The sequence below is a fragment of the Lactuca saligna genome, chromosome 5, assembly GCF_052625555.1.
Source record: "Lactuca saligna cultivar CGN05327 chromosome 5, ASM5262555v1, whole genome shotgun sequence".
In the NCBI taxonomy this organism is placed as follows: Eukaryota; Viridiplantae; Streptophyta; class Magnoliopsida; order Asterales; family Asteraceae; genus Lactuca; species Lactuca saligna.
Window position 1 is genome coordinate 166,275,122 of NC_136421.1, and position 72,089 is coordinate 166,347,210.

The following is a 72,089-nucleotide window of genomic DNA, read 5'->3' on the forward strand; positions in this document are numbered from 1 at the left end:
TAATGTGGCCTGCTCACATCCGGGGGCTGCCCTGTCCTGAACTTACTACTTGAAAACCCTACCACTGAATCGTACACCTGATACATTCGCACTAGCGAATAGGGACCGATGAATGCTACGGGCCACCTCGTAGTCTTACAACACTCTACGCTGCCAGCCAACTAAAGCTACGGGCCACCCTGCAGTCTTGCTAAACTAATGCTACGGGCCACACCGAAGTCTAACTATACTCATATACGATCGCTATTGGCCAGACCGCAGTCTTACTAAACTAATGCTACGGGCCACACCGCAGTCTTACTAAACTAATGCTACGGGCCACACCACAGCCTTACTAAACTAATGCTACGGGCTACACCGCAATCTTACTAAGCTAATGCTACGGGCCATACCGTAGTCGCACCACACTTCGACGCTATCTGCTAACCATCTGTAACATCCAGATTCCCAGGTATATTATTGTTCATTTAATTTTTGGAGTTTGTGAAGGAACTTGGCGAGTTGGCGCCAAGACTCGCCGAGTAGGGACGCAGATGTTCATTCTATTTCATGACCGAACTCGGCGAGTCCATCCGTGGACTCGGCGAGTCCACGCTATTTAGTGAAGCCCTAATTTCCAGGGCTTGGAACCTATTTAAAGGCCCTTATGACCGTCCATTGTGGCTACTACCCCCAGAGAGAGTCTCAGATCGTTTGAGAAGCAAGGAGTGATCATTGTTGATCCATGTGGTGTCATTTAGTAACAAGGAGGTTCTAGCCAAGGGAAAGCAAAGGAGGTTGCTATTCTAAGGACTAAAAGCTAAGATCATTCATTTGAGGTATTATTTCGACTCTTCTTCTGTTTTGGGAAGGATATGTGGTTTTAGGGTTTCTTGTACCCTTGACTAAGTTGATTTGAGGTCCAAATAGTCCCTTCTAGAGATAAGGCTTTGTACCTGGAGCCATAGAGGTCCAGAGAGCCTTACTCTTCAAGCTTTATGAAGAACAATGGAGGTCATGACCTTGGGTTGAGGTATTTGGGACAAAATCATCATTTGATGCTTATTGGTTGAGTTATAAGCATCAGGATTTAGACTTTACATGACATTTATGCTTGGGAATGCCAGATTTATGGATTAGGGGCACATATCTGACCACAGGAGATCAATAGAGTTTGTGCATGGCATGAAATCACCGAGTTGTTCTTGGGACTCGACGAGTAGGGTTAAGGTCCACACAGATTACTCAGTGAGTAGACTTGCCGAGTTGGGAGATAACTCAGTGAGTCAGAAGGGGGTTAAAAGACTAGAGTTCAAGGCAGTACTCACCAAGTTGTTCTTGAGACTCGGCGAGTTGAGTCGGGGTAGCCCCATGATTCATGCTAGGTGTGACTCGTTGACCATGGGGTAGGACTCGACGTACCAAGCGGGACAGAGAGTTAGTGGACATGTGTGTACTTGTCGAATCACCGGAGTGCACTTGGTGAGTTGGGTCAAAGTTGATCGTTGACTTTTGTTGACTTTTAGGGTTTGGACAACAATGGGGTCCTTGAGTCAAGATGGGGGTAAAATAGCCTTTTACCCTTCTGAGGGTGACAATAGAGGGTCGAGTTTAGCCTCGAGTTTTATGTTTATGAGGGTATTTACTTTGTGTGAATAGGCGGATGCTAGGCAATACTTCTACCGAGTCAGAGATTTACGAGACGTCTGAGGTGAGTCTTCTCACTATGGCTTACCCGATGGGGTAATTGTATGTGACCGAAGGGTCTTATGTGTATGATGTATATGCGATGTAAGTTATATGTGATATGTTATGTGATGTGAGCATGATGTGGGCCGGAAGGTCAAGATGATACGAACCAGAAGGTCAACCGAGTTTGGGATGGAAATCCCCTGAGACACTTGGATCGGAAGGTCCTATGGCATGGAAAGGCGTATGTGATATATGTGGTATTTTAGGGAACTCACTAAGCATTTATGATTACAGTGTTATGTGTTATGTGTTTCAGGTACTAGTGATGATCGCGGGAAGGCGCCGGCATGACTCGTACGCACGCACACTGGAGTTTAAATATTTTGATCTTGAGTTTTATACTGATACAATGTTGATACAATGTTTTTATTTATGAATGCAAACTATATTTCATGGTTTTTCAAAAAGTGAAAAACTGTTCAAATTTTTACGATGTTACAACTTGGTATCAGAGCCTTGGTTTGAGGGATTCGGATACATCTTCGGACGTATCTGAACTCAAATTGGGGATTTGAGGGATTTTTTTTATAATGAAGTAAAATTTTTGAAAAAGAGAAAAAGGGTTTCGAGACAAAAGGATCAGAGCCGTGTGTACGATCAGCCGGCGCCCGAACGGTGATTTCCCAAAATACTCTCATAATAAATGTTATCAGATATGCTATGTTATGCTATATGATGTATTACGATATGCATGCTAAAGTAGACTAGGTATTCTTATTAGGACTAGAGTGGCCTGATATATGATGCCTTAGTCTAGGGGTTTTGCTGCTAGAAATGCTTAAGAGTGTTTAGGTAGCAGCGAGGTGCTTATGAGAGAATTGCTAGCGGGTAGCACATGATAGTAAGAGTAGAGCACTTGGGATTTAGGGCTCAAGGAGGAGGACTTGGGATGAATTCCGATGCGGTATGGACGGTAGTATTGGGCCCGTACTACTGAAGATATCGGGTTGGAGTGCAGTCCAAGTAAGAATCCTTTGGGCACTAAGGAACCAGTGGGGTGGAGCTATCGAGTGTGATTATACTCGAGTGGGTCCCTAATATTCTTATGTTGTATTTCAGAGGGAGATCATGGTTGGGACGCGCCACACACCAGAGGTCAACGGAACGAGTGATGAGGAGATCCGTACGATCATCCACGAGGAGGTGGCTGCGGCCATCAGGGCTGAGATTGCAGAGATGTTCGGGTCTATTAAGACCACTTTGATTGAGAATTTTGATGAGCGGTATGCTTCTCTTTTTGATGCTGCTGTTGCTGCAGCCACTGTGGCCGTTGCTGCTGCCAGGCCGCAAGGGGGTGACTCGTTGTATCGGGAGTTCAGCAATACAAAGCCACTAGAATTTGACGGAACTCAGGATCTGATAGCTGCGATGAGGCGGGTTTCTGACATAGAAGGGTGCTTCTATACAATTTCCTATCCGGAGCATCTGAGAGTTCGGTTCGCACTGAACCAACTTCGCTTGGGAGCGAAGGACTGGTGGAAGTTTGTGACGACACACTACACCCCTGCTGAGCTTGTTGTAGTAACCTGGGAAAGGTTCACTACTATGTTTCGAGATGAGTACGTTCCCCAGGTGGAGATGGAACGATTGGCATAGGAGTTTCTAACCCTTAAGCAGGGTACTGAGTCGGTTACAGAGATCACACGGAGGTTTCACGATAGGGTGATGTTCTGCCCTGAGCACGTGTCGACCGAGCAGGCACGTATGAGCCAATATCTGAGCATTTTGAGGAGAGACATTCGTGAGTTTGTGGCAAACTCATCATACCGGAAATTTGCTGAGCTTTAGGCAAATGCTCGGAAGAGGGAGATTGAATTGGAGACGCAGGCCAAGGAGGAGGCCGAGTCTCAGAGGATGGATCGGTGGCCGGTACAGTCTCAACCGGCAGCCAAGTGGGCCAAGCCCGCCGATTCGAGGACTGGGGGTCAGAAGGGCCGCACTTGCGGAAAGTGTGGCAAGGGTCATGACGGAGTTCGTAGGGTTGGTGCTTGCTACAAGTGTGGCAAGGAGGGGCATATCGCCAAGGATTGCTCCACGGGATTCATGGTCTGTTTTCACTGCAACCAAACCGGTCACTGGAAGGCGGAATGTCCACAGTTGCGAGGGACGACGTAGGGATCACCTCAGGGATCTGCCCCTACTATTGCATGAGCTAGTGAGAGTCGGTTTGTGAAAGCCAAGGCGCCAAGGGTGTGAGGGAGAGCATTTTAGCTGACAGCGGAGGAGGTCCGTGCAGCACCTGATGTCGTGGCTGGTATGTACTCTACCATGTATTCATTTTATGTTGAGATATTGTGCTTATATTATGTTATGTGTAGGTACTTTTCTTGTGAATTCTCTACCTGCTCTAGTGTTATTTGACTCGGGTGCGAGTCGCTCTTTTGTATCGTTGGCATTTAGCCGACACATCAGTATGAGTAGAGAGCCGTTGAGTCGACCTCTGAGAGTTTCCATAGCGGATGAGAGAGCAGTCTATGCCACTGAGGTGATTCGAGGTTGTGTGCTTGAAATTTTCGGGGTTGAGTTTCCGATCGATTTGGTCCCCATTGCGATGGGGGATGTCTGTGTCATCGTGGGCATGGACTGGTTGAGCAGATTTGGAGCGATCATCGACTGCGAGCGACAAATGGTGACCATGCGAGACCCTAGTGGGGGAATTCTTACAGTGTATGGCGAGGGTACACGTTTTGGGTCGGCGTTTTGTTCAGCCGCCAAGGCGAGACAGAGTCTTCAGCAGGGATGTAAGGGATTTGTAGCGTATGTGATGGATGCGAGGGTTGATTCAGAGAGACCGAGGTTAGTGGAAGAGGTACCAATAGTGCGTGAGTTCCCGGACGTATTTCCGGAGGAGTTGCCGGGTGTGCCTCCCGCAAGGCAGGTAGATTTTGGTATCGACCTGATCCCGGGGGCTGCGCCTATCGCCAAGGCACCCTATCGCCTTGTGCCTCCTGAGATGCATGAGTTGTCCTCGCAGCTTCCGGAGCTGTTGGGGAAGGGATTTATTCGGCCGAGCAGTTCGCCGTGGGGAGCACCTATCCTTTTCGTCAAGAAAAAGGATGGTTCACATCGGATGTGCGTAGATTATCGGGAGTTGAACAAGTTGACGGTCAAGAACCGTTATCCATTGCCGAGGATTGACGATTTGTTCGATCAGTTGCAGGGAGCATCTTGGTTCTCCAAGATCGACCTGAGGTCTGGATATCATCAGGTAAGGGTGCGGGATGAGGATATCCAGAAGACATCATTAAGGACTCGTTACGGGCATTACGAGTTTGTGGTGATGCCTTTCGGGCTCACCAACGCACCATCAGTGTTCATGGATCTAATGAACAGGGTGTGTAAACTGATGTTGGATCGCTCGGTGATCATATTCATCGATGACATTTTGGTGTACTCGAGGTCTAGAGAGCAGCATGAAGAGCATTTGAGGGAGGTCCTCAGGGTTTTGAGATCGGAGAGGCTTTATGCCAAATTCTCCAAGTGTGATTTCTGGTTGCGAGAGGTCCAGTTCCTGGGACATCTCGTTAACCAGAAAGGGATATTGGTCGACCCGGCCAAGATTGAGGCGGTGATGAGTTGGGAGGTGCCGAGGTCACCAATGGAGATCAGGAGTTTCCTAGGATTGGCAGGCTATTATCGGAGGTTTGTCAGGGATTTCTCCAAGATTGCTATGCCACTCACTAAATTGACCCGGAAGGGTGTAGTTTTTCCTTGGGGTCTAGAGCAGCAGGCTTCCTTCGATACACTTCGCCATAGGCTATGGGAAGCCCCGGTGTTAGCCCTTCCAGAAGGAATGGAGGATTTTGTGGTATATTGTGACGCGTCGATATCAGGGTTGGGAGCAATGCTTATGCAGAGAGGGCATGTGATAGCGTATGCATCGAGGCAGCTGAAGCCTCATGAGGCGATGTATCCTACCCACGATTTGGAGTTGGGGGCAGTAGTGTTCGCCCTCAAGATCTGGCATCACTATCTGTATGGGATCCGATGTACCATTTACACGGATCATAAGAGACCGAAGTACTTGATGGATCAGCCCAACCTGAATATGCATCAGAGTAGATGGATGGATGTGGTAAAGGATTATGATCACGAGATCATGTATCACCCGGGTAAGGTTAACGTGGTAACCGATGCCCTATGTCGTAGGGCAGAGAGCATTCCGATGCAAGACGTTTGTATGAGATTGATAGTGATGACTCTGGTGTTGGACACTATCCGAGGATCCCAGACGGAGGCCGTGAGACCGGAAAACTAGAAGAGGGAGCAAGTTATCGGTTTGGTATCGGAGTTCGTTACCGATAACCGAGGGCTTATGACTTTTCAGGGACAGATTTGGGTACCGTTTGTGGGTGGAACGCGTACCGTTTTGATAGAGGAGGCGCATAGAACGAAGTTCTCAATCCATCCCGGTTCCACTAAGATGTACTTGGATCTGAAGAGGGAATGTTGGTGGCCTTGTATGAAGAGGGATGCCGCGTGGTTCGTTGAGAGGTGCCTAACCTGTTGCAAGGTTAAGGTTGAGCACCAGCGTCCGCATGGCAACTTGCAGCCATTGGAGGTTCCCGAGTGGAAGTGGGAACATATCACCATGGATTTTATCACCAAGCTGCCGAGGACTACTAGGGGTGTCGATGCAATTTGGGTGATTGTGGACAGGTTGACGAAGAGCGCTCACTTCCTTGCAATCAGTGAGAGCTCTTCTGTTGAGAGGCTGGCAGAATTGTACGTGAGAGAGGTGGTATCGCGACATGGGGGTGCCAATCTCGATTGTCTCAGATCGAGATGTGCGTTTCACTTCCAGATTTTGGAAGAAATTCCATGAGGAGTTGGGTACGAGGTTGCATTTTTGTACCGCATACCACCCGCAGACTGACGGATAGAGTGAACGGACGATTCAGACGCTCGAGGACATGCTTCGAGCATGTGTGCTAGATTTCGGCAGAAGCTGGGACACGTATTTTCCCTTAGTGGAGTTTTCCTACAACAACAACCATCATTCAAGCATTGGTATGCCCCTTTGAGCTGCTGTATGGGAGGAGGTGTCGGACCCATATTTGCTGGGGAGAAGTAGGGCAGCTTGTGATGGGAAGTACAGAGATCGTGCTTCAGATGACTGAACAGATTTAGCAGGTCCGAAAGAGGTTGCTAACCGCTCAGAGTCACCAGAAGAGTTATGTGTATAGCCAACAAGTCGGCAGTGGTGCCATTGGAGGATATTCAGGTGGATGTGGGCCTGAACTACATTGAGAAACCAGTGGCGATACGGGATCGAAGGATCAAGGTCCTGAGGAACAAGGAAGTGCCTCTGGTACAGGTCCAGTGGCAACATCGGAAAGGGTCGGAGCTTACTTAGGAACCGGAGCGTGAGATGCGTGAGTAGCATCTGAAGTTGTTTTCGGAGTGAGACTTCGAGGGCGAAGTCCGATTCTAGTGGGGGAGAATTGTAACATCCGGATTCCCATGTATATTATTGTTCATTTAATTTTTGGATTTTGTGAAGGAAATCGGCGAGTTAGCGCCAAGACTCGCCGAGTAGGGATGCGGATGTTCATTCTATTTCATGACCGGAATCGGTGAGTCCATCCGTGGACTCGGTGAGTCCACGCTGTTTAGTGAAGCCCTAATTTCCAGGGCTTGGAACCTATTTAAAGGCCCTTATGGCCGTCCATTGTGGCTACTACCCCCCAGAGATAGTCTCAGATCGTTGGAGAAGCAAGGAGTGAGCATTGTTGATCCATGTGGTGTCATTTAGTAAGAAAAAGGAGGTTCTAGCCAAGGGAAAGCAAAGGAGGTTGCTATTCTAAGGACTAAAAGCTAAGATCATTCATTTGAGGTATTATTTCGACTCTTCTTCTGTTTTGGGAAGGATATGTGGTTTTAGGGTTTCTTGTACCCTTGACTAAGTTGATTTGAGGTCCAAATAGTCCCTTCTAGAGATAAGGCTTTGTACCTAGACCCATAGAGGTCCAAAGAGCCTTACTCTTCAAGCTTTACGAAGAACAATGGAGGTCATGACCTTGGGTTGAGGTATTTGGGACAAAATCATCATTTGATGCTTACTGGTTGAGTTATAAGCATCAAGATTCAGACTTTACGTGACATTTATGCTTGGGAAGGCCAGATCTATGGATTAGAGGCATATATCTGACCACAGGAGATCTATAGAGTTTGTGCATGGCATGAAATCGCCGAGTTGTTCTTGGGACTCGGCGAGTAGGGTTAAGGTCCACACAGATTACTCAGTGAGTAGACTTGCCGAGTTGGGAGATAACTCAGTGAGTCAGAAGGGGGTTAAAAGACTAGAGTTCAAGGCAATACTCACCAAGTTGTTCTTGAGACTCGGCGAGTTGAGTCGGGGTAGCCCCATGATTCATGCCAGGTGTGACTCGTTGACCATGGGGTAGGACTCGACGTACCAAACGGGACAGAGAGTTAGTGGACATGTGTGTACTTGTCGAATCACCGGAGTGCACTTGGTGAGTTGGGTCAAAGTTGATCGTTGAATTTTGTTGACTTTTAGGGTTTGGATAACAATGGGGTCCTTGAGTCAAGATGGGAGAGGGGGGGGGGGGGTAAAATAGCCTTTTACCCTTCTGAGGGTGACAATAGAGGGTCGAGTCTAGCCTCGAGTGTTATGTTTATGAGGGTATTTACTTTGTGTGAATAGGCAGAGGCTAGGCAATACTTCTACCGAGTCAGAGATTTACGAGACGTCTGAGGTGAGTCTTCTCACTATGGCTTACCCGATGGGGTAATTGTATGTGACCGAAGGGTCTTATGTGTATGATGTATATGCGATGTAAGTTATATGCGATATGTTATGTGATGTGAGCATGATGTGGGCCGGAAGGTCAAGATGATACGGACCAGAAGGTCAACCGAGTTTGGGATGGAAATCCCCTGAGACACTTGGATCGGAAGGTCCTATGGCCTGGAAAGGCGTATGTGATATATGTTGTATTTTGGGGGAACTCACTAAGCATTTATGCTTATAGTGTTATGTGTTATGTGTTTCAGGTACTAGCGATGATCGCGGGAAGGCGCCGGCATGACTCGTACACACGCACACTGGAGTTTAAATATTTTGATCTAGGGTTTTATACTGATACAATGTTGATACAATTTTTTTATTTATGAATGCAAACTATATTTCATGTTTTTTCAAAAACTGAAAAATTGCTCAAATATTTACGGTGTTACACCATCGCTACGGACCGCCCCGTAGTCTTACCATACTTCTCTTACTATCTGACCACTGGTGAATGCTACGATCATCCGGTTGTCTGACAACACCTTCCCACACTGGCTAACTGGTAGTGAATGCTATGACTAACCCATAGTCAATCATACAAGCACAATCTAGTACCCCCAAGCGGTACTCATGTCCCAACAGGAACTTCCGGCCGATTCCTCTGCAGTCTGCTACCAAACTTCTCGAGAATGAGGTCTCACAATTGGCAAGTTTTTCCAAACTTCCCACTTACACTGTCCTCAATTCATACTACCAGCTGGGCCGTCTTTCTCCCTGACAGGACAGCGGAACTTTTCCTAGCTCCAAAACCTCTTCTGCTCCCATAACATGATTGTTTCTCCCCCACTTAGCTTCGGCTAAGTCTTTACTGAACGCGAAAACCCGAGGATTTCCATTCCTTCCTCCCTTGCACAAAAGGGCATGATAACTACCATCGCCTGGATGTCGGTAGCGATCCATAACTAGTTCGCTCCTAATACCGTACGATCATCGAATACTAGACGAACACCTCCTGCAACCCCAATCCTGATAGTCCCCTGATCTCCAACTAATTCCCTTAAGGTCCGAATAACTACTGCTCCAGGCAACCTACTTGGTGATAAGCTAGTTTCTTTGATGCTTCCGAAAGCCATCCCGAATGCCAATATTAGAATTATCAAACCCTGATGATGGTGGCTGACTACTCCCTGAACCATTTTCAACCGTGAACGAGATGATACTGGACACTTCGAACCCGAAGTGAAAGATGACCTACACTAGCTACTAATAGCTCCTGGTATGCAATTGGCATATGAGAATTCCAAAATACAATCCGAATACAAAAAGAGAGACAAATCATACATAAAATCGCCTGATTCTGGGGTAAAAACTTCCCTAATTCGCATGGAAATGAAAATATCCATAGATACGTACCTGCAACATTCCCTACTATAATCAAGATCTTCCGCATCTATCACTGTAAGGACCTACCCTCTCGCCCATCCATAATCCTCATGGTCGTTGGGGCAGACGCACTTCCTGCTCCTCCCCTCATCGTCGGGCAGTCAGCCCTCTTGTGGCCCACCTGATTGCAGTGAAAACATAATGGGCTTGCCTTCTGTGGGAAATCCCTACTGACGTGACCATCACTGCCACACTTGTAGCATCCTGAACCCCTGGAACGACAAACTCCCTCGTGCGATTTCCCGCACGTGCTACACTGACTTTGGACCTGCCGACCTGCTAATCTCTGATCTGAAGTCTTGGGTCTCCTCCCGGGACCCTCCAAAGTATATGTCTGATCTGACCTCCTCTTCGCAATGTGCTCCGGGTCGATCTCCCTTTCCTGCGCCCTGGCAATCATAGAGCCTAGGGTTGGACATGTCAAGAAGCTGACATGCTCCCAAATATTAGTCCTCAACATGTCATGATAACGGGTCCTCTGCGTCTCATCATTCCCTGCATACTGAGGCACCAATAAGGCTCTCTCCCGAAACTTGAGGGTAATCTCCACCACCGACTCTGTCGTCTATCTCATGTCTAGGAATTTTCTGGCCAACTGCTGAAGCTCCACCGCCGGTGCAAACTCCGCCCTAAACCCGGTCACAAAGTTTGACCAGGTCATAGCCTCGATGCCCGAGGCTCCTAATGAGTCACTAACTGACTCCCACCAATCTCTGGCTCGGTCCCTCAAACATCCCATCGCAAAGCGGACCTTCGACCCCTCCGGGCAGAAGCTTGTCAACTATGTAGACTCAATGTCTGCGATCCATCTTCTGGCAACAATGGGGTCCTTCGCCCTGTGAAAATACGGCACACCACACCCTCTGAATTCCTTGAAGGACGACGTGCGCGTACTTTCCTGGCCAGATGCCAAATCACTCCTGAAAGCTCGGAGGCGATCCTCCATCAGCTCAATGATCCCCTCCTTGATCGACCTAAAGATGACCGGGGTAGCGTCAAGGATGCCTCTCGTAATCTCAAATGTGATGAACTCGCGTAACCCATCATCAACTTGTTCGGATCCCGCGCCTGAACCTAATCCTGAACCGGATCCCGACCCTCCTGCTCCGTGCCGTGTGGTCACCATGCTGAAAATACACGCGTAAAAGTCAGGATCATACATACTCCTGAGAGGTCTAACACACCACAAGTTCCCCGGTCTCATCTCGGCCTTTCTCAAATCGAGTATGAATCCTCTGCTTTCAGTAGTACGAGCCCATACTACATTCCACATTTATCCGTACTTTCCTCGAGAACTGCTTTGACTCCACCAGGTCCCTTTCTCTACTACTATAGCACCCAAAACTTTCTCATCCTAGGCTTACCCTAGGGACACCGCTGACTCAACTCAAACCAGTCCTCAACTGTTGAAGGCCTCCTTGTGATGCCAATTTGCCATCACCTGAATACCATCACATGTGATGAGGCTTAGATAATCCTTCGAGTAACAGACTCGTCCCTACAATGGTTAGACTCAGACGAGAGCTGCACAATAGGGCCAAATCCAACACTTTGAGATTATTTAACCCTGACCACATGTGACGTGACGTATTCACCTAATGGCTAATTTTCATCACTCAGAATCCCATAATGTACAAAGCAAGCAACATTTAGACAAGGGAAAATCTAACCACATAATACAATCATATTGCTCTATCCCCTACTCAGGAATTTATTCTATCATGCATCTCATAAAGCTCATATACATATAATAGGCACATAAGGCATCCTACTACATCCTTAGTCCTAATCTAGCATGCAGTTCTAATAATCATATCATAACATAACTTCAATGGGTATCTTGGGGTACTTACTTGAGCTCGGCTGATTGCATGCACCACACCCTTTTCTCTTTCCAAAGTTCCTTTTTGCTTTTTTTTTCCTAAAACCCTTTTTTCTTCCCTCAAAATTCCTTTTATAATTATGGTCTTTCTTTAGAAAATTTTATACCACTTCCTCAGTTTGAGTTTAGACACGCCCGAGAGTGTGCCCAATCCCTTAAACTAAGGCTTTGATACCAACTTGTAACGTCCTAAAATTCAAGGCAAAAAATTTCTTTTAAAAACATTACTAAATCATAGTGTAAAGTTATTCAAACATACAAAAAGGGTTTATATGACAAATCATAGTTTCATTTCCAAATCGCTCGTTTAATTATCAGAGTAAAACATCCCATGTTAACTTGTCATGGTGTGTGGACTGCAACCCTCCCGAGCACCTTTTTTGAAAACCGGATACTTGAAACCAAAACTGAAAACCACAAGCACGAAGCTTAGTGAGAGCCCCAAATACCATATACCATACAACTAATTGATCCAAACATGCCATACTTAGCCAAGAGCCATACATAATCAACATACCATAATCAAGTAAGGTGCTATGTGCCAAACATAGTATTGCTAAGGTGCTATGTGCCAAACACAGTCTGGTGGTTGTGCCACGGGCCGCACGTGGTCTTCCTGGTCCAGCCTGGGGCCATTCCATGGGTCTTACAGACAGGTGCCAAGGGCCACCCCCTGGTCTTTCATGCAAGTATCACAAAGACAACTATACATACTACTCTACTAGGCTATTCCGCATATAGTGTGCCAGGAGCCACCTCCTGGTCTTTCATACACAATGGCATACAGTGCGCCAGGAGCCACCTCCTGGTCTTTCATACGTATTGCCTAGGGCTAACCCCCGGGTCTTCCTAGCATACATAAACTAAATGGGCCGACATTGGTGCCTTAGACCCATACAAACAGTGAGGAGACTCACCTCGCACTGCTGAACTTTGCTGATAATTGTCTGGTTGTTGCCCGACCACTTTCTGAACCGTTGCTCCCCTAGCTCTCCGAGCTACTAATACCAATAAAACAGTTAGTTCCGGACTGAACTCTAGAAGTCAACCCAAGTCAACTCTGGTCAAAGTCAAAGTCCCGGTCATCCTTCCAGTTGACTCGACTCACCGACTCAACCCATAGACTCGCCGAGTCCTTAACTCAGAAACTCCCATAACACGAATCAACTCTCCGAGTCACCCCAAGACTCGTCGAGTTCAATGATATCTGAGTCCCTTCCTGTTCAACTCCCTGAGTCACCACTCAAGTCACCGATCTGCGTCTTAACCAGAAGAGGTTGGGGGTTCTACGACCCGACTCTTCAAGTCCAAGAACAGACTCGCCGAGACCTAGACAATCTTCAACAGACTCACCGAGTTGTTCTTACAACTCGTCGAGTTCCTGCCTATCTTCATCCAACTCGCCGAGTCCACCCATGCGACTCGCCGAGTAGCTTCAGCTCTTAATCCATAAAGTGGCTTTTCGAGCCATGCAGGGGCTCCAAACTGTAGATCGACTCTTCTAAGGCCCATCTTTCACGTAAGGTTGCAAACTTTACGTGAAACCAAGATGCTATAGGCTTAAAACATTCTAGGGCTTGGTTTTGTGACAATGATATTTCACCAACACACTAAAGACTACTACTTTATTCCTCTAAGCAAATTTCTTGAGGTGGTGAGGGGAAGGTGGTTGTTTTTCGGTGGTGGTGAGTGTTAGTTGTATTGTATGTAATCTATGTAAGGTGTATAGCCAAAAGCCTATAAGAAAGAATAAAATTAGTTGATTTGATTTTTTTGTAGGTTTAATAAAGATCTTCATTTATAATTAAGAATATACCCGCAGGCAACCATTGTTGTCTTGTACTTCTGGTAGAGCTGAGTCTCTTTAAAGTTATTTCTCCAGTTTCTTTGTTTTATCCATCTATGAATAAACATTAGTGAAAAGACAATACCCTATTCAGGAATAAAAACTAACAAAAACCAAAAGTATTAAAAACAAAACCAATGTTCATATGAATATGAAACACAAGATATATACCTGAAAGTTATCATATTTTAACCTTAAGGTATCTCCTCGAAGAAAAAAGGCAATATGAATAGATTTCTCATAAAATTTAGTAGTATGCACAACATATATGTACATTAGGCATTCCATAAAGTATTTATCCTTAATCTTTAGAAGAGAAAGGCATGTCTCTCCTCTTGTTGCATATTAAAATTCAATAGATGTGTTAAACATAAATTCCTACAAATCAGTTGTTATAATGTTCTCTTGTGTTGATGACTAAATTGAAAACAATATTTAGGATATTGAATACAAAGTCAAAATTTTAAAATAGAACTCACCTTGGAATTATATCGAGCACCTGGTGGACAGAAAAGACAAGCTAGTTTTATCAGACTCTAAATACTGTCTAGTCACAAAAGTAAAAACATATGCAAAAGAATACTTGAAATTATAAATAAAAGTTATTATAGACTATCGAATCTGAAGAAGAGGATAATTTTTTGTCTATCAAGAGACACATTAACCTTTTAGACAAGAAAATATTCATGAAACTACTTTCATCGATGTCCAACTTTTATAGTAGAATTGTCGTTTAATGCACTTCCTACACTACCATTCATGCCCTTACCAATTGAGGAGTTATATGTTAACAAGTTTAGTTCAAAATTTCAAAACCTTTCTAATCAGTCTCCAATTTTAATAGTTCAAGTTCTAATTGCTACCATTTGGGAAATAGAGAAATCATGCCTAATTGGTCAATTGCACACCCTAAAAATGACATTGGTGGTGGCGATGATGTTGTTTTTCCTCTATTGTTTGGTATGGTGGCTGGCAAGAGCTGTACATAGGTGTTGGAAGTTGCTTAAAAACAAAAATGACAAAGAAATTACAGATGAGAGAACGAAATTAAAAAAAAATTAGGGCTCAGATTGGCTGTGTTTATATCAGAATTGAAATGGACATCAATCTAAACCGTTATCAATAACACCTGCCTGAAGAACATATCGGAGATTTGATGGCGAACCCTAACAAAGGTAGGCAGCATTGGAGGTGGAACAATATGACAACGAGCAGGATCAGAAACGACAATAACTGATTCAACGAGATTCGAAATCAAAGCACCATCGCTCCATTCTTTCACTTCTTTATCCATTCGTGTGAAGCTTGTCCTTATGGCCTCCTTCCATTCTAAATGATTATCTACAATTTTTGACCTTGTTCTTTAGTATCTACCACCTCAAATTTTAAACCAATTTTTTTTTCAAAAAAAAAAAATCATCAAAATATTGTTCATAACCTAAGTCATAAAAAACATAAGTGTCAAATATGAATCATCATCACATAATATCAGAGTATCATAGACTGCCCTAGTAAAAAAATCTCCTAGTGAGTGTGTACAATTAGGCATTCACCTTCCCGCGGTCCTTAGAAGTACTTGGAACACACACATATATATCAACAACCGTAAGCATAAAGCGTAGTGATTTTCCCAAGATGCGACATACATCATATCATATATAAACAACTATAAGTTATCAGCAACCCTGGGGACTATCACTAGTCCCAGTGGGGAACAACATACCCTATGGGTTGTCAGCAACCCTGGAGACTATCCGCAATCTTATTCACACATAAACTACATAATAAAAGTAACATTTGACACAGATGGTCATCATAAATACAAGTAATCTACCATATAGGTAAGATTAAGTGAGGAGACTCACCTGGTACTGATGACAAATAAATCTTACTCCTAAACTGTTGGAACTAGACTACGCTTAATAATACAATAATTAGCCCTAATTAATAATTAAGGTCCATAACTCAACTCGTGAGTCCAAAACCTATAACTAAGCCCCTTAAGGATAAAAACACAAGTTTTCCCTTCCCGTGGTCCGAAACCCTAAATCTTGACCAATAGTCAAAAGTCAATAAAAGTCAACTACCTAGCACATACTTTAGGCATACTCTCTCTTACGCGGGGCGTACAACTCAATCAACGACCAATCAGGGTCGTGCCCGCGTAGCCAGGAGTACGCCCGACGTACTTTTCCTGATCCAACTTCATAAGCTGTTATGTCTTAATCTGTTAAGACACTTATCCTATCTCTAGATCTAACCATCATAGGGAGTCTTAAACCATAAAGTCATAGACTTTAAGCCTTTGCATGGCTAGAAAGGACCCAATGCAACAAACTCTAACTTCCATCACACTCTAAGTCACTTTACTCATGTATGGGCCAAGGGAAATGATCAAGCAACCATTTTTATGAATCTACAAGACCTAAAATGCATGAAAGGAAAACTAATATTCTCTGGAGTGCCCCATACTCACAAAGGTCCAAGCTTTGGGACAAAAATCTCATAAAACTAATCTATGGAGATCTAAAAGGAATCTAATCAAGGTATAACTTTATACCTAAAGAAGATGTGCAATGAGGTGAAATTTGTGGATCTACAAGCTTGCTAGCAACACCTTCTTCACAAGCCTTCTTCCACAAATAAGCACCAAAATCACTATTAAGCTCCAAACTCTCACAAAAAAAGCTTAGACTTGAGATTGGGGTTTTCGAGGGAAAAGTGGATGATAAGGAATGTCCAAGGGAGGCATAAGGTGGTATAAATAGGGTGCAAACCCTAAAAATTATGGTTTAGAGGCAGGGCTAGTATGTCCGACTTACCACATATACGCCCAACGTACTAGCATGGCTTCCCCGATCTTGCATCTCACGAGTACACTGTGCATACCCTCATGTACACCCAATGTACGGGCAAAATCATTAAACTTAAACCATGAGGGACCAAATGTTCAAATTTTGATTAGGTCAAGTTCTAAAATGATAATACCTGATAATCAGATGTCACAATTCTCGCCCACTAGAATCATACTTCGCCCTCGAAGTCATCCTTGGGAAAAAACTTAGGATAGTGCTTGTGCATCTCAGACTCAGGTTCCCACATCCACTCCTAGTCCTTCTAGTGTTGCTACTCAACTTTAACCAAGTTCACTACCTTGTTCCTCAAGGTCTCCACTCTACGTTCCAGAATTGCATGGTGTTCTCAATGTAATTCAGGAAATCATTGACCTAAATGTCCTCCAAAGGGACCACAACTGTCTCGTCATCTATACACTTCCTCAACTAGGAAACATGGAACATATCATGAATCTGCCTCAACTCCTCCGATAGCTCCAACCGGTAAGCCACCTTTCCCATCCGAGCCAACACTCTAAATGGGCTGATAAACCTGGGGCCCAACTTGCCTTACTTCCTGAAGCGGATAACACCCTTCCAGGGTGACACATTCAGCAACACTAAATCCCCCACTTGGAACTCTAGCTCAGAGAGTCACCGATCCGTATAACTATTCTGGCAACTATGGGCCATCAGCAATCTCTGTTTAACCTGTTGGATAAATTTGGTCGTCTTAAGCACTACCTCTGTGCTCCCCATCACTATCTATCCAACCTCACCCCAACAAATAGGAGTTTGGCATCTCCTCCCATATAGAAGCTCAAAGGGGGCATGCCAATATTGGCATGATGGCTGTTGTTATAAGAAAACTCAACTAATGGGAGATAGGAGTCCCAACTCCTACCAACGTGAATGATACATACACGTAACATATCCTCAAGCATCTGAATCGTCCGCTCGCTATAACATCACGAAAATCACAACGTAAAATTTCAATTTTAATATAATCAAAACACTCATTTATCCTTTATTTAAAGATTTAGAAGTATTTCAAAATAAATCATTTATCAGAGTAAAATACCAAAATCACAAGTTGTAGAAAACACGGGTGTATGCGTTGCGATCAAGTCGGGCCCTTCCCCATCGAACAAGAAGTACGTGAAACCATAAACCACAAACTGTAAGCACAAAGCCTAGTGAGTACCCTAAAATACCACATACCATATATATCATGCATATCATACATATCATAGGAGGTGCATGTGTCAAACGTAGTCTTGCCATTACGCCACGAGTCGTATGATGGTCTTTGCCAGGACGGGGGCCAAAACCCTGGGTCTTACAAACAAGTGATAGGAGCCACCTCTTGATCTTCCATGCAAGGATCACAGAGAGGACTAGCATACAATCTACAACTAACTATCTACTTAACTGCCAAGGTACGAACACTGGTCTTGCACACAGATTTGGTAGGAGCCACCTTTGGGTCTTTCATACAAATGCCATGGGCCTCCCCCTGGTCTTCCTATTATACATAAGCCAATGAGCCGACATTGGTGCCTACGACCCACATTATAGTGAGGCGACTCACCTCAGACAGTGGAAACCCACAGATAAAATCTGACTGCAGATCCGCTGAACTTCATGCGCTATTAAATATCAAAATGACTATCCATTAATAACTAGATCCTGACTCACACTAAGAGTCCAAATTAGAGTGAAAGACCTTTTTACTCTTCCACTAACATAGCCGAAGGCCAAAGCCTAATCCAAAAGCATAATAGCCTAAAAATAACCCCAAAATCTTCTCAAGAGCTCAAGAATACCACAACGAAGGCTTAAGGGTCGATTTAGGGTTTTAGGAGGTTTGGGCGATAGTGAAGAGGCCATCCCTAAAGACTTAAGATGCTTAAATAGAGTGCACACACTCAAAATTAGGGTTTCTTGCACCCTTCGTACGCTTAGCTTACTCCTTGTATGCCCATCGTACGAGGCCGAGGCTTCGCGATCCTTCCTCCTTGGTATGCAAAGCGCACACCAGTGTATGCCCAACATACTTCACTTTGCACTAGTATGCCCCACGTACTCCTTGTGTACACCCCGCGTACTAGGGTTTCCCCTTAAACCCAAAAATACTCCAAAGGCCATAACTTTTTGGTTATAAATTCGATTTCGAAGATCCTTATATCCATGAAAAGGTAACGAGAAGCTCTACGATTTTATCAAATCATACTTTCCATAAAATTTCCCGAAAAAAAAAATCCAATTTCCATGAAATCCCATTCAACCACTTTACCAAAATACCCCTTGACTCCAAAACCCATTCCGAACACCCGAATCATCTAAATTACGTCACCCACACCTAAATAGGTAACGATTTGGGATAGGGAATTAAAAATCTCCCCCACTTAAATTAGATTTCATCCTCAAAATCATTCTTTATCATTCCTGGCACACCATACAACTTGAACAACACAATCACTACCCCATGCATACAACAACCTTCCCAAAGGCAACCAAACCCAACCCAAGCACAACTTTCCACACCTAATGAAGAAAGAATCCTTAATCCTATGCAGAAAACCACATTGACCTTTCCCAATAACTAAAATATCAAATTGGTCTGACTCCTTGACAGACCACCTATACTGAACGACTACCAGACCAAATCGTTATTGAATTACAGACTAGAAAAAACGCCTCCAACCCTTGATGCTTCTATAGAAAAAAATCCCTGACCATTCATAGCTGTGAGACACTTATACTTGAGTGAAGGCTCAGATAATCTATCGAGTAAAAGATTCATCCCTACAACGCTTAGACTCAGACGAGAGTTGCGCAACAGGGTCAAATCAATTACTCTAAGATTATTTAATCCAAACATTAATTGACTTAGCATTTTCCCTGAATAACAAGCGAATCTACACATAAATCCCTAAATCACCAATATCTCCTTGACTCATCTTGATTCCTTACTAGCTGGTTTCCAACACCAGTCGAGACTTCCCTGGTCTCAACTTACCTTCCAACTAACCGATTCACCAAATTCTTGCAGATTTTTTGCGTCAAATAGACACACAAAATCGCCATACGTGACTTCTAAACAAAAGCCTCATCTGACAATAATTGGCCTAGCTATCCCGCCACTTACGGCTCCAACGGATCATACCAGCTTGATAAACCCGACGTCATAAATCTAACACGAAAAGTGAATGCTACATGACCAACAATAGTCTTTATATCACAATTGGCCTTCAACGACCTACCATTTCCTGATTCCATGCATGCTATGGCCCTCCTACTGTAACAACCGGTTAGTTTCATTATTGTAAAAGTCAATTTGGTCAACTAAGGTCAACTTAAATCTTATTCTATCTTAAATGGGTAAGATAATGTTTTATTAGTGTTTACACCTTGTATTTAAGGTGTTATGTGTTCAAGAAGGGAAATAGTTAGAACCGCGAAACCTCACACCTCTTTTCTTCTCTCTTCCCTTCGGACTGGGAACAACCTCGCATGGCCGTGAACCTTTGCATAACCGTGAACCCTTCTCGGATTTCGTTCTCGGCTGCAAACCCCCTTCGGTCTGAGATCAAGCTTTGGCCGTGAACCCTCGACAGTGAACCTTCGGCCTATATATATATATGTATTTGATCGATTTTATCATCATTTCTTCATTCCTGGCTGTGAACTCAACCATTTTCTCTCAACACTACAAGAAAATTTCAATTTAACTACGGAAAAATTCCATAGAAAAAAGCTAAAATTCCGTAACTAAAGCTGAATAACTACGGAATTCGTTACGTAATTTTTCAATTTCAGTTCGTAGTTTTATTTCTTGTAGCAAACTGTTTAGCTACGGAATTATAATTTCGTAGCAATTTTGCTATGACAGTTTCTACGAAATCTATCTTGTTGCAATTTGAGTTCCATAGCATTTTTGTAACAATATCCATAACAATTGTTCCGTAACTAACTCCGTAGCAATGTTTCCGTAGCAAATTCCATAGCTATTTTCCCGTAGCAAATTCCATAGCAAATTTTCTGTAGCTAATTCCGTAGCAATGCTTCCGTAGCAAATTCCATAGCTATTTTCCCGTAGCAAATTCCATAGCAACTTTTCCGTAGCTAATTCCGTAGCAATGCTTCCGTAGCAAATTCCATAGCTATGTTTCCGTAACAAATTCAAGTTCGTATCAAATTCCGTAGTAAATTTCATTTCAATTTTTCCATAACAATTGTTCCATACCATTATTCAATAAAATTTGGTTATTCAATTCGACTATTTATATAAATTTAATAGATACAATTAATATAAAACCACAAGTGACAGAGTATTCCTATAGAAACTAAAAGAAATATCCAATATATCAAAAGATACATATTTCAAAATCAAAAGTCACTACAAATTAAACATAAAACGCTATTCGATACATGATATTCTGTCATTGATTAATACAAGTTTTGACATGTTCGCTCAAAGTGTTAATCATAGTCATTGCTTGTGCAAGTTGTTGTTCTAGCTTTGCTTGAACCATCTACATTTTTCTGTTGAAACTCCACAATATTTGGTTAAGCATCCTCATATTGTTAGCGTTGCTCTCAACTAAGGCCATTTGGGTTGAGACATAAGGCATTCATTTTATGATCCTAAAATATTTTAATATAACCAATAAAAACAAGAACAAATGGCTAAAGTGTTAGACAAGAAATTTGACTGCTAGATCTTATAAAGGAGGTAAAGCACAAGAAAAATACCTCAAAAGCCTTTTTCAAAAATGTATGAAAATGTTTTTCGCATTCTTGTCTAGCAGAACCAGATCCCACTGCAATGACATTAAAATTGGCCATCTCCTTTTGAACAACCTCTTCATGTGCTTCTCTCATTGCAACCTACAATTATTTGAGGGAAGATTTTATAAACATTTATACATTGGTTTATATAAAAATAATAATAAATAATGAATCATACTTCCTTAGGTGGCTTTGCATGATCAAAGATTGACATTAGAGATCAGTAGCCGACTCATATGCCCTTTCACACTTCGCTTCTTCAAAACTTTGTAAAATGGAAATGGTTTAGTACAACATAATAAAGAATAAATTTTTTTTATAGAAAACTAACTTTCCATGAGGAGGTTATTATATAAAACTAACCTTCTAATCATAATTTTGTCCCTCACTTGCTTGGGCCTAGTCCTCTAAAAACAAACCTTGTTAAAGCATCAAGTCATACTTTAAACTCTGGCATCATGTCACCCAACTACTATTCACAAAACAAAATTGAATTAATTTATAAAACAAAGAACTAACTATTAACAAATTTTACTGATTAATAACATTAAAGTTCAGTAAAAAAATCACTGATCGGAATGTGGTCTAACAAGAGTTAATCATTCTCTATCAGGAAAAAGAGCTCAGATGGATTCACGAATCTAGCACTTAACAATTGGTAATCGGTAAAATGTAATGCACAAAATGGTGATAGTGAGGTTTGAGTTTTAAATTTCTGTTTTTGGAACTGAACATACCTTATCTGTGGATTCCCTTTCTCAAAATAATATATATACCTGGAATTGGAATCCAAAATTTATTATTTGTTATCAGTGTCCTATATTATATATTTTCCTAAACAACAACCTACTTTCATATAAAGAAATGAAAGTACATCGCTATTAATTAAAGGCTTTAGTGAAAAGTGTACTACTACTTACTTGTTGAGTACTTCAACAAAGAGAGTAACAGAGCCGCTAATACCATGTGTAGCATTTCTGATCCTTAATACACGTTAAGGCAAAGGAGAAACCTGGAATCTGAATGAAATCAAGATTGTGTTAGTTCTGACAAAAGAAGAATGGAATAGAGAAAATAAGATAGATCGGAATGGGAATACCATTTCTCCATCTTGATCATCCAGCCAAAACAGATGTGAAAATGCATACACTACTCTACACTAATCAACTGACATATTATATAACACAGTTTGAAGGCATGTAATGATTATACAACAACATATCATATAAAAACCTTCTATTGACTAATTGACATATTAGTAAGAATTAAACAATCAATTGGTAAAAACCTAAGCAAAAAAGAAAGCAGTTGTCGTTTGAAAGCCTCTTTGATTGGATCGATGGAAGCATCTTTGACTAAATTATTCAATTCAGATCCTGAATAGACGAAGTATAAGCAGAAATGATATAAGCCATAATCAAACTAAGGAATAAGAAAACACTCGAAAGTTAAAACCAATAAGATAAACCAAATCAAGATACACAAGAGATCAAATTGATTTTATTTAAAAAAGAAGATGAATGATGAAATTAATTACCTTTTTCCATCTGTAGCGATGATGGCAACTTCAAGCCACAGAGAAAATCTAAAAAACTCAAAATCAATAACATATTTAAAAATTTAACAAATCAAACATGAACCAAAACATTTTCAAAATTAGTATTTAACAAAGTTCAGGTTAACCTTATCTTCAGATGACATTATAACAAGCAAGTGGTATTTTTATGCTCAATTTCAATTTAAAGTGGTGTGTAAGCACATGAAAAATATAATGATGTAGACAGGTAAGGTCCCCAACATAAGAAACGTTGGAAATAGTTTTCTTTTTATAACATCCACCCATTTTGATCATTTTTATGATCAACACCTAAAACCATAATAGATTACTTTTTAAGCTAATTTCTTTTTAATAAACCCCAAAAAATAAACAATCATGTATGACTTAATTCTCAAACAACCATCTCATAAACCATGAACTTGTATATTTGAAGAGAATTTGTTGAAAAACCTACAAGAAAACACATTATATTATCTACTAATAGAAACCACAACATTTTACTTCCACCTAAAAATGGTATGTTATGAAAGAAAAAGAAGAGTAGAAGCTAGTTAAAGATCATATTTCTATGGAGAAAGGACTTTCTTTTTTGTGACACTATTTTTTGATTTCAAAGAAACTCACCATTATTGAGGTGTGCATCATCCTTTTCTCAAACTTCACCCATTCTTTATTTGACTGGTGTATCATAGCTCAAAGGAATAACTAGGATCCACAATGAAAATTTCATAGGGACATCCAACTCAGAAAGTATGAAGAAAATGAGTAATTGCCTAATTGGTACTTAAACTCAGCAAAACTATTCTCTCAGGCATTTCGTCGAACACTTGAAGTGCATGACTTTTCTTCCCTTTTTCTTATCACTTTTATTGGATCATCCTAACTGGACACCCTAGATCCATCCCTCAATGTCATTCAATCCGACAAATAAAACTGTTGTTAAACTATATAAAAGTACATAAATTGCTCACTTTTTAGCATTGTACACACGACGAGCTCTCCTGAGCTCGATGGTTTGTAGGAGAGAGCCAATGGTGGTGGCTGCGAGGATTGTAAGGTTGAGTTTCTTCTGTTGGGCGTCCAGTCTGGCACTGACATTGGCGACACGACGGTGATATGAGCAGGTGTCATCACTTACATCCTTCTGGACGGATTCGTTAGTGACTCTTGGGGATGACTTTCTTCAAATCTAAGTAGCATTAATGGAGTGAAATTGACTTAATCGTGAAGATGCGTATACAGACTAGTAGGGACGAAGACGGTTGAGAACAATAGTGACGACGAGGAGTATGACGACGCAAAGTGAACATGAATGCGACGAGGAATCACTGGTCGAGAACAACAATATCACTTTTAGGAAGGAGGAATTCGTTTTGGGGGAATTAGGTTTATGTTTAGGATTGATGGAATATGGAAAAATGAATGGAGCATACCAACCGATTGACGAAGCAGGCAGCACATGGTGAATAAAAAAAGAGGAGGGAGCTCCCTGCACTGCAGAGTACGTAGAGTACGTACAATCTGATCGACAATGAGGGAAGTAGAAATGATCAATGATTTGGGTGGGGTGGGGGGAGGGGGAAGAGACTAAGGAATGAGGAGCTAGGTAATCAAATGTTATTTGGGTTTAAGTCTAGGATCGATGGAATATATAAATTTATTATGGTTAAGCTTTATGTAACCAATTCCGTAGCAGATTTGCTATAAGTTTTATTGTGTAGCACATTTTTGTGACAAAATAATTAGTATTTAAGTTGCATAGCCAAATAGCTATGGATTTCGATTTCGTAGCAAAATTTGTAGCCAATTACCTACAAATATAGATTTTGTAACAAGTTTTGTAGCGAACTAGCTATAACCAAGAATCTCCTAGCATATTTTATAGTAAAATACTTACAGATTTCGATTTCGTAGCAACTTTCAGTAGTGATTCGATTTTTAGCCACAAAATGCAACTTCATAGCCATTTCCGTAGCAAAATAGCTACGGTCCGCCATTCCGTGGCATGTTCCGTCATATAATAACTACAAATTTTGATTCCGTTGCAACTTTCCGTTGCTATTCATGATTTAGCTACGGAATACAATTTCGTAGTTGTTTCCGTTGCAAAATAGCTACGACAATCCATTCCATAGCATATTTCATAGTAGAATAGCTATGGACTTTGATTCCGTAGCAATTTTCCGTAGCTATTTAGGAATTTTCTTGTAGTGCAAGTATCATCAGCCAAAAACCCTCTTATCTCTCCAATATCATAAGAAGTACCTTCCTTCTTATAGTTCATATGGAACTCTCTTGATTTCAACCTTGATTCTTCATCATTTGGGCTGTGAACCCAAGATCGTTGGGTCGTGAACACCTGTATAATCATCATTTCACCAGGAACACACATTAGAGTGTGGGACGTGAACCCCTTCCAGCCTTCCGTATTCGACTCTAACACCATCTTTTGTAAGTTAAGCTTGCAACTCAATCCGTTTCCTTGCTATATTTATGATTATGATCACTAAAAGTATACAAATATTACATGAAATACTTAGAGGACTCGGGATTTAACTCGTGGAAGTAACATCCTAAATCAAACCTTCAATCAAATCACTCACAAAAGGTGAGTTCATACCCCTACATTTTGATGATTTTTAACTGTTTTAGGGAGGACCGGGGGGGGGGGGGGGATACAAGTGAAACACAATAAAAGTGTGTTAATATATCAAAAGATTTTTAAATGTTTTGGTATTTTTAAATTCTTATAATTGTCAAAAATTACATATTTATATTCGTGTAAATTATATAATTTGAATTCAGAAGATTTAGAATATATAATTTGACCCCATTTCTTGTTCCTTGTTTGGTTGTGGGCTTGGGGTAAAGTTATATAATCTAAGATCCAATTAATCACAATTATATAAATGTTACATTTATAAAAAAAAAAGGTTTTCAATCTGTTTGGTACTACTTTGGTACAAACATAGAATTTCATGGAGTTACAATATTACAAATTTTTACAGTAAAACAAACAACTAAAGTATAACAGGTATAGTTTAGAGAACTCATTTATTGGTTTTCAAGGTTCAAAGTACATAACAGGAAAACAGACATAGCACATAATGGAAAACAAACAGAGGACAATTTTTAAAAACCAAACAGATTACTTTACTAAAAACAAACATAGAAACTACATTCTATACAATTTATGAAACTTACTTAAAGTGTATTTATTACAAAGTAACTTTTAATTATTCTATGTGTAATCATCAATATAACACTTGTAAGACTACCTTCACATACTTTTCCAAGTACCAACCAAGTACTAAAATTATAACCAGAGTCTCCTGAAGGGAGAGCATTACACTTGTATATAGATCTACATGGGACTGACAATTGTACACCTGAATTGCTAGCTACAGTTAGGCAGGACTGCCTAGGGTGAAAAATGTCTTACCATTTACGACGCCTGAAGAACATCATGTTTAGGCGATCCTAGGTCATCTAGTATGGTTATGATAACTCACAATTTAGTATTGAACAAAATGATTATTGTATGAATAAGTAACACTTCACATAGTTTTATTTTATTATAAAACTATAATATAATATCTTACAGGTATAATCATGGAATACTATTTCTATTTAGAGAAAACACACTTTTCATGGTTTTATGAGAACTAAAATACATTTTAGAGGTTGTTGTTACATAAATCATTATACTTTTTACCTACAAAATAACACAGCAGAAAAGATAGGATTTCTGGGAAAAACATGTTCGCTTTATCAACACACAAGAAAATAGATTTCAGTTGCAAACATACTTATGAACTTACCAACTTAATTGCTGACACTCTTTTTAAAAAGTATTTGTATTCTTAGGGAAACATTAATACATGCACAACGATAGCTATTAAGAAGACAAAGATCTATAGAATCATGTCTTTTAAGCTTGTATTTTTGAGTTCATCTACATTATGTTTTGAACATAGTTGTAAAACTTATAACTTTGTAAATACAATGGTTGTTGTTGTACTTTGAATAATATTATGCATTGTTGTGATACTATACATGAAGTCCGTCGCCCCTTTATGTTTCCGCCGTTCTAGTTTGGGGGTGTGATAGATTGGTATCAGAGCATTGTTTATAGCGAACTCAGTATATCAAACCATAAAAGATATACAAACTATAAATGCTATGGGCCTGAAGTGCTCTGACTACAAGTATACTTTTAAAAGTTAAGCATTTTGTAAGAAGTATACTAACATGAATATATAAAAGAAACAATATCACAATAAGAACGATACAAAAGTATTTGGATGTTGGACACTACAGTTAAACCTGAATAGTTATGTAATCATATCTAGGATCAATATAACATGATCAACTATATTTATTTGAGATATGACCAACATGTGTTTGGGAGTGATGGTAGTGTTGCAACAAGTCTAAAACTTACCTAAGTGCCACAAGAACTCTAGAATCCAACATAAAAGACAAAATACTATAGTTGTATTTTATGGCACAAAAAACAAGATACAAGAGAGTTATCCTTACTAGAAACAAACATGTGAAAACAAAGAATCCTTTTCGTAGAGCTATAAATACTAAGTATATATTACAATTATATATAATTAAGGTTTTATAGACTTAGAATCTGTGATCTAGCATTGTTTCATGTTCCTTGTTTGGTTGTGGACTTAGAGCATGATCATTAATTCGAAGGTCTATTCTACTTGAGTTATATATAATTAGTATACACTTTGTAGTTATAGAAGTACCGAATACAAGTCATGCCATATAGAATACATTAAATGTTAACTATAAGTTTATTATATGGTAGCTTGAAATTGTTTATTTGGACTAATCAAATCTATTAGATGGCTCTTATCTCCCCGTTCTCGCATAGATAAGATGGCTGGATTTCATCTACCGGGAGATCCGTACTCTCCCGATCAAGGGAATGGGGGATGGCTCAATGCTGAACCCGAGGATGATCCTGCAGATCCAATAGAAGAGGATTTTCCTAAAGATTCTGACTCAGAATCAGGAGCCTATAATCCACCTCATGTTGCCCAAAATCTAAATCATTGAAAACATTTTCATGGTTTAACACCTTAGTGGGTAGTTAACTTAGATAGGTGGAGTCATGAGCAGGTCAGGACCATCCTTATAACGGAGGCTGGAGATTTTACAATCTTAACAAAGGAGGCTCAACAGATTGAGCCCTTGCTGAGTTAGTTCGTAGAACTGTGCTAATGATGAACAATGGAGATCTTCTATCAATGGAGTCCTACATGTTAGTGCTACCACTAGAGTTAACACAGTTCATCTTCACCGTCTGATTGGAAAACATGAGAGAATGAGGAACATTACCGAAACCTTATGAAGGGAACTAGCTGCAAGCCAAACTAAAGTTAGAGAACTTCGAGAACGTCACGTGACACTAGAAAGGCGTATGTATGCTACAGAACGCTAGTTGGACAAATTTAGGGCTGAAACTAGTAGGAATCCGAACCGTATTCCTCATGAGTAGAGCATACTCTACTCACTCTTTTGGGATGTAGTCTGAATATGTATATAGTACGACCTAGAAATTTTATTTCCGATAGGTCAATATGCTGTCAAGTTTTTAGTTAAGTTGGTATATTGTAGACCTACTACAAGGTCAAAAATTCCAAATTCTATGTATATGATATACCAGTATATAATAGGCATCTTATTTCCTTTGAAAAATCACTATCAAATTTTACATTATCATTTTACAAGTTATACCTTGTAATGGACTACTATGTACACTTTTTCTGAATACATGTAGAACTAATGTAATTAGTTCAAAGACATTTGATTTTATTATCACTGTTGATGTGTTACTACCTTTCCATTATTATACCTTGAAGCTAAATAATGCTTCCTAGAAAGAATCTGAGACATGCCAATGTGAATGAAGCACCGACACCACCTCCACAATACGACGTTGCTATCTTCCAAGAATCTGAGACATGCCAATGTGAATGAAGCACCGACACTACCTCACGAGTGTTCATATAAAGACTTTACTAATTCAAATCCCAAAACTTTTGATGGCACCGAAGGTGTCATTACTCTGACGTGCTGGTTCGAGAAAACAGAATCAGTGTTTGAAATCTATGCTTGTCAAAAAAACAAGCAAGGTTAAGTTTGCAACTTATACCTTCCTTGATAGAGCCCTTTCGTGGTGGAATGGTTATGTCAAATCCTTATCCGTTCCACTTGCAAATTCTATAGGCTGGGATGATTGAAAAACCTTGATGCTAGCAGAATATTGTCCCTGCGGAGAAATTCAAAAGCTAGAGGAAGAACTTTGGAGTCTGATGATGAAAGACTTCGATATAATTGCTTATACTGCCAGGTTCAGTGATCTGGCTGTTATGCATCTAGGGATGGTTCCTACCGAGATCAAGAAAGTTGAGAGATATATCTTGGGACTCTCTCCTCAGATACAAGGAAATGATGTAACTGCTAACCCTCTCACTTTTAACAGTGCCAAGCATTTGGCACATACTCTAGTAGACCATGGAGTTCGGCAAGGATTTATGGTACCTATCTTGGAGAAAGACAAGGAAGAGATCAGTAAGAAGAAGGAATTATGGAACCATTCATTCCAAATTGACCTTATGTCGGTTTCAATTAAATTTTTTGACATCATAATCGACATGGATTGGTTAAGTCTTCAGCGTGCTAATATCATGTGTTACGAGAAAGCAATCCATCTTAATCTGCCAAGTAACGAATCTCTCGTTATCTTTGGTGGCAAATATAGTACGAATCTTCAAATCATTTCTTGCGTCAAGGCTCAGAAGTATCTTTGAAAATATTACTACACCTTCTTAGCTTATGTTGTTGATAAGACACAATAAGTGAAAAGAATCAAGGATATCCATGAAGTTTGTGATTTCCATGATGTGTTCCCTGAAAATATCTCAGGAGTTCCTCCTGAACGCCAAGTCGAATTCCAAATCGATTTGATTCTCGGAGCTGCCCCTGTAGCTAAAGCCTTATATCATCTTGAAACTTTATAAATGCAAGAACTATCCAGCCAATTGAGCGAACTGCTCAACAAGGGGTTCGTTAGACTGAGCTTCTCACCCTGGGGAGCATCGATCATGTTCGTAAAAAAGATGGACGTATCTTTTCGCATGTGCACAAACTACTGGGAATTAAACAAACTTACTGTTAAAAATCGATACCCTTTACAACAAATAGATGAGCTCTTTAATCAACTCCAAGGAGCTAGTTTCTTCTCAAAAATTAACCTGAGATCATGATACCACCAACGACGAGCCCAGGAGACAGACATTCCAAAGACTGCTTTCAGAACTCGCTACGGTCACTACGAATTCGTGGTGATGCCCTTTCTTCTAAAAAATGAACCTGCAATATTCATGGACCTTATGAATCGAGTGTGTCGACCTTACTTAGACAATTTTGTCATAGTCTTCATTGATGATATACTAGTCTATTCTCAGAGTAAGGAACAACACAACCAACACTTGAGACAAGTCTTGGAAACTTTGACGGCAGATAAATTGTATGCGAAGTTCTCCAAATGTGAATTCTGGATTCGAAAGCTGGAGTTCCTAGGTCATGTAGTCAGCAAGGATGGAATACATGTTGATCCTTCCAAGATCAATGCTATCGAAAATTAGGCGACCCGCACGAACCCCAACAAAAAATTGACAGTTTCTAGGTCTTGCTGGCTACTACAAGAGATTTATTCAGAACTTTTGAAATATTGCGAAGCTACTCACCACATTGACTCAAAAAGGTGTGTCATTGAAATGGGAGGAGAAACAAGAAACTGCTTTCCAGACCTTAAAGAAAGCCCTATGCAGTGCACCGATCTTGTCCCTCTAAAGAGGGACTGAAGATTTTGTAGTCTATTACGACACGTCTAATCAAGGGCTAGGTTGTGTTCTTATGCAGCGAGGAAAGGTTATATCCTATGCCTCACGACAACTTAAGAACCACGAAGTTAATTATACTATGCATAATCTTGAACTGGGAGCCGTAGTTTTTGCCTTGAAGATCTAGAGACATTATCTATATGGTACAAAGTGCACAGTCTTTACTGATCATAAAACCCTTCAAAACATATTTGATTAGAAAGAACTCAACATGAGACAATGACAATGAAATAGAGCTACTAAATGATTGAAAATGTGAGATTCGTTATCACCCTGGCAAGGCCAATGTGGTAGCAGATGCCCTTAGTCGGAAAGAGTACTCCGGCCGCCAAGTAAAGTATCTGACTATGACTATCCATTCCCACTTAACCACACAAATCAAGGAAGCTCAGTTGGAAGCCTTAAAACCTGAGAACATAACAGGTGAAGCCTTATGGGGATGGAAAAAGAACTTGGAAACTAAGGGTGATGGGGTATGTTATTTCATGAATCAAATATGGACACCGAAGTTTGGTGGCTATAGAGATGTTGTCATGAATGAAGCTCATAAAAATCGATACTCCGTTCAACTAGGTTCAGACAAGATGTATCTGGACATAAAGAAGCTCTATTAGTGGACAAACATGAAAACAAGATAGCTACTTTTGTGGGAAAGTGTCTAACTTGCGCCAAGGTTAAAGTTGAAAATCAAAATCCCTCAGGTTTACTTCCACGGCCAGAAATACCTGAGTGGAAGTGGGAGCGAATTACAATGGATTTCATAACCAAGCTACCCATAACTATGGGTGATTATGATACCGTTTGGGTTATTGTCGATAGATTAACCAAATCCACCCAATTTCTGCCAATAAAAGAAATAGATAAAATTGAGAAGTTAACAAGGACATACATAAAAGAGATAGTACGGTTGCATGGTGTACCAATATCTATTATCTCTAACAGAGATAGTAGGTTTACCTTGTGGTTCTTGAAAGCATTGCAAAAATCCTTGGGAACAAATCTTGACATGAGTACATCGTACCATCCTCAGACTGATGGGCAAAGCAAGAGAACAATTCAAACACTGGAAGACATGTTAAGGGCCTGTGTGATAGATTTCGGTAAGGCTTAGGATACCCATCTACCACTTGTTGAATTCTCCTACAACAAAAACTAACACACTAGTATTAAAGTTTCACCCTTTGAAGATCTCTATGGCCGTAAGTGCAAATCCCCTCAGTGTTGGGCTAAAGTGGGCGATACACAACTAGAAAAGAACCAAATACCTGATAGTACTCTAACTGGTACCGAGATTATTCATGAAACTAAAGAAAAGATAGTTCAAATCCGGGAACGGTTGAAAGCTTCTCGAGGTAGCCAAAAGAGTTATGCGGATAAACAAAAAAAACCCTTGGAATTTCAGGTTGGTGACCATGTTCTATTCAAGGTCTCACGTTGGAAAGGAATGATACATTTTGGTAAACTTGGCAAGCTAAATCCAAGGTACATTGGACCATTCCAGATCATTGCTAGAATTGTTCCTGCTGCTTACAAACACAATCTACCGCATGAACTCAGTAGCATTCATCCCGTATTTCATGTCTCAAATATCAAGAAGTGTTTGTACGACGAGACTCTTTTTTTATCCCACTCGATGAAATTGAATTAAATGAGTGTCTCAACTTCATAGAACAACCATCATAAATCCTAGATAGGGAAGTCAAGAGAACTAAGCAAAGCCGTATCCCAATAGTGAAGTTTCGTTGGAATGCAAAACAAGGACGTGAATTCACTTGCGAGCGAGAAGATCAGATGAAGCAGAAATATCTACATCTTTTTCCCTAATCTTAGTATATTTGTATAATCTAAAATTTCGGGACGAAATTCCTTCTAACGTGGGGACAATGTAACAACCCGTTATTTTCATTTTTGTAAAAGTCAATTTGGTCAACTAAGGTCAACTTAAATATTATTCTATCTTAAATAGGTTAGATTAATGTTTTATAAGTGTTTACATGTTGTATTCAAGGTGTTATGTGTTCAAGAAGGGAGTTAGTTAGAACCGAGAAACTTCACACCTCTTTTCTTCTCTCTTCCCTTCGGATCGTGAACAACCTTGCATGGCCATGAACCTTCGCATAGCCGTGAACCCTTCTCGGATTTCGTTCTCGACTGTAAACCACCTTCGGTCCGAGATCAAGCTTTGGCCGTGAACTCTCGGCCGTGAACCTTCGACCTATATATATATATATATATATATATATATATATATATATATATATATAGACACATATATACATATATATACACATATATACACACATATATATATATATATATATATATATATATATATATATATATATATATATATGTATGTGTGTGTGTTTGATCGATTTTATCATCATTTCTTCATTCCTGGCCATGAACTCAACCATTTTCTCTCAAGTTTCATCAGCCGAAAACCCTATTATCTCCCCAATATCATAAGAAGTACCTTCCTTCTTATAGTTCATATGGAACTCTCTTGATTTCAACCTTTATTCTTCATCATTTGTGCCGTGAACACTTGTATCATCATGATTTCACCAAGAACACACACACACTAGAGTGTGGGCTGTGAACCCCTTCCAGCCTCCCCTTTTCGACTCTAATACCATCTTTTGTAAGTTAAGCTTGCAACTCAATCCGTTCCCTTTCTATATTTATGATTATGATCACTAAAAGTATACATATATTACATGAAATACTTATAGGAGTTGGGATCTAAATCTTGGAAGTAACATCCTAAATCAAATCTTCAATCAAATCACTCACGAAAGTTGAGTTCATACCCCTACATTTTGTGATTTTTAACTGTTTTAGGGGGGGGGGGGATGGGGAGTACAAGTGAAACACAATAAAATTTTATTAGTATCTCAAAAGATTTTTAAATGTTTTAGTATTTTTAAATTGTTATAATTGTCAAAAATTACATATTTTTATAAGTGTAAATTATATAATTTGCATTTAGAAGATTTAGCATATATGTAATTTGCATTCAGAAGATTTTCACTCACGAAAGTTGAGTTCATAACCCTACATTTTATGATTTTTAACTATTTCAGGGGGGGGGGGGGGTGGGAATACAAGTGAAACACTATAAAATTGTGTTAGTATCTCAAAAGATTTTTAAATGTTTTAGTATTTTTAAATTGTTATAATTGTCAAAAATTACATATTTTTATATGTGTAAATTATATAATTTGCATTCAGAAGATTTAGCATATATGTAATTTGACCCCATTTCCTATTCCTTGTTTGGTTGTGGGCTTGGGGTAAAGTTATTTAATCGAAGTTTTAATTAATCACAATTATATAGATGTTACATTTATATTAAAAATAAAATGGTTTTCAATCTGTTTGGTACTACTATGGTACAAACAGAGAATTTCATGAAGCTACAATATTATAGATTTTTACAATAAAACAAATAGCTAAACTATAATAGGTATAGTTTAGAGAACTCATTAATTGGTTTTCGATGTTCAAAGTACATAACAAGAAAACAAACATAGCACATAATGGAAAAGAAATAGAGGACAATTGTTAGAAAACAAACATATTACTTTACTGAAAACAAACATAGGAACTGCATTCTATACAGTTTATGAAACTTACCTACAATGTATTTATTACAAAGTAACTTTTAATTATTCTACATGTAACCATCAATATAGCACTTGTAAGACTAACTTCATGTACTTTTCCAAGTACCAACCAAGTATTTAAATTATAACCAGAGTCTCCTGGAGGAAGAGCGTGACACCTGTATATAGATTTATATAGGACTGACAATCCCACACCTGAACTGCTAGCTACTGTTAGACAGGCATGCTAGGGGTGACAAATGTCTTATCGTTTACGACGCCTGAAGAACGTTGTGTTCAGGCGATCCTAGGTCATCTACTATGGTTATAATAACTCACAATTTAGTATTGAACAAAATGATTATTGTATGAATAAGTAACACTTCACATAGTTTTATTTAATTATATAACTATAATACAACATCTTACAAGTATAAACATGGAATACTATTTCAATTCAGAGAAAACACACTTTTCATGGTTTTATGATGTGACAACCCGATATTTCAACTCTTTGTAATGACCTAAAACGTCAAGTATTGTAGCTACTTTTGAAATAAATGAAATTAACTTCAAAAATGAAATGTGTAAAAGTCTCTATAAGGATGTCTATTATGCTAGATAATGTGTCAAGGTTTATAGAAATACTAAGAACACGAAAAACCGAGTTATAACGAAGAAGTTATGACCATTCTAAGATTTCCGACAAAACCGGCAACACCGATTAAACGAAAAACGTGAAGTTTCAATACAATAGTTTTTAGCCTTAAGTATCTAAATGAAAGTTATAGATAACCTCAAACCATGAGCGTACATAAAAAGGACGTCCAAATCTGACTTCGTATGAGGAAGTTATGATTTTTCCAAGATTCGGGTATAGCAGTAGACAACTAAAAACTCGAAATAGAGCTCGAGATACTTTTGACCAAAACAACCTAAATGAGAATCTAAGGTCTCAACATTTGTAGCACAATGGTGAAAAGTCTGACGAAAACGGACACCGGATGAAGAAGTTATGGATTTTTAACGGACTTTTCGTGTCCTGGCGCGTTAAAAATAAATAATTAAAAATAAATTCAAAATTTGCCGATGAAGTCTAAACGAGAGTTGTAGATAACATTTTCAGCTACGCGTGTATGTAAAGAACGTTGAAAACTGAGCTCGTATGCGAAAGTTGCGGATTTTACAAGTTTGGGGTCCAAAATCCAAGGCTGTCAGGCCCCCACGACGTGGCACAGCTTGGCCGCGACCCGACAAGTGACTGAGAGCGTCCAATCAACGGAAGAGGATGAGGCTTTCTCCCCACGACGTGGCCAACCTTAGCCATGACGTGGCACACCAGAAATACCCCTATAAATAGAACTCTTGGGGTGCCGGGTTTAGGTGCTCCATTCTTCCATCTCTCATGCTGAAACTCTGTGGTTAAGCTCCCGAAGCCCTCCCGAAGCCCCGGTTTTCACCTTCAAATCCCGAAGCAAGGTTTTGTGTTCCCGAGATTCCCGAGATTTTTCCCTGTTTTCAACTCTTCCTGTCGAAGTTCTGCTCGATTCATCTCTCGACTACTTCAAATCAACCACTTCAATCAAGTGAGTTCATACCCATTAATTAACGCTTTCAATATTCTAAACGCTTTTATATGTTTTCTATGGGGGGGGGGGGGGGGAATACAAGTAAAACACACGACTACTATCGGGTGTTATATATAAAGATTATTATACACTTTTATTAAGTGGAATCATGTGTGATTTATAAACTTTATAGGGAACTCCCGTATACAAAATATATTACAATAGCATTCTATCTTTAAAACTATAAATGGTTGTAATGCATGTATAAACTAAACATTTTCTTAGATTTAAAGTATATTGTGTCTATCTTAGACTCTACAAAAATCTATGCTTTCATAACAAGTGATTCCTTTTCTAGATATTCTAAAACAAACGAGGCACACTTTTAGAAAACTATAATAGGTATAGTTTTATGAGGATATTGCTAACTTTTACATACTAGAAACACGATTTTCGAGAAATCACTTTCAGGTACAATAACAAACGAACATTTCAACACGTAAATCTGTTTTTATACTACGGTTTTGTGAGACATTTACTTCACGTACGTTCGAGTACGCATTTCAAGTCCTGTATTATATACCAGAATCCCTTGGAGGGAGAGCATGGTGTTTGTGTATAGATCTATACGGGCTTGACAACCCGCGCCCTGACTGTTAGCTACTGTCCACCGTTTGGGGTGATAAACGTCATAACATTCCAATGCCTGAAGAACGTTGTGTATAGGCATCGCAAGTCAATAGTATGGTTATAAAGCTCACAGGAAGTATTAAAAATACATTGATTTATGAGGTTTTCAAACATATTGGTTATTTTTACACTTACATACAGTTTTGGAAATAAACTTGAGTCTTGAATGAAGACTACACTTATACTAGTAGAAAATATAGGATTTTCTAAAAACAAACAAACAAGGATGAGACATTTCATTTCATACAAACATTGTCATTAAATGCTTATGAAACTCACCAGTTTAAACGCTTATCTACTCTTTCAAAATTACTTGTATGTCCCTGGGATTCAGTAATTACAGGTATCATCATGCTTTTGATGAAGGGATGCTGCGGCGCCAGTTTAATCTCTTATTTTGACATCATGTTTGTAATTGGTTTTTGAACATGTAACTTTTGACAAATGTAAACTTTCAATTATATATATATGATGGTTGTATTGCTTTCTTTACTATGTATTCACTTGTTATGTTACCATATGAAGTCATCCGCCCCCGAACGTTTCCGCCGTTCAAGTTTGGGGGTGTGACATATGAGAGCTAAACTACATTTTAGAGGTTGTTGTTACAGAAATCATTATACTTTTTACATACAACATAACATAACAGAAAATATAGGATTTTCTGGGAAAAACATGTTCGCTTTATCAAAACACAAGAAAACATATTTCAGTTGCAAACATGCTTATGAACTTTCCAAATTAATTGTTGAAACGTTTTTAAAAACTACTTGTATTTTCAGGGAAAGAGTAATGCATGCACAACTACAACTTTTAAGAAGATGGGGATCTATAGACTCGTGTCTTTTAAGCTTGTATATTTAAGTTCATATACATTATGTTTTGAACACAGTTGTAAAACTTATAACTTTGTAAATACAATGGTTGTTGTTGTACTTTGAATACTATTATGCATTGTTATGATACTATACATGAAGTCCGCCACCCCTGAATGTTTCTGCCGTTCTGGTTTGGGGGTGTGACAAATTGGTATCAGAGCATTGTTTATAGCGAACTCAGTATATCAAACCATAAAAGATATACAAACTATAAATGCTATGGACCTGAAGCGCTCTGACTACAAGTGTACTTTTAAAATTTAAGTATTTTGTAAGAAGTATACTAACATGAATATATATACAAGAAACAATGTCACAATAAGAACGATACAAAAGTATTTGGATGTTGGACACTACAGTTAAACGTGGATAGTTATGTAATCATATCTAGGATCAATATAGCCTGATCAACTATATTTATTTGAGATATGACCAACATGTGTTTAGGAGTGATGGTAGTGTTGCATCAAGTCTAAAACTTACCTAAGTGCCACAAGAACTCTAGAATCAAACTTAAAAGATAAAATACTATAGGATTATTTTATGACACAAAAAAAACAGGATACAAGAGAGTTATCCTTACTAGAAACAAACATGTGAAAACATAGAATCATTTTGGTAGAGCTATAAATACTAAGTATATATTACAATTATATATAATTAAGGTTTTATAGACTTAGAATCTGTGATCTAGCTTTATTTCATGTTCCTTGTTTGGTGCTGGACATAGAGCATTATCATTTATTAGAAGGTCTATTCTATCCGAGTTATATATAATTAGTATACACTTTCTAGTTATAGAAGTACCCAATAAAAGTCATGCCATACAAAATACATTAAACGTTAACTATAAGTTTCTTATATGGAAACTTGAAATTGTTTATTTGGACTAATCAAATCTATTAGATGTATCTTATCTCCTTATTCTCGCATACATAAGATGGTTGTATTTCATCCACCAGGAGATCCGTACTCTCCCGATCAAGGGAATGGGGGATGGATCAATGTTGAACCCGAGGATGATCTTGCGGATCCTATAGAAGAGGACTTTTCTGAAGATTCTGACTTAGAATCAGGAGCCTATAATCCACCTCAAGTTGCCCAAAATCCAAATCCTCGACAAAATTTTCATGGTCTGACACCTCAGTGGGCAATTAACTTAGATAGGTTTCATGAGTAGGGTCAGGACTATCCTTATAATGGAGACCGAAGCCTTACGAAGGGAACTAGCTGCAAGCCAAACTGAAGTTAGAGAACTTCAAGAACGTCAAGCGACACTAAATCCGTGTATATACACTAGTGATGTTTTCTTGTACATAGTACGAACTCAAAATTTTATTTCCGATAGGTCAATATGCTGTCAAGTTTTCAGTTAAGTTGGTATATTGTAGACCTACTACAAGGTCAAATTTTCCAAATTCTATGTATCTGATATACCAATATATGAAAGGTATCTTTTTTCCTTTGAAAAATCACTATCCAATTTTACATTATCATTTTACAAGTTATTCCTTGTAATGGACTACTATGTAAACTTTTTCTTAATACATGTAGAACTAATGTAATTAGTTCAAAGACATTTGAGTTTATTAACATTGTTGATGTCTTACTACCTTTCCATTATTATACCTTGAAGCTAAATAATGCTTCCCAAAAAGAATCTGAGACATGTCAATGTCAATGAAGCACCAAAACTGCCTCCACCACCACCTCCACAATACAACACTCCTCTCTTCTAAGCAGCAATAGTTGCCTCTGTGGTTGCTATCATGACACAAATAAATTCCAGTGGTACTAGTGGAGCTGGCAGTGGTGTTCAGAATTTCAATCATGATGAAAGTATCGGAAACTCTCATTAGTGTTCATATAAAGACTACTAATCCAAAGCCCAAACCTTTTGATGGCACCAGAGGTGTCATTACTCTGGCGCACTGGTTCGAGAAAACAGAATTAATGTTTGAAATATGTGCTTTTCCTGAAACAAGCAAGGTTAAGTTTGCAAGTTGTACCTTCCTTGACAGAGCCTTTTCCTGGTGGAATGGTTATGTCAAATCCTTATCCCTTCTAGTTGCAAATGCTATGGGATGGGTTGATTTAAAAACCTTGATGCTAGCAGAATACTGTCCCCACGACAAAATTCAAAAGCTAGAGGAAGAACTCTGAAGTCTGATGATTAAATACTCCGATATAATTGCATATACTGCTAGGTTCAGTGATCTGGCTATTCTGTGTCCAGGGATGGTTCCTACCGAGAGCATGAAAGTTGAGAAATATATCTGGGGACTCTCTCCTCAGATACAAGGAATGTTATAGTTGCGAACCCTCTCACTTTTAACAGTGCCAAGAGTTTGGCACAAACTCCAGTAGGCCATGGAGTTCGACAGGGCTTTATGGTACCTATCCTAGAGAAACCCAAGGAAGAGAGCAGTAAGAAGAAGAAATTTTGGAACAAGAGAAAGGGGAAATTGTCTCAAGAGCCCTTGAAAAAGCAACAAATAGTGGAGCACACACTACTATTGTTCCTGTTGTTGTTCCAACCCTGTTCCTACCACTGTGTCTGTTACTCCATCAACTCCAAGTAAATATTTTGGATCATTTCCAAAGTGCATTAAATGAAACTTCCATCATTCAGGAGCTTGCAAAGAAATGCACTAAAAGAATTGTAATAGAATGGGGCATACTACCCGTTTCTATAGGGCACCAGCGCAGCCTATTTCTCAAGTCCCTACCAAAGGGAGTTAGTCAAACATGCTATGAATGTGGGGAAGTAGGACATTTTTTCAAGAGGAATTTTCTTAAGTTTAAGAATGCTACTGATACTAGGAGAGTTTTGGCGATTGGCTATGAACAAGCAGTAGCGGATCCTAATGTGGTGACCGGTACATTCCTTCTCAACGATTCTTACGCATGCATTCCTTTCGATACCGGTGCAGAGAAAAGTTTCGTTAGCCATAAGTTCAAACACCTTATAAAACAAAATTATAAAGCACTAAAGGATACATTCACCATTGAGATGGCCAATGAGGAAACCGAGAAAAGCAATGACATATACATAAGATTCACACTTACTCTAAATAACCATTCATTCCAAATTGACCTTATGTCGGTTTCAATTAAAAGTTTTGACATCATAATCAACATGGATTGGTTAAGTCTTCATCAACTAATATCATGTCTTACGAGAAATCCATCTTTCTTAATCTGCCAAGTAACGAATCTCTTGTTATCTATGTCGACAAATTTAGTACGAGTCTTCAAATCATTTCTTGCATCAAGCCTCAGAAGTATCTTCGCAATGATTACTGGGCGTTCTTATCTCATGTTGTTGATAAGACACAAGAAGTGAAAAGCATAAAGGATATCCTTGAAGTCTGTGATTTCCATGATGTGTTCCCTGAAGATATCTCAGAAGTTCCTCCTGAATGCCAAGTCGAATTCCGAATCGATTTTATTCCCGGAGCTACCCCTGTAGCTAAAGCCACGTATCGTCTTGCACCTTTAGAAATGTAAGAATTTTCCAGCCAATTGAATGAACTTCTTAGCAAGGGTTTCATAAGACCGAGCTTCTCATCCTGGGGCGCACCGATCTTTTTCGTGAAAAAGAAGGAAGGATTTTTCGCATGTACATAGACTACCGTGAATTAAACAAATTTACTATTAAAAACCGATACCCTTTACCACAAATAGATGACCTCTTTGATCAACTCCAAGGAGCTAGTTTCTTCTCAAAAATTGACCAGAGATCATGATACCATCAACTGCGAGTCCATGAGATAGACATTCCAAAGAATTCTTTCAAAAATCACTACGGTCACTATGAATTCGTGGTGATGCCCTTTGGTCTAACGAATGCACCTGTAATATTCATGAACTTTATGAATCGAGTGTGTCGACCTTACTTAGAAAAGTTTGTAATAGTCTTCATTGGCGATATACTAGTCTATTCTTAGAGTAAGTAAGAACACAACCAACACCGATCTTGTCCCTCCTAGAAGGGACTGAAGATTTTGTAGTCAATTGCGACGCGTCTAACCAAGGGCTAGGCTGTGTACTTATGCAATGAGAAAAGGTTATATCATATGCCTCGAGACAGCTTAAGAACCACGAAGTCAATTATACTACGCACGATCTTGAACTAAGAGCAGTGGCTTTTGCCTTGAAGATCTGGAGACATTATCTATATGGTACAAAGTGCACAGTCTTTACTGATCATAAAATCCTTCAGCACGTCTTTGATCAGAAAGAAATCAACATGAGACATTAACGATGGGTAGAGTTACTAAATGATTACAAATGTGAGATTCATTATCACCATGGAAAGGCCAATGTGGTAGACGATGCCTTAGTCGGAAAGAGTACTCGAACCGCCGAGTAAAGTCTCTGACTACGACTATCTATTCCTACTTAACCACACAAATTAAGGATGATCAGTTTGAAGCCTTAAAACCTGATAACATAACAAGTGAAGCCTTAAGAGGGATGGGGTATGTTAGTTCATGCATTGAAGTCTCCCAGCCCACAAAATTTGATGGATTCGCAATCCATCTTTCTTCTTTATGGTTGAACCGCCAGCAACATGCGCTTACGAAAAGTAGTGTTCCATAACTAGCCCATCCCAATGTCCATACAACTCTCGAAATCCATAAAAACATCCCCCAAACTCTGAAAAATCGAAAAACTCCAGACGCTTTCAATGATACAACACTCAAATCTTGAAGTCCTTTATGCCGGTGATAATGACTGAAACCTCAACAATAGATCAATTTCCCTAGTACTCCCAAAGGCCAACCAAGCTCATGTGACTTCCACCACTCTCTTCTTGCTATCGTTAGGGATAAGCTTTAGAACCGGACCAGTTGGGAACCGAAATCGGTTCTCTTATATTATAAGAACAGGGAACTGGACCACCAGTTCTAGCATCGGTTCCGGTTCCTGTCCCGATTTTTCAGTTATTTTTGAAACTAGAACCGGTTGAAATATTATAGATGATATGCTATCTTTTGGAGCTTGTAAATGATTCAATATTTAACCAAATTAAGAGTTTTTACATTTTTAATTGAAGTACAAACACTAAATTACATGATGAAAAAAGAATCAAGTAATTCCGACTTCATATGAGCGAGTTATGCGCATTATAAAAGCTGAACAGATTCTGAAAGAAAATGATGAAACAAAAAATACATAACATTGATATGTTGTCTTACGGGGTCTATAACTAATTCAATATCTAACCAAAATATTTATTTTTATAGTTTAAAATGAACTATAAACACCAAATTACATTCTATAAAAAATATAAAGTAATTTCGACCACATGTGAATGAGTTATGCTCATTTAAAAAAATGGGACAGCTTAAAAAAACCAAAACAAAAATGTTGAAATTGAAAAAACGCAGCATTGATATTCTTTCTTTCGTGCATGTATTCGATTCAATATCTAACCAAAACATATGTTTGTACTGTAAAAAATGAATTAAAAACTCCAAATTACATGTTTGAAAAAATAAAATTATTTTGACTTCATATTAGTGAGTTATGTCCATTTCAAAAAACAGGAAAAAATGTTAAACCAGTTCCGGTTTTTAGAACTGGAACTGCTTTTCATAAAAATGGAGAACCGGTAGCCGGACCTTATTACCAACTCCGGTTCCGGTTCCGTTTCCGGTTCGGTTCTAGTTCCAACGGTTCTAATGCTCATCCCTAGCTACCACTCCTTCCCTAGTAACGGTAGTGCTTGAACCCAAAAGTTCTTCCATGGACAATTGTCGACCCCACCAGATCAAATGCTAAAACCACTGATCCTAACTATACTAAAGAACTACCCCGCTAATCCTGACCATAGACCTTCCAAAAAATACCCATGAACTAACCCCACCACAGGACCGGGACAACAACCGAACACACTGAAATCGCTCAACGAGATACTACCCATATCTGACCCGCTAATGATTCATGGCATGAAAATGACATATAATAGTTTTTGATGATACTACTAAAACAATTAAAAAATAATTCAACCAAAGATAATGCTTACCCAAACCAATGACACTACAATGCTCGAATTCTCTCAACTGAGGCTCCTGCCCTACAATCACTACCATCAGTGATCATCAAAGTAACTGGAGCAGGTGCACTCACTAATCTTCCCCTCATCATCGGACAGTCGGCCTTCTTGTACTATCCCTTCTTGTAGCCCACTTGATTACAGTGAAACTATAACAAGCTTGCCCCTTGAGGACAAACCCTGCTGACATGAACGACCCTGTCATAATTGTAGCAGCCCAAACCCCTAGAACAACAAAGCCCATCGTGTAGTTTCCCGCACATGCTGCACTGAGTCGGTCCTACTGGCCCGTCAATCCCTAATATGAAGTCTTTTTTCTCTTCCCAGGAATCTCCACTACCTGCACTTGATTTGGCCCCCTCTTCCCTAGGTGCTTCAAATCGATCTCTTGCTCTCGGGATTTAGAAATCGTATCATTCAGGGTCTTACACCGTGATATACTCACAAAATCCATGATGTCATCCCTCAGTATATCATGATACCTCACCTTCTTCATTTTCTCATCCGCCATATACTGTGGAACCAATAAAGCCCTCTACCAAAACTTGACAGTGATCTCTGCCACAGTCTCGGTAGTCTGGCGGAGATCCTGAAACTCTTGTGTCAACTGTTGTCCCTCAATCATTAGTGAAAAATCAACTCAGAAAATGGTCGAGAATTCATCCAACGTCATTGCATTAATAACATCCTCACCCACCTCACGACTTACCTCCACCAACAAGTCCCATGCCCTGTCCTTCAAAAGGCAGGAAACAATTCTGACCTTGACTCCTCTGGACAAAAACTCATCCTAAATGTGTTAGCCATATCCACTAACCATCTCCTACTAGCAATAGGGTCCCTCCCTAAGAGAATGTAGGAGCTCCACAAGCATGAAAATCAATGAAAGAAAGAGTATGAGCTCCAACGATTGTAACATACCAAGTCCAGGTATACCTTATAAACCCCTGTTCTTTTGGTGCTTGTTAAGTTTAGCCCTTATAAAGAAAAAGGTGGTAAATAAGTACGCGGGGTGTACATGAGTGTACGCTCAGCATACTCATGTATGTGTTTTTGACAGGGAAACCACCTAGTATGCGAGGCGTACCAGAGGGTACGCTGGGTGTACTACACCCAAAGTGAAAACCCTAATTTGGGGTGTATCCCTATATAAAGGATATGATGGACTCATTCCTGGCCACCATCTTCAGACAAACAACCCTCTAAAACCCTACATCTTTTTTCATCGAGCTTGTGAATTCATTTGAGAGCCTTTAAGTGATTTCATGTATTCTTGGAGTAAAGAAGGAGCTTTAGAGGGGAAGGAGTGAGAGTGTAGGCCTTGGATTTGAGCATTTCTGAGTTAACAGCTTCATCTAGAGGTATAAAGCTCCAAACTTTCTCACTCTTTTGATTTGTGCAGCATAGTAGAGTATTTTAGGATTTTTGTTCCAAAAGTTAGAGACTTTATGAGATATTGAGCTCTAGAGACTATGATCAACCCCATTGGGTGTATTTAGTGGTGTAGTGTCATAAAAATCCAGATTTGGATGTTGGAATCAAACCATGCATGAGATATGAGCATTTTGAGATAAGAAAGTGAGAGTTATGTGTGTTTGTGGCCATAGTAGCCATGCAAAGGCTTAAAGTGACTAACTTTATAGAGTAAGAGACTTTAGGGTGTAACAGCCCGGAATTTCAGGTATTACTTTAAATTATCTTGGGGAATATTTAGGGGGGGACTCGGCGAGTTGATGCCTGACTCGCCGAGTAGGACCACGGTCTTTGTCACAGATTCGCGACTGGACTCGACGAGTCCATTAGGGACTCGGCGAGTCGACGCTGTTCAGCTGAAACCCTAGCCGTTTTGATTCTGGATCGTATATAATGCCTTTAGGGCCGTCATGTCTCGTCTTTTGGCCGATTGAAGATAACCAAAAAGTCTGTGGGCATCTGGAACAAGGGTGAAGGCTAGTGGAAGCTTGAAGAGGTTGTTAGGCAAGGAGAGGCAAGGTGGTGATCAAAGGAGGATCAAGGGGTCGAGCTCTGAAGGTTGGGGACACAGGGAACACGTTTTCCAGGTAATCCTCGGATCATTTCTGTAGTTTTGGTGTTGTACACGAATCTAGGGTTTAGGAAACCCATTTAAGGATTTGATAGATTATAGTGTTGTTATAAGTGTTTAAATCCCAGTAATAGAATGTGTAAAGGTCCAGGAAGCCCCATATTTATATATTACGGAATCATGCGAATTACAGGAGGCAGTTGATTGACTGCATGGCGAGGACTCGCCGAGTCCAATGATCAGACTCGGCGAGTAGCTTGAAGATTTACTAGGACTCGCCGAGTTGTTCTTCAGACTCGGCGAGTAGCTTGAAGACTTACTGGGACTCGTCGAGTCGTTCTTTAGACTCGGTGAGTGGAGTCGGGGTGTCTAGACTCACCGAGTTGCCTTTGCACTCGACGAGTCCGGTCAAGTTGACCGTTGACCTGTATGTAATTTAGTAGGGTCAGTTGTCTTGTTTGATAAGATCATTAATAAAGGTATGTGGTATTATAGGGAGCCTGCAGATTAGCGGATCGAGTGCAAGTAGCTCGAAGGGTTTATAGCTTGCATACTACGAGGTGAGTCTTCTCACTATACTTCACCCGGAAGGGTTTGACTGCGTGACCGGAAGGTCGTATGTGTTATATTTATGCTATGTCTAGAGAGGTAGATGCTTTATATGTGATGTATGCTTATACGGACCGGAAGGCGAGACTTTATGTGATAGAAAGAACGGTATGATGTATGACTTATGTGTTATGTGTGATATGTTATATGTGTTAAGTTTTATACTATTATGGGCCGGAAGGCAAAATACTATGGGCCGGAAGGCGATATGTTATGGGCCGGAAGGCGATTATGTTACGGGCCGGAAGACAATGTTATGTGGACCGAAAGGTCCGGGCCGGAAGGCGTATGTGGGTAAGTCGTATACTGGGGAACTCACTAAGCATTTATGCTTACCAGTTGTGTTTATGTTTTTCAGGTACTAGTGATGACCGTGGGAAGGCGCCGGCGTGACACGTACACACTGCCATTGTTGAAGATCTTGGGGGATTCGTTATTTATATTTTGCAATAAACTTGGAATAAATTCTTTTGTCGAATAATGATGTTTTATTTTAAATGAAAATTTTATTTGAAAATTTGAGCTGTTACAATTGGTATCAGAGCCTTGGTTTGAGGGATTCGGGTGTACTTTCGGGTGCAACTGAACTCAGACCGGGGATTTGAGGAAAAACCTTTTTAAAATAATAAGGACACAACATTTCATAAAGGGTAAGGCGGTAAAACAAGAATGAAGCAGTGTGTACGATCAGCCAGCGCCCGAACGGTAAAGATCCCCAGAATACCTTACAATGTTATGTTATGCACTGAATTATGAATTGTTATGCATGCTAGAAGACTAGGTATACATGATAGGACTAGAATTGCCTGTTTTGTGATGCCTTAGTCTAGGGAGATTGTTTATATGAGATATTTGGTAGCGTGCAAGTAGATAGTGCATACTAGAGGTAGAGTACTCATTATTCGGGATTTGGGGAGGAAGATTTGGGACGAATACTGATGCGGTGTGGTCGGTAGTATTGGGCCCGTACTACCGAAGACACTGGATCGGTGGAAGACCCAAGTAAGAATCCCTGGAAATCGGAGACTGAGTAGGGCGCGTATCGAGTACAATTGTACTTGGTGGAGTCTCTGATGATTTTATGTTACATTTCAGAGACATCATGGTCATCACACGCAATGGGGCGAGTTCGAGCGGTGCGAGTGACGAGGAGATTCGTCAGATTATTCAGGAAGAGGTAGCTGCGGCGGTTCGGGCTGAGATCCCGGAGATGTTTGGGTCTATTAAGACCACTCTGATGGAGGAGTTTGAGGAGCGGTACGCCGCACTTACTGAAGCTGCAGTCGCTGCCGCTACCGCAGCTGTGGCTGCTGCTAGGCCGCAAGGGGGTGATTCATTGCTATTCAGGGAATTCAGCAACACGAAACCCCCTGAATTTGATGGGACGCAGGATCCGATTGCGGCTATGAGGTGGATCGCCGACATTGAGGGGTGCTTCTATACTTGCTCATGCCCGGAGCACCTGAGGGTACGGTTCGCCTTGAACCAGCTCCGTCTGGGAGCGAAGGATTGGTGGAAGTTCGTGACGGCGAACTTCACTCAGGCAGAGATTTCAGCGGTGACATGGGAGAGGTTTACGGAGATGTTCAGGGACGAGTACATTCCCCCGGTGGAGAGGGAGCGATTGATTCAGGAGTTCTTGACCCTTAAGCAGGGTACTGATTCCGTGGCAGTGATCACGCGGAAGTTTCATGAGAGGGCAATGTTCTGCCCTGAGCTGGTATCTACAGAGCAGTCGCGGATGAGCCGGTATTTGGGCGTTTTGAAGAGGGAGATCCGGGAGTTTGTGTCAAACTCCACCTATCGTACTTTCACTGAGCTTCAGGCGAACGCCAGGAAGCGCGAGATCGAGTTGGAGACTCAGGCGAGGGAGGAGGCTGAGTCTCGGCAGGTGGATCGGCGGCCGGCTCAGTCTCAGCCGGCAGCCAAGCGGACTAAGTTCGCTGATTCGAGGATGGGAGGTCCGAAGGGTCGCACTTGCGTGAAGTGCGGCAGGAGTCACGAGGGGGTGTGTCGAGCTGGTGGTTGCTACAAGTGTGGCAAGGAGGGGCATATTGCCAGGGATTGCCCTAAGGGGTTTATGGTTTGCTTTCACTGCAACCAGACAGGCCATCGGAAGGCCGAGTGTCCGCAGCTTCGTCAGGGAGCTACACCTACTACCAGGACTACTGAGACCCGACCGGCGAAGGTCGAGGCCCCGAGGGCTCGCGGGAGAGCCTTTCAGCTGACTGCAGAGGAGGTCCGCGCTGCACCCGACGTTGTGGCAGGTATGTTATGATTCACGTAATTACTTAAAGGTTGAAATGTTATGCTTATGTTAATGTATGTGTAGGTACTTTTCTTGTGAACTCTATGCCTGCTCTAGTGTTATTTGATTCGGGTGCGAGTAGATCGTTTGTATCGTTAGCCTTTAGTCAACATATCGGCATTAGTCGTGAGCCGTTAAGTCGGCCTTTGAGTGTTTCTATTGCGGCCGAGAGGGTGGTTTGTGCTACGGAGGTTCTTCGGGGATGTGTGCTAGAGATCTTCGGGGTCGCGTTCCCGATTGACCTAGTTCCTATTGCGATAGGGGACGTCTGTGTCATCGTGGGCATGGACTGGTTGAGCCGATTTAGCGCTGTCATCGACTGCGAACGTCAACTGGTGACTATACGAGACCCTAGTGGGGGAGTTCTTACGGTATACGACGAGGCAAGTAGAGTTTGGTATCGATCTAGTTCCGGGGGCTGCGCCTATTGCGAAGGTGCCTTATCGTCTTGCACCTCCAGAGATGCAAGAGTTGTCCTCGCAACTCCAGGAATTGTTGGGAAAGGGATTTATTCGGCCGAGTAGCTCGCCGTGGGGAGCACCGATTTTGTTCGTCAAGAAGAAGGATGGTTCACACCGGATGTGTATCGATTACCGGGAGCTGAACAAGGTGACGGTCAAGAACCGCTATCCGTTACCGAGGATCGATGATCTATTCGATCAGTTGCAAGGGGCATCTTGGTTTTCCAAGATTGATTTGAGATCAGGGTACCATCAGGTAAGAGTGCGGGATGAGGACATCCAGAAGACAGCATTTAGGACGCGGTATGGGCATTACGAGTTCGTGGTGATGCCTTTTGGGCTCACCAATGCTCCAGCAGTGTTCATGGACCTCATGAACAGGGTATGCAGGCCGATGCTGGATCGGTCTGTGATTGTATTTATCGACGATATTCTGGTGTATTCGCGGTCTAGGGAGCAGCATGAGGGGCATTTGAGGGAGGTTCTTGAGGTACTGAGGTCGGAGAAGCTTTATGCAAAATTCTCCAAATGTGACTTCTGGTTACGGGAGGTCCAATTTCTGGGGCACGTTGTAAATAAGGCAGGGATATTGGTTGATCCGGCCAAGGTGGAAGCAGTGATGAGTTGGGAGGCGCCGAAGTCACCTTCTGAGATCAGGAGTTTCCTTGGGTTGGCGGGGTACTATTGGAGGTTTATTAGGGACTTCTCCAAGATCGCGGTGCCGCTCACCAGATTGACCCGGAAGGGTGTTACATTTTCATGGGGACCCGAGCAGCAGACTTCCTTCGAGACACTTCGTCAGAGACTGTGCGAAGCCCCAGTATTAGCTCTCCCAGAAGGGATGGAGGACTTTGTCGTATATTGCGACGCATCGATTTCGGGGCTGGGTGCAGTGTTGATGCAGAGGGGCCATGTGATAGCCTATGCATCGAGGCAGCTGAAGCCTCACGAGGCGAGGTATCCCACGCATGACTTAGAGTTGGGGGCGGTAGTGTTCGCCCTCAAAATTTGGCGTAACTACCTGTACGGGGTTCGTTGCACCATATACACGGACCATAAGAGTTTAAAGTATTTGATGGATCAACCCAACCTAAATATGCGTCAGAGGAGATGGTTAGATGTGGTTAAGGATTATGACTGTGAGATCCTGTACCACCCAGGCAAGGCTAATGTGGTAGCCGACGCATTGAGTCGTAGGACGGAGAGCACTCCATTGCGGGACGTATGTTTGAGATTGATGGTGATGACTCCGGTATTAGATGCTATTCGTGGGGCACAGGCCGAGGTTGTGAAATCTGGGATGCAGAAACAGGAGCGGGTCGTCGGGTTGATTTCAGAGTTCGTTATGGATGGACGGAGACTTTTGACGTTTCAGGGTCGGATCTGGGTACCATTCGTGGGCGGTACGCGTGTTACTTTGATGGAGGAGGCACACAGATCGAAATTCTCGATCCATCCCGGTGCTACGAAAATGTATTTGGATTTGAGAAAGGAGTACTGGTGGCCTTGCATGAAGAGAGACGTCGCCTGGTTCGTTGAGAGGTGTTTGACCTGCCGTAGGGTTAAGGCCGAGCACCAGAGACCGCACGGTAAGTTGCAACCCTTGGAGATTCCTGAGTGGAAGTGGGAACAGATCACGATGGATTTCATCACTAAATTGCCGAGAACTGCCAGGGGAGTCGATGCGATTTGGGTGATTGTGGATAGGCTAACAAAGAGTGCACACTTCCTTGCCATTAGCGAAAGTTCATCAGCAGAGAAGTTGGCAGAGTTATACGTGAGAGAGATAGTGTCTCGGCATGGGGTACCGATTTCGATTGTTTCAGATCGCGACGTACGTTTCACTTCCAGGTTCTGGAAGAAATTTCATGAGGAGTTGGGTACTAAACTGCATTTTAGTACCGCATACCATCCCCAGACCGACGGTCAGAGCGAGCGGACGATTCAAACATTGGAAGACATGCTTAGAGCGTGTGTGTTAGACTTCGGGGGTAGCTGGGATGCGCATCTGCCGTTGGCTGAGTTTTCCTACAACAACAACCATCATTCGAGCATTGGTATTCCACCTTTTGAGTTGTTGTATGGTAGGAGGTGTCGGACTCCCATTTGCTGGGGAGAAGTGGGACAGAGAGTGATGGGCAGTACAGAGATCGTACTTCAAACGACCGAACAGATTCAACAGGTGTGGCAGAGGTTATTGACCGCCCAGAGCCGACAGAAGAGTTACGCGGACAGACGCCGGTCCGAGCTCGAATTCCAGGTTGGCGACTTCGTTCTCCTAAAGGTTTCTCCTTGGAAAGGAGTGATTCGGTTCAGAAAGAGGGGCAAATTGGGGCCTCGGTTCATAGGACCATTTCGTGTAATTGCAAGGGTAGGTCGGGTAGCGTATCGGTTGGAGTTGCCAGCGGAGCTGAGTTAGATTCACAATACCTTTCACGTATCACAGTTGAGGAAGTGTATAGCCGATGAAGCGGCAGTGGTTCCGTTAGAAGATATTCAGGTGCATGCGAGCCTGAATTACGCCGAGAGACCAGTAGCTATCAGGGATCGGAAGATCAAGGTTCTACGGAACAAGGAGATACCTCTGGTGTTGGTTCAGTGGCAACATCGGAAGGGATCGGAGATGACTTGGGAGCCGGAGAGTGAAATGCGGGAGCAACATCCGGAGTTATTCGCAGAATGAGACTTCGAGGGCGAAGTCTAGTTCTAGTGGGGGAGAGTTGTAACAGCCCGGAATTTCAGGTATTACTTTAAATTATCTTGGGGAATATTTAGGGGGGGACTCGGCGAGTTGATGCTTGACTCGCCGAGTAGGACCACGGTCTTTGTCACAGATTCGCGACTGGACTCGACGAGTCCATTAGGGACTCGGCGAGTCGACGCTGTTCAGCTGAAACCCTAGCCGTTTTGATTCTGGATCGTATATAATGCCGTTAGGGCCGTCATGTCTCGTCTTTTGGCCGATTGAAGATAACCAAAAAGTCTGTGGGCATCTGGAACAAGGGTGAAGGCTAGTGGAAGCTTGAAGAGGTTGTTTGGCAAGGAGAGGCAAGGTGGTGATCAAAGGAGGATCAAGGGGTCGAGCTCTGAAGGTTGGGGACACAGGGAACACATTTTCCAGGTAATCCTCGGATCATTTCTGTAGTTTTGGTGTTGTACACGAATCTAGGGTTTAGGAAACCCATTTAAGGATTTGATAGATTATAGTGTTGTTATAAGTGTTTAAATCCCAGTAATAGAATGTGTAAAGGTCCAGGAAGCCCCATATTTATATATTACGGAATCATGCGAATTACAGGAGGCAGTTGATTGACTGCATGGCGAGGACTCGCCGAGTCCAATGATCAGACTCGGCGAGTAGCTTGAAGATTTACTAGGACTCGCCGAGTTGTTCTTCAGACTCGGCGAGTAGCTTGAAGACTTACTGGGACTCGTCGAGTCGTTCTTTAGACTCGGCGAGTGGAGTCGGGGTGTCTAGACTCGCCGAGTTGCCTTTGCACTCGACGAGTCCGGTCAAGTTGACCGTTGACCTGTATGTAATTTAGTAGGGTCAGTTGTCTTGTTTGATAAGATCATTAATAAAGGTATGTGGTATTATAGGGAGCCTGCAGATTAGCGGATCGAGTGCAAGTAGCTCGAAGGGTTTATAGCTTGCATACTACGAGGTGAGTCTTCTCACTATACTTCACCCGGAAGGGTTTGACTGCGTGACCGGATGGTCGTATGTGTTATATTTATGCTATGTCTAGAGAGGTAGATGCTTTATATGTGATGTATGCTTATACGGGCCGGAAGGCGAGACTTTATGTGATAGAAAGAACGGTATGATGTATGACTTATGTGTTATGTGTGATATGTTATATGTGTTAAGTTTTATACTATTATGGGCCGGAAGGCAAAATACTATGGGCCGGAAGGCAATTTAATACGGGCCGGAAGGCGATATGTTATGGGCCGGAAGGCGATTATGTTACGGGCCGGAAGGCAATGTTATGTGGACCGAAAGGTCCGGGCCGGAAGGCGTATGTGGGTAAGTCGTATACTGGGGAACTCACTAAGCATTTATGCTTACCAGTTGTGTTTATGTTTTTCAGGTACTAGTGATGACCGTGGGAAGGCGCCGGCGTGACACGTACACACTGCCATTGTTGAAGATCTTGGGGAATTCGTTATTTATATTTTGCAATAAACTTGGAATAAATTCTTTTTTCGAATAATGATGTTTTATTTTAAATGAAAAATTTATTTGAAAATTTGAGCTGTTACATAGGGAGTCCAGATCAATGATATGAGACAAGGTCTTAACTGATTAAGACAAAATGAGTAGAAAGAGTGAAAATGGAACATACACTGAGCCTAATCCCAGTACATGCAGTGTAGGGTTCGAGCATCCCTGATACCTGCATGGCAGCAGAGTACGCCCAATGTAGAGAGCTGGTACGCTCGGTGTACGCACTACTGTTGACTTTTGGTTGACTTTTATAGTTTGGTCAATTTGTGGACTGTTAAGGCCATGGAGGGGAAAAATGGTCTTTTTCCCTTTTGTGAGTTTGTAGAAGGGTTATTCTAGATTCTAAGTTGTGTGACCGGAGGGTCTTATGTGTTTATATTGAGTATTGTGATATCCTGCATTATGCCTTTGTGATCTATGCTATGTATTATTCTGAGCTTACTTAGTTAGGACCTGAGGGTCCACCCGAGTTGTAGGACCAGAGAGTCCCACTGAGACACATTGACCAGAGGGTCTTATTATGTTATAGCTTTGATTGGCTAATGAGCTGTGTGTGGTATTTTGGGGAACTCACTAAGCTTCGTGCTTTCCATGTTACGTGTTATGTGTTTCAGGTACTTCTCAGGATCTTGGGAAGGGACCGACTTGATAGTACACATATTTGAGCTGGAGATATGTTTTTAGAGGATCCTGCATTTGTGATAATTAATTTTGAAATATGTGTTGATAAATTGATATTTGTGATTTTTGAGGAAATGTGACATGTGTTTTATTTTGTTTTAAAATGAAAATTTACGGTGTTACCACGATAGCCGTAACCTCAGCACAGAACGCGCCCAGATGCACATCCAAAATCTCTAGAATCCCCTCCTTGACCAAACAAAAGGTCATGTGAGTATGATCCAAAATACTGCGGGTAATCTCCGATGAGATGAACTCCAACATATGCTCTCTAATCGGCTCATTACCTACACCTGAGCTGGAACTAGAACCATAACCTCCTTCCTAAGTGCTCATCACTAAACTGAAATACAACACGCAAATGATCAGAACATACCCAATAATTCTTATTCCTTAAACTTCCTAGATTCTCCAAGACTCTTCTCGATTCGAGTATGGATCCTATGCTTTCTGTTGTAGGGGCTCAATACTACCTTCCACACCTACCTATACATTCCTCAAGAATCATCCCGAATTCGCTAAGTCGCCTCCTCAAACTGATGCATCCGTTGATCGCTAAACAACACCTTTAAACCCACTAAAGCATTTCATAGGCCCTCCTAGGTTCTCGATCTCACCTTGCCATCAGTTGTTGAAAGATTCTCACTGATGTCAATTAAATGCCCCATGAATATAGTCACATTCAACATATATCAAATAATCCTTTGAGTAAAAGACTTAACTCTAGAACGGTTGGACTCAGACAAGAGTTGCGTAATATGGTCAAATCTATCACTCCGAGATTATTTAACCTGTATAACATGTGACTTAGCATATTCACTTAGTAGTTTATGTTGGATTAGCGTCTAAGTTCATAAATATAATTGGTATGTACTTGACTCGAGAGTAGCATGGTCCATTTAGGTTGCATGTGATAGGTTTTGAGCAAATCATCAATCCTATGGTGCACATGCAAAACCCTAAAACTTTGGATCTAGGTTTATCTAATTGTACATGCAAATTATCCAAAGCTCATAAACCATAGATCTAGCATATAATAATCGATATTATCATAATAAAAGTATTTAAATCTTACCTTGATTGTTATGTAGCAATAACAATCACAAATCTTCCTGATCTTGACTCTTGAAAGCTTAGTGCCTCAAATGTTGCACCTCTAATGGAATCACAAACACCATGAGCAACAAGATGAACAAGGAGAGAGGGAAGAGGCACCAAAATGTCCTAGGGTTTCTCGTAGAAGGTTAGGCTTGCTTTTGGGAGCCTTAGGGGTCCTTTTATACTTGTGTGGGCTGCTGGGTTTCAGGTCAAACCCTAATTCTCTGCTTAGCCCTTGAGCAACTCATGGAGTACTTCTAGAAATCCCTTGGACAATTTCTATATGAACCTCCATATAGAATTCGTCCATTTCCATCTTATGGATCGTAAGCCCAACTTTGTAACTATCTTATAATTACAGTATCAGTCCCCTTTATTTAATTAATCTCTTTTAGCCACAAAATTAATTCTTGACTAATATTAATTAAACAATATGATTTCGCTTTTAATATATTATTCATATAATATATTAATAAATCATAATTAATCATCTTTCTGCTTAATTCATCCTATCAGTTGCAATGGTGAACGCAACCCAAAAGGGCCACGCTTATAATCGGGCCAAGTATATACCAAAATAGTTATGGGGTTAGACACTAATCCAACAGTCTCCCACTTGGATAAGTCTAATAACTATTATTACATATGACTTCAGAATCCGATCCGCAATCGTAGCTTTCAAAAGCCATTGTTAACTCTGATCTTATCAGATACGCGTCCTTTAGATATGGGATCACACACACACACATATCTATATATATATATATATATATATATATATATATATATATATATATATATATATATTGCTTCATTCTAGATATCGCATAGAATGAGACATGGATTTTAATCATTCTCCCTGTCTATGTGTTGTTTCCTGATTTCTGATTTATGACGACTGACAACAGACTACAATTGAACTCATCAACATAGTCCCGGTTTGGCCAAGTGCTTAGGGTGTCATCACTAAATCATCGAGGGGCCCACATATATTGCTTTTATCCCACTTTGGGTAAAAGAAATGGATAAACTTCGATTCACATGCTTGCTCTATTTACTCATCAAATCACACACAACAATATGTTTTATAACACCAAGTTACTGGTGCGTTTACATATTATCAATGTGCAACCGACTTGTAAACTATAACTATATGTCTCCATTTGAATAATATAAGATATTATCATCTCACCAATCACTCGTGGTAAAATACATGGATCGATCCAAGTGAGGGTGGTTTTAATCCAATACTCTAACCTTATAGCAGCACTCATGAACTTAGCAGCAAACTTGTGCTATGTCTAAACACTTTAGGCAATCTATAGACGGATTCATGTCAGTTTGGCTTCAATACCTACTTCCAAAGTATTTATCAAATGTGGATGGTTTGAATAATCTTATTATTAGGGAAGTCAAAACATGCCAAGTGAAACACAAGAATAATACTTAATCCTATATGGCCCCAAACTTTTGAGTATAAATAAGACACCTTTATTTAATCACCATATTGACTACTCATTATTCATTGTATAATGTTTCGGGTAATCAACTTATTACTAGAATTGTAACAACAGTTTTCCCATGCTCCATGCATGCACACTATGTTTACCTATGGTCCATACTTTATGTCATAAATCAATTAAACACATTTCCAATGATATTCATTTCACAATTCCCAATCCTTACCTCAAGTGTAAGAATTCCAATTTCTTTCCACTATTAGTATATGCTAGATTCTAACATTTTATGCAATGATCCTTTTGTAACATCGAGGCACCAAAGTCACATAGACTTTGTCAATGATATTATAAAGCGTTCCTATTGGACATTGTTACAAGACAATTCCACGTATATAAAGTCTCACATTCAAAGTACATTCCTTTGAACAATCTTCTTGCATAAAATATTCTAATCTACATAGATTCTTAATATCCAACTCCTAATATGGAAACATTTCAATATTTTCCGCATGACAACTCATTATTAATAGAATCCCATCTATTTGTAATAATGTTGATATGGTCCATCCATTACTATACTTCCAACTGCTCACAAGCTACCAATCCTGAACAAACCCCAGATCATCCTTGACAATTGTTTAATTAAATTTTAGACACATTCGGTCTTGGTCCTTTTTCCCTCTTAATGCCCTAGGCATTAGGAAAAATTAGAATGGTTGAATATTACAACATATGCAATCGATCCCATACCCAAAGCGTATTGGATACAATTCATAAGAAAAACATGATATTTTACCAGTCTCCTGGTATAATATTTCCATATATAGAATTCCCTTATGTTAAATCTTTTCAACATAAATTTTATATATGTAATTTTCACTAAACTCGATTAAAATTTCTCGATCTAAGCTTTCAGATTTGAAATGAAGTATAATATTCCACCCTTAATTATAGAAAAACAAGTTTTCAACTTTGCAACTTTGCGAATTGAAACTCTTTTTTCTATAATTAATATTGCTAACTCGCAAAACTTACCATAATTATCATGCTCCCATTGCCATGATGATTATTAATTTACCAGCAAAACAATTATGCTCCCACTAGCTTTGACATGTATTCAGAAAACAACTGGACTTGTAGAAATTAATACTTATCAACTTTCTTAACCATAGTTCATATTTATGATACAAGATGCTTCTATAAAACTTTATTTAAGCTTCTCAACCTCATACACCTTCGCTTAGATAACTCATATGTGTATTTAAACAATTCTAGAACTTATAGAAATAAGTCTCGAATGTTCAAACAAATTGCCAAATCTCACAATTCGAACTATGAATAGGGATGCCGTAATCATAATTGCATTTGAGAATGTAATTTACACAATTGCTATCTTCTCAAAATCTCTCGTAGTGAAATCGTTTCCTCACAAACATTTTCATGAAGGAGAGAAACCTTATGAGACTTAGATTTTGTGGTGTATGTGATCCTATCCATATGAATCCATCATAACCATAATCATAAGACAATGTTTGTGACAAATTCAACTCATATGGACTGAACTTTTTTAATCTTAATTTCTTGCCATCAAGGGTCTCACCTATACTTTCAGGTTATTAAGCAGCTCACCCTTACATATCAATGTACTTTCCATTGATCAAGGTGCTTTGCTTTTATGCAGTCCAATGAGAACTCATAGAAATCATATGCATAGTTGACTTAAAACTGAAGTGGAACAAAAACAAGAATATTTCAAAGAGATAAGTTTACACTTGATTAGTTTTTAAAATCCTTTTCAAGATCTATAAAACTCCTACTAACCTCTTGACATATAAGATTCTCTTATTAAGAAACATTTCTTGACAAATAAATACTCAAGAGTTAGTGTGTGTCATTATTAAGATAAAACCTACACATAATTGGTATTGGTTGGTATTTGTCTTATCCAAGACATCAAAACTTACCAAAATGTGCAAGAGTAAGAACATTCCTACTTAAGATTATGCCACTCAAGTCTTAATCTTGGAGTATGACTCTAAGACTTGATTTTGGAGCGAAGTACGATTCGTCTTATTGATTTAACCACTTCAACGATTCCCGATTCCTCTTCTTAGACATACTAGTGCACTAAGGTGTCCTGAGAGGATGAATTGTAATATTGTTCTTATAATCCCCAAGACGATCATAAAACACGATACAAAAGTACTCTCCCTTCTTCTTAGATTGGAGAAACTTTTTATCTTTCTGCCTTACTGATTATTCTTATTCATTCTGCAATTCTTTAAAACTTTTCAATGATTCAAAATCACGCTTAATCTTGTAAGCATAACCACATTTACTAATCTTTTAGAAATTATGATGAATAACCTGCTTTGTTAGTTGTGATGGACTTGATCAGCACACAATAATGAGTACTAGATCTCCTAGTCCTTTCCATACATCATACGTCATATGATTCCAAGCTTCTGTCCAATTGAAATTTGGGCGATGGGAATCTTTCCTTACTTCCAAAATTACGACAATACCATAAATAACATACCTATGAATCACATCCACTTATTATTGCTTATAATAGAAACATACAAACATCAATTTTCACAACAATGCCATTGCAAGGATATATAAATAAGACAAAAATCAAAAACTTTATTTTATTTATAAAATTTTCAGAAAACTTGTCCTTATAATGCAAAATCAAATGAAAACTATACTATTACATATTCCTAAGCAATCAATCATAACTCCAAGCAGCTCAAAAATCCAATCATTGAACGATGCGATCGAAATCCATTTCTTCATGATTAGATTCAGCTTACACTTCCTTTAACCTTCCTCTCTTTTCTTCGATCCTACAAAAGATGAAAATGTAATATTATCACATAATGTATTAAGAATCTACGAATAAGAACTTAATAGAGTTAGATAATGGATTTTACCTGAAGTAGAGTCATACATGTTGACTCACCTATCTTTGCGATCTTTCAGGTAGACATGACAACTTCGTAACCATTGCCCCCTCTTTTGGCTGTAGAAACATATGGATTTTCTGGAACGGTACACACGACTATCTCAGAGTCAGCCTTCTCTTGTGTAGAGAAAACTTTTCTGGACTTCCAGTGTTTCCATTGATAATAGAAGGGTGGGATATTGATTTACCAGACAAAATTTCTCAACCAGTGCACCAAATCATTTCTGATTCAGCAACAATAAGCAAATAAGTCAAATCAATGAGGGTCACATCATGGTCCATCATATAGTACTCTATAATGAACTTACCATTTGATTCGGGAAGTGACTAAAGAACCAAGTCAACAACCAACTTCCCCGAGACATCGACACCCAACATTCCCAATCTATCAATATGCAACATCATATCCAAGACATGAACGTATACCGACTTTCTATCTTTCTGTCTTTTCGCCAATAGGGCTTGAGTGACCTTGACATTTTCAAGTCTTCGAACATGTGGGTCAGGGAGAATTATTGGAGGAGGTGGAGGAAGTGAAGAATGATTTACATTTCCACAATCCAATCTTGGAACATCATCTTCAAGCGGAAAACCTTTTGCAACGGATTTAGGAAGACCATAGTTGTTAGACTTTGACATCTACAAAACAGGATAAAATTCATGTTAGTTGATAAATTCCTCAATGTAGCACCAAAATGAAATATTATGGCTAGGATTCAAGACAATATTCTATAATTTGGAAGAGGGATGTCGTAATCCAAATTGCAGAACATTTGAAGGTATGTAAATGATGATTTACCAATTTCCACCATGAAAAATGAAAATTGAAAATTAAGTTTTAAATGAATTGAAACTCCTAGATCTTTTCAGATTCATTGAATTTTTCAATGGCATGTTTAAATCTCGAGTGTTCCCTTCAAGTTTGTGACTGTGATGCTGAAGATTAGAAACAAGTTGTGGATAACCATGGAAATTAGCTCGGTACTCTTGATGTTACAAATCACCTAATTAATGTGCCAGTTAACCATACACGCTCCATTGATCTATGATAAACATCAAGCTACCCATTTCCATCCTTCATTGGTCACATATTAGTGTGCCGATTAACCACACACTCTCCACTAACGACCAATAAAGGTGTAATGTGCAATTTCATAGATTAGCACCAATTCCAACTTTTTCCTAAAGTAACTAAGATTTGGGTATTTATAAAGGTGTTTAGTAAATTTGAATTTCATTATACTTATAATGGAAGGTTGTATCCTATCCTACCCGTTCGGCTAACGACCCTCCACTAGTCAAGAGTGCGGTGGGTAAGAGTGGATACCGAATAGCAGTCATTTTACAGGCCGTTTCCTTAAACACCCCTTAAAGACCAGCTTCATGAATGAGGCCTACTAACGGTAAGACTGACTCTTTAGTCATACATATATAATACTAGACTTTTAATTTTATATATAGTATAAGGGTGTATTTTACACTTTTAAAATTCTAAGTGGTTTAATTTAATAAGTTATACTTTTAATTTAATTAAATATAAACCATATCATTATGGATGTATTAACTTTCTTTTAATTATACACTTAATTAACTTAATAAAACCATAAGGGTGTAATTTGAACTTTTCAAAGTACTAGGGTCTTAGAATTTAATATTTCAAAATTAAACTTTTAATCAAATTTTAAAATCCAAAGCTTGAGGACAAAATTTGAAACTTTTTAAAACCTTAGGGATTAGAATTTAAATATTTCAAAATTAAACTTTTAATCAAAAAATTTAAATTCCAAAACATGAGCGCAAGTTTTTGAAACTTTTCAAAACTTCATAGATTAAATTACAAATAATTCAATTAATCAAATAATTAGTGATTATCTAAATTTGACATAATTCAATTTCTTGAAAGATAATTCAAATCAAATAATTCAAATAATTAGGGTTTATCAAATAAGGCAATAATTATCTAATTAAATGACAATTATCTCTAATTTTGTCAAGGATTATCATAACAAATGAATAACATTCGGATTTTATCAATTGATTTTGTTGGTAATTATCCAAGCTCAGAATAGGTCAAAATCCCGAGTTTTCTGCCATCTGACCCGACACCACCTCATGGTGAACAGGCAGAAAGCAAAAATGAAAATATGCTTTGAAAACATAACTTTTGCATTTAGAAAACCATCCTAGTCTTTGATACCACTGATGGGTTTTGAGAAATTCATCAATCCTACGATGCACAGGCAAAACCCTAAAACTTTGGATCTTGGTTTATCTAATTTTACATGCAAATTATCCAAAGCTCATAAACCTTAGATCTATCATTTAATAGTCGATATTATCATAATAAAAATGTTTAGATCTTACCTTGATTATTATGTAGCAATAATAATCATAAATCTTCTTGAAACCCTACCAGAGTCATCACTGTCAATCTCAAACAAACATCTCGTATCAGGGCACTCTCCGCTCTACGACTCAGGGCATCGACTACAACATTAGCCTTGCTCGGGTGGTATAGGATCTCACACTCATTATTCTTTACCACATCCAACCATCTCCTCTGGCACATATTCAGGTTGGGCTGGTCAATCAGATACTTCAAGCTCTTGTGATCCATGTATATGGTACACCGGACCCCATACAAATAGTGACACCAAATCTTGAGGGTGAACACCACAACCCCCAACTCCAGATCGTGAGTGGGATATCTCGTCTCATGAGGCTTCAACTACCTCGATGCGTATGCTATCACATGACCTCTCTGCATCAATACTGCACCCAATCCTAATATCGACGCGTCACAATATACCACAAAATCCTCCATCCCCTCTGTAACGGCCAATACTGGGGCTTCACATAATCTCTGGCTAAGTGTCTCGAATGAGGCCTGCTGCTCTGGGCCGCAACTAAATGTTACGCCCTTCCGGGTCAACCTAGTGAGAGGAACCACACTCTTGGAGAAATCTTTGATAAATCTCCGATAATAGCCGGCCAACCCAGAAAACTCTTGATCTCTGAGGGGGATCTCGGCACCTACCAACTCATCACCACCTCAATCTTGGCCGGATCGACCAATTTCCCGCTCTGGTTAACGAGATACCCCAGGAACTGGACCTCTCGTAACCAGAAATCGCACTGGGAGAATTTGGCGTAAAGCCTTTCCGATCTCAGAACTCTGAGGATCTCCCTCAAATGCACTTCATGATGCTCTCTAGATCTCGAATATACCAATATATCATCGATGAAAACGATCATTGAATGATCCAACATCGGCCTGCACACTCTGTTTATGAGGTCCATGAATGCCGCCGGTGCATTGGTGAGCCCTAAAGGCATCACCATGAACTCATAATGCCCATAACGAGTCATGAATGTTGTCTTCTGGATATCTTCATCGCATACTCTCATATGATGATATTTAGATCTCAAATCAATCTTAGAGAACCAAGACACTCCCTGTAATTGATCAAACAAATCATCGATCCTCAGCAAGGGGTAACGGTTCTTGACCGTCAACTTGTTCAAGTCCCGGTAATCGATACACATCCGATGCGAACCATCCTTTTTCTTAACAAAAAGGAACGGCGCTCCTTACGGCGAGCTACTTGGCCGAATAAATCCCTTCCCCAGCAGCTCTTGAAGCTACGAGGATAACTCCTGCATCTCTGGAGGTGCAAGGCGATAGGGCGCCTTAGCGATATGTGCTGCCCCCAGAACCAAATCGATGCGGAACTCTACCTGCCTTTCAGGAGGCACACCCGACAACTCCTCGGGGAAAGCGTCCGGGAACTCCAGCACTATCGGGACCTTATCGATCGACCTCGGCCACTCTGCAACTAGTCTCGTATCAACCACATACGCCATAAATCCACTACAACCCTTCTGTAGGCTCTGCCTCGCTTTAGCGGCCGAACAAAATGCTGACCTAGGACGGGTACCCTCGCCATACACCGTAAGAACTCTCCCACTAGGGTCTCTTATGGTTAGTAGCTGCCGCTCACAATCGATAACCGCTCCAAATCTTCTCAACCAGTCCATGCCCACGATGACACAGACATCCCCCATCACAATCGAAACCAAATCAATCAGAAACTCAACTCTGAGGATCTCAAGTACACATCCCTGAATCACATAGGTGGCATACACCGTTCGCTCGTCAACTATGGAAACACGCAGAGGTCGACTCAACGCCTCTCAACGAATACTGATGTGCTGACTAAACGTTAATGACACAAAAGATCGGCTCGCACCCGAGTCAAATAACACCAAGGCAGGCATAGAAGACACACGGAAAGTACCTACACATAACATAATATAAACACAATATCTCAAACATCATAGTAATTACATGAAAGAATACATACTAGCCACAACATCGGGCACTGCGCGGACCTACTCCGTGGTCAACTGGAAGGCTCTCCCTCATGCCTTCGGTGGCTCGGCCTTCACTGGCCCACTCTCGGTAGCTCGAATATCAGCAGGGGTAGATCCCTGTGATGCTCCCTGTGCTGATCCCTGTAGCTACAGACACTTGGCCTTCCGGTGTCCAGTCTGGTTGCAGTGAAAATAGAATGCAAATCCCTTGGGGGAATCCTTGGCCATATGCCCCTCCTTGTAACACTTGTAGCAAGACCCTGCTCTACACACTCCCTCATGACCCTTGCCGCACTTGCCACAACTATGACCCTTCTGGTTCCCCTGATCTCGTATTGGCGGGCTTAGCCCGCTTGGCTGCCGGATGGGACCGAGCTGGTCGCTGATCCCTCCCCTGAGACTCCGCCTCCTCCCTAACCTGAGTCTCCAACTCTATCTCCCTCTTCCAAGCATTTTCCTGAAGCTCGGAAAATGTTTGGTATGACGAGTTCTCCACGAAATCTTGTATGTACCTCATTAGAGTACTTAAATACCGACTCTTATGTGCCTGCTCGGTAGACACATGCTCAGAACAAAACATCACCCTTTCATGGAACATCCTAGTGATCACAGTAAAAGACTCAGTACCCTGGTTAAGGGTTGGAATCTCTTGGGCCAAATGTTCCCTCTCCACCGGGGGAACGTACTCAGCACAAAACATAGCGGTGAACCTCCCGTAGGTCACTGCGGCAAGCTCAGCAGATGAAAAGTGCACCGTCAAAAACTTCCACCAGTCCTTCGCTCCCAAGCGGAGCTGGTTCAACAGATGAAAAGTGAACCGGAACCTCAAATGCTCTGGACATGAACACATATAGAAGCATCCCTCAATATCAGAAACGCATCTCATCGCAACAATCAGATCTTGCATCCCATCAAACTCTGACGGCTTTGTGTTGCTGAACTCCCGGAATAGCAACACTGCAGCGGCTGCAACCTCAGTAACCGCTGCGTATCTCTCATCGAAAGTCTCGATCAACATGTTCTTAATTGACCTGAATATCTCTGGAATCTCTACATGGATAGCCGCAACCACCTCCTCATGGATCATCTGGCGGAACTCCTCATCACTCACCTCTCTGGTCTCTGGTCTGTGGCGTGTCCCAACCATGATGTCTCTGAAATACAACATAAAAATATCAGAGACTAGCGCGAGCATACTTGCACCCGATAACTCGACCCTACTCGTTCCCTGGTACCCCAAAGATTCTTACTTGGGCTACGCACTGCTCCGGTGTCTTCAGTAGTACGGGCCTAATACTACCATCCACACCGCATCAATATTCATCTTAAGTCCTCCTCCTAGGATCCAAAATCCCAAGTACTCTACTGTCACTATGAATAGTCTACTCTCTAGCAGATCTCTTACAAGCTCCTCGCTGTAATCTACTCACTCTCAAGCATCTCCTAACAACAAAACCCCTAGGCTAAGGTATCAAAAACCAGGCCAATCTAGTCCTAATAAGAATACCTAGCCTACTCTAGCATGCATAACATATTATCTCATATCACATAACACATAATATAAGGGTATTTTGGGAAATCACCGTTCGGGCGCTGGTTGATAGTACACACTGCTCTACTCTGCTCTTTTCAAAACCCTTTTACTCTGTTTAGAATTTTTTTTATTCCGAAAAATTCCTCAAATCCTCAATTTGAGTTCAAATGCGCTCGAAGACGCATCCGAATCCCTCAAAGCAAGGCTCTGATACCAACTTGTAACACCGAAAATTTTCGAAACAATTTTTCACTTTTAAAATTTATAATTTCATTCATAAATATTCTCAAATCTCAATTTATCACATGTCAAATCCATAAAAACACATCCCAAGATCAAAATGTATAAAAACTCCAATATTGTGTACTGATCACGTCGACGCTTTCCCGCGATCCACACTGGTACCTGAAATAAATAACACAAAACACTGTACGCATAAATGCTTAGTGAGTTCCCCAAAATACTACATTTAACACGTAATAGCCACTTGAGGCTATAACTCCGTGAGCCCTCTGGCTCTAACTCTGTGGACCCTCTGGTCCTAACTCTGTGGACCTTCCGGTCCTAAGTCTGTAAATTATGATATACACACAAGATAAATCACATAGAATAATGTTGTGCAACACTTCACACAAATAGCATACAAGATACTCTATGACATAACTCTAATTACATTTCAAGGTAAAGTATACTGAGAAGACTCACCTAGGATAACTCGGTAAACATCAAACTCTGAAATTCTACACTAGCCTCTGCCTAATCACATAATAATTACTCTAATTAATAAAACTTCTAAAGGCTACGCTAACCCCTCTCTATAAGTTCTCTAAGAAGGGTAAAAGGCCATTCTACCCCTCTAATGGCTCATAAGTCCAAACATTGAGTAAACCCTAAAAGTCAACGAAGTCAACAGTCGAACTTTGACCAGACTCATCGAGTGCACTCGGGTGACTCGGCGATTCCACACTAGTCCTCTGAATCTTTCCAATCCTCACTTGGCATGACGATTCCCCTCTCCATTTGCCGGGTTACTTAGTAACGAATCGTAGGGCAACCCCGACTCGACCCGTCGAGTGCACTCATGAACTCGGCGAGTTGCTCCCATGACAACACCCATATGACCTTCTGAGGTTAGATCTGATTCCCTAATTTATAGATCTGACTTCCCCATAGCCAATAACCACGTAAACATCGAATCTTGCTACACATGCATTGCACCCAAGTCTTATTTTGGTGAAATTCCTTCTAATATGGCAACCTAGTCTGCTTTCCTCCACAAACCAACATAAATCAGAATAGGGAAGGCTCTCTGGACCTCTATGGGTCCAAATCTGAGGTCTAGCATAACAAAGGACCATAAACTCCACTTATTAAACTCTAAAAAGGCTATAGAAAACCGTCGATCATGGATCTTAACCCAAAACAGAAAGGACGTTCGATTTGATACCTCAAAAGTGTAGATCTGAACTTGAAAACCCTGGATCCACATATCCTTTGACCTCTTCTTGCTGGAAACAACTTCTCCTTTGCTAAATCACACCAAAATTGATCAATATAGCCTTATCTCTCTCTCAACTCGCCCAAGCTCTCAAGGGGCACTCTCTCTGGACAGGTAGCTGCACAAGAGGTCTATAAGGTCCTTTGAATAGGGCATAGGCCCGGGGATTTAGGGTTTTAGTCATCAGTACGGACTCATCGAGTCCACTGTTACTGTGTCGTTGAGTTCCCTGAATTATCAGTCAACAATACACGATCCTACTCGACGAGTCTAGGCATCAACTCGTCGAGTCCCTCTCTTAACTCCAAATATACATGATAAAATATAATACCTGGAAATCCGGATGTTACAAAAAGTTATGTCATCCAACTTGTATTTCATGTAGTTTATACTCCATTATATGCTAGTTAGGATGATGCTTTGGAATATTGAATGTATGCATTTATAATATAGAAAACATAGATCCAAAGCATCTAGGGTTGCATGTACACCATAAGAGTGTTAGAATGCTCAAAACCGTTCATTGGTATCAGAGCCTATGGTTGTTTTCAATTATACTTGATGCCACTTGTTATTTTTGCTTTAAAAATCGATTTTTTGGGCAGTCTGGATAGTGGACTCGCCGAGTTTGTTCTTGTACTCTACGAGTTGGTTCTCAAGGATGTAGATTTTCGATGTTTTTGGCTGGAATTAAACTAGGATCATTACCCTAAACTGTTTTTGGACCTATAAATCTGTTTTTGATGTGGTAATGATCATGCTTATCCAATTTAGAATATAATTGTCAAAGTTTCATGTTTTGTATTAGTTTATATGATTGTGTTAATTACATGAATTTTTTTACATGAATTATCTTGTTCATATGAGTTTAATCTAGATCATGGACAATATTTGACATGCTTGTTAGTTTATTTGATAATCTTTATGACCTTTAATGTACTCCATAACTTGTCCTCAAGTTATGGAAAATGAAAAGTTTTTTCTTATAAAAGATTTCATTAAACTCATAGGTTATGGTCTTGAAGAGTTTTTTCCATAAATGTTTTTATGAACTCCATTACTTGTCCTCAAGTAATGGATTTTCAAGAGTCTTTTCATTAAAGCCTATATTAAACTCATATGTTATGGATTCCAAAAGTTTTTGAAAATTTCAAAACTTGCCCTTAAGTTTTGGAATTTTTAAATGCAAAGTCTTACTTTGAAACATTTAGTTCCAAACCATAGAATTTTAAAAGTTTAAAAGTCAACCCTTATACTATTATAATATTATATGTTTAATATTTATATATGTATAAGAGTAAGGTCATTCTTACCATTAGTAGGCCTCATTCACGAAGTCGGTCTATAAGGGGGTATAAGGTTACTGCCTATAAAATGACAGTTTAATGAGTGTCCACTCTCACCCACTGCTTCCTTGACTGGTGGAGGGTCGTTAGCCGAACGGGTAGGATAGGACACTAATTCTCCCTTCATTAAAAGTATAATGATAAATATAAACTAAAATAAACTTTTATTAAATTCCCAATCTTAGTTACTTTGGAAAAATGTAAATATGGTGGTAACCTAAGAAATTGCACTTTGCACCTTGTAAAGTTGTCAGTGGAGCGTGTGTAGTTAACCGAAAAATTAATCTGGACTGACAGTGTGTGGAAAAGGGTAGCTTGATGTTAATCATAGATCAATGGAGCGTTTGTGGTCAACTGGCACATTGATTAGGTGGTTCTAACATTGGGTGTACCAAGCTAATTTGCATGGTTATTCACACCTTGTTTGTGATCCTCATGATCCCAGTCACAAACTTGAAGGGCACAATCCAGATTTAAACATGCCATTGAAAATTTCAATGAATCTCAAAGGATATAGGAGTTTCATTTCACTTAAAACCTAAAGTTCTTTTTTGTTTTTCGTGGTGGAAATTGGTAAATTGTCATTTACCTACCTTCAAATATTTTGCATTCGGATTACGACATCCCTCTTCTGAATTGTAAAATATTTTGTTGGGTCCTAGTCTTAATATTTCATTTTGGTGTTATATTAAGGACTAAAATCAACTAACTTGTGTTTCTCTCATGTAGATGTCTATTTCAGACAACTATGGTCTTCCTAAATCTTTTGGAACAAGCTTTCCTCTTGAAGACGATGTTCCACGATTGGATTGTGGAAGTGAAAATCATACATCACTTTCTCCACCTCCTCCTATTATTCTCCCTAATCTACAAGTTCAAAGACTTGAAAAGTTCAAGGTCACTCAAGCCCTACTTTGAAAGAAACACCAAGATGGAAGGCTTGTGTGTACTCACGTCTTGGAGATGAAGTCATATATTGACAGACTAAGAGCACTGGGTGTCATTGTCTCGAGGAAGTTGGTTGTTGACTGGGTTCTTCAATCACTTCCTAAGTCATATAGTGAGTTCATTAAGGACTACTATGTGACAGACCACAACATGAACCTTATTGATCTTAATTATTTGATTGTTGCTATTGAATCAACAATGATTTGGCGCACTCGAAAAGCAAATTTGATTGGAAGATCTACTCCCCAATCCACCATGGATATTGACAATGGAAACATTGGAAGTCCAGAAAAAATTTCTCTTTCCAAGGAAAAAAGAAAGGCTATGTCTGAGATTGTCCCGTGTACCATTTCCAAAGAGTCTATATGTTCTATTTCCAAGAGAAGGGGCCTTGGTTGTGAAGCTGCCATGACTACCTGAAAGATCTGAGAAAAGGTAGAATCAAAAAGTTTGACTCTACTTCAGGTAGGTCCACTATCTAACTATGTTAAGTTCCTAATTGATGATTCTTAATACATGATGTGACTATGTTTCATTTTGATGTTTTGTAGGATCATGCAAAAGGAAGGAAACTTAAAAGAAGAAGTATGTTGAATCTGGTCGCGAAGATGGATTTTAATCACATGGTTCGAAGATCGGATTTTTGAGCTGCTACTTACGAGCTATGATAGATTGCTAGGACATGTGTAATAACATAGTTTTCATTTATAATTTCAATGTAAGGAAAAGCTTTTCTGCATTTTATAAATAAATAAAATTTGTTTTTTATTTTTATATTATATTTCCTTACAATGGTATTTATGAAAAATTGATGTTTTGTACATTTCTGTGTTAGTAATATGAATTTGATTATTTTGTTTGTCGTAGTGTCGAGTATTTTCCAAATAAGGAAAGATTCTCATCACCCAAGTTTCAATTGGACAGAAACTTGGAATCATGCAAGTTGTATTGTATAATGAATGAGAATTTTCATCTTTGGCAAAGTAAGACTAATTCCTTGATCACATGTATATGCGAGTCAACTGAAGGACTGAAGGATCGAGTACACTTTCTTGTGAACTGTTTAATGTCCACCACAAAGAACGATAAGACTATGCGTCATGATTTACTAAAGTTTAGTAAATATGGTCATACTTACAAGTTTAAGTATAATTCTGAAACATTGGAAAAGTTTCAATGTATAGCAGAATGAATGAGAAGAATCAAATTAGGTAGAAGGATAAAAGTTTCTCCAATATGAAAGGAAGGGAGAGTACTTTAGTATCATGTTTTATAATCATCTCAATGATTATGGGAATCCATATCACAATTGATCATCTAAGGTCATCTTAGTGCATTCTTATGGTTAAGAAGAGGAATCATGAATTGTTGAAATGGTAAAATAAAGAAGACGAGTCATAATTCTTTCCAAACAATTCTAAGAGTCATACTCCAAGATTGTGACTTGAGTCATAAATTTGAAGAAAGTTTTATAATAGTTTTCAAATGTAGAGTAAAATGTTTCTGTGACAATCGTCAATCTTGAGTCAAGTCAAGTCATCAAGTCATGCCGGTCAACTCTATTAAACCTTGTGTATTAGGGTTTGTGTTATGTTCGTATTGTATAACTTGCTATATTAATGGGAAAACATCACTGGAGAAAAGTTTTGTGTTAAAGACTTCCTAAGCCTTAGTACTAATCAATGAATTAAACTGATGAAAACCATGTTGCATACTCATTAGGAGTGTGTGGGATCTTTAATCATGACTTAACGGGCTCAAGAGACTCGCATTTCGGAACCAAACACTCACAAATGCCACACATGAAAGCTCTCAAATACCTCTCTGTATGAGAAATCTCTCCAAGAATGTCAAATCTCTCCTAAATCTCTCCAAGTATGTGAAATCTCTCTCAAATATCTCTCTGTATGAGAAATCTCTCCAAGAATGTCAAATCTCTCCTAAATCTCTCCAAGTATGTGAAATCTCTCTCAAATATCTCTCTGTATGAGAAATCTCTCCAAGAATGTCAAATCTCTCTCAAATATCTCTCTGTATGAGAAATCTCTCCAAGAATGTCAAATCTCTCTTAAATATCTCTCTGTATGAGAAATCTCTCCAAGAATGTCAAATCTCTCCTAAATCTCTCCAAGTATGTGAAATCTCTCTCAAATATCTCTCTGTATGAGAAATCTCTCCAAGAATGTCAAATCTCTCCTAAATCTCTCCAAGTATGTGAAACCTCTCTCAAATATCTCTTTGTATGGGAAATCTCTTCAAGAATGTGAAATCTCTCCCAAATCTCTCCAAGTGTGAGAAATCTCTCCCAAATCTCTCTCAAAAGTTTCCCGTAACTTTTTGGAATCATTCGGGTCATTCCGGCCCTTAACCGGGTCAAAAACGGCTTAAAACGGGGCGAAAACGAGAAAAATGGACCTTAGGAACCGAAACCCTCTTATAAGAGGCGAAGTTCCTTAGAACCGAAAGGTCTTCTTAGGGACCGAAAGTAAGAAGACCGAACCGAGCAGGAGGAACCGAACCCTAGAGCAAGAACCGAATCTACTGTTCACCAACCGAGCGGTCGGTCCCTCTCGGTGCCTCTCGGTCCGCCCCCACTCTCTGTTCGCTACCCCGCCGCTCCGTCACCTTCTGTTCTTTCTTCTCGCTCGGTCTCTATTCGCGCGCTCTGTTCCTTCTCTCCCTCTGTCTCTCGCGCGCTCTGTTCCTTCTCTCCCTCTGTCTCTCGCGCGCTCTGTTCCTTCTCTCCCCTCTGTCTCTCGCGCTCTCGGTTCTTCCCTCCTTCTCCTCTCCTCTCGGTTCCGCCTCCCTCTCTCTCTCGGTTCAGCATAAGAGGGCCGAACCTCAGCCAGATTTCGCATTTTTGTCATTTTCAGCCCATTTTTGATATTTTTAACATTTTAAGCCCGTTTTTCGTGATTTTAAAGCGGGATTTTCTCCAGAAATTTTAT

The 72,089-nt window shown here is 40.1% G+C and overlaps 1 long non-coding RNA gene across 1 annotated transcript; it reads right to left on the minus strand.

Moving 5' to 3' along the window:
- Positions 1-20,899: 20,899 nt before the first annotated feature.
- On the minus strand, positions 20,900-23,461 carry LOC144997874 (uncharacterized). Its single transcript, XR_013659979.1, has 8 exons — positions 22,822-23,461; positions 22,384-22,660; positions 22,205-22,303; positions 22,022-22,060; positions 21,648-21,753; positions 21,463-21,549; positions 21,249-21,383; positions 20,900-21,140 (listed from the first exon to the last, which is right to left on the minus strand). It is a non-coding gene; the product is annotated as an uncharacterized LOC144997874 (long non-coding RNA).
- Between the last annotated feature and the right edge of the window lie 48,628 nt (positions 23,462-72,089).